The sequence below is a fragment of the Spermophilus citellus genome, assembly GCF_964194105.1.
Source record: "Spermophilus citellus genome assembly, chromosome: 1".
In the NCBI taxonomy this organism is placed as follows: Eukaryota; Metazoa; Chordata; class Mammalia; order Rodentia; family Sciuridae; genus Spermophilus; species Spermophilus citellus.
In genome coordinates, this window is record NC_138182.1 from 95,584,368 (window position 1) to 95,656,456 (window position 72,089).

Sequence of the window (72,089 nt, forward strand, 5' to 3'; positions counted from 1 at the left end):
GATTTCTGGAGACTCGTAATTTTTGGAAGCTTGGCAACCCCTTTCAATTAAACTGTTTCTCCTCAGTCACTGCTGAGTGCTACATCAAGAGGAAACAGAACATAGAGATAGAACGTGAAACTGCTTTACTGTGTCAAGTTTCAAGAAGCTAGCATAAACCTTGTTTGGTTTAGAGTTCCAAATACATCTATCAATATAGGAGAAAACAGAGTGAAACAGCAAAATTCAAACTTTTACTGGAAACGAACGCTTCAAAATAGAAGAACCAAATTTGGGGATCCAAGTGGGCTTAGTGTACAGATCATTACCTGAAAGTATCATCCAGTTTGGGTGAAAAAATGTTTGCTGAGATTTCTGGAGACTCGTAATTTTTGGAAGCTTGGCAACCCCTTTCAATGAAAGTGTTTCTCCTCAGTCACGGCTGAATGCTACATCAAGAGGAAACAGAACATAGAGATAGAATGTGAAACTGCTTTACTGTGTCAAGTTTCAAGAAGCTAGCACAAACCTTGTTTGGTTTAGAGTTCCAAATACATCTATCAATATAGGAGAAAACAGAGTGAAACGCCAAAATTCAAACTGTTACTGGAAACGAACGCTTCAACACAGAAGAATGAAATTTGGGGATCCAAGTGGGCTTAGTGTACTAATCATTACCTGAAAGTATCATCCAGTTTGGGTGAAAACAGAGTTGCTGAGATTTCTGGAGACTCGTAATTTTTGGAAGCTTGGCAACCCCTTTCAATGAAAGTGTTTCTCCCCAGTCACTGCTGAGGGCTACATCAAGAGGAAACAGAACATAGAGATAGAACTTGAAACTGCTTTATTGTGTCAAGTTTCAAAATCTAGCACAAACCGTGTTTGATTTAGAGTTCCAAATACATCTGTCAGTATAGGAGAAAACAGAGTGAAACGCCAAAATACAAACTGTTACTGGAAACGAACGCTTCAACATAGAAGAACAAAATTTGGCAAACCAAGTGGGCTTAGTGTACTGATCATTACCTGAAAGTATCATCCAGTTTGGGTGAAAAAATGTTTGCTGAGATTTCTGGAGACTCGTAATTTTTGGAAGCTTGGCTAAACCTTTCAATGAAAGTGTTTCTCCCCAGTCACTCCTTAGGGCTACATCAAGAGGAAAAAGAACATAGAGTTAGAACGTGAAACTGCTTTACTGTGTCAAGTTTCAAGAAGCTAGCACAAACCGTGTTTGATTTAGAGTTCCAAATACATCTATCAATATAGGAGAAAACAGAGTGAAACGCCAAAATTCAAACTGTTACTAGAAACAAACGATTCAACATAGAAGAACGAAATTTGGGGAACCAAGTGGGCTTCGTGTACTGATCATTGCGTGAAAGTATCATCCAGTTTGGGTGAAAACATAGTTGCTGAGATTTCTGGAGACTCGTAATTTTTGGAAGCTTGGCAACCCCTTTCAATGAAAGTGTTTCTCCCCAGTCACTGCTTAGAGCTACATCAAGAGGAAACAGAACATAGAGTTAGAACGTGAAACTGCTTTACTGTGTCAAGTTTCAAGAAGCTAGCACAAACCGTGTTTGATTTAGAGTTCCAAATACATCTGTCATTATAGGAGAAAACAGAGTGAAACGCCAAAATTCAAACAGTTACTGGAAGCGAATGCTTCAACATAAAAGAACAAAATTTGGGGAACCAAGTGAGCTTAGTGTACTGATCATTACCTGAAAGTATCATCCAGTTTGGGTGAAAAAATAGTTGCTGAGATTTCTGGAGACTCGCAATTTTGGGAAGCTTGGCAACCTCTTTCAATGAAAGTGTTTCTCCTCAGTCACTGCTGAGTGCTACATCAAGAGGAAATAGAACATAGAGATAGAATGTGAAACTGCTTTACTGTGTCAAGTTTCAAGAGGCTAGCACAAACCGTGTTTGATTTAGAGTTCCAAATACATCTATAGATATAGGAGAAAACAGAGTGAAACGCCAAAATTTAAACTGTTACTGGAAATGAACGCTTCAACATAGAAGAACAAAATTCGGGGAACCAAGTGGGCTTCGTGTACTGATCATTACCTGAAAGTATCATCCAGGTTGGCTGAAAAAATAGTTGCTGTGATTTCTGGACACTCGTAATTTTTGGAAGCTTGGCAACCCCTTTCAATGAAAGTGTTTCTCCCCCGTCACTGCTGAGGGCTACATCCAGAGGAAACAGAAAATAGAGATAGAACATGAAACTGCTTTACTCTGTCAAGTTTCAAGAAGGTAGCACAAACCGTGTTTGATTTAGAGTTGCAAATACATCTATCAATATAGGAGAAAACAGAGTGCAACGCCAAAATTCAAACTGTTACTGGAAACGAACGCTTCAACATAGAAGAACAAAATTAGGGGAACCTAGTGGGCTTAGTGTACTGATCATTACTTGAAAGTATCATCCAGTTTGGGTGAAAAAATAGTTGCTGAGATTTCTGGAGACTCGTAATTTTTGGAAGCTTGGCAACCCCTTTCAATGAAAGTGTTTCTCCTCAGTCACTGCTGAGTGCTACATCAAGAGGAAACAGAGCATAGAGATAGAACGTGAAACTGCTTTACTGTGTCAAGTTTCAAGAAGCTAGCACAAACCGTGTTTGATTTAGAGTTCCAAATACATCTGTCATTATAGGAGAAAACAGAGTGAAACGCCAAAATTCAAACAGTTACTGGAAGCGAACGCTTCAACATAAAAGAACGAAATTTGGGGAACCAAGTGAGCTTAGTGTACTGATCATTACCTGAAAGTATCATCCAGTTTGGGTGAAAAAATAGTTGCTGAGATTTCTGGAGACTCGCAATTTTGGGAAGCTTGGCAACCTCTTTCAATGAAAGTGTTTCTCCTCAGTCACTGCTGAGTGCTACATCAAGAGGAAATAGAACATAGAGATAGAATGTGAAACTGCTTTACTATGTCAAGTTTCAAGAGGCTAGCACAAACCGTGTTTGATTTAGAGTTCCAAATACATCTATAGATATAGGAGAAAACAGAGTGAAACGCCAAAATTTAAACTGTTACTGGAAATGAACGCTTCAACATAGAAGAACAAAATTCGGGGAACCAAGTGGGCTTCGTGTACTGATCATTACCTGAAAGTATCATCCAGGTTGGCTGAAAAAATAGTTGCTGTGATTTCTGGAGACTCGTAATTTTTGGAAGCTTGGCAACCCCTTTCAATGAAAGTGTTTCTCCCCCGTCACTGCTGAGGGCTACATCCAGAGGAAACAGAAAATAGAGATAGAACGTGGAACTGCTTTACTGTGTCAAGTTTCAAGAAGCTAGCACAAACCGTGTTTGATTTAGAGTTGCAAATACATCTATCAATATAGGAGAAAACAGAGTGCAACGCCAAAATTCAAACTGTTACTGGAAACGAACGCTTCAACATAGAAGAACAAAATTAGGGGAACCTAGTGGGCTTAGTGTACTGATCATTACTTGAAAGTATCATCCAGTTTGGGTGAAAAAATAGTTGCTGAGATTTCTGGAGACTCGTAATTTTTGGAAGCTTGGCAACCCCTTTCAATGAAAGTGTTTCTCCTCAGTCACTGCTGAGTGCTACATCAAGAGGAAACAGAGCATAGAGATAGAACGTGAAACTGCTTTACCGTGTCAAGTTTCAAGAAGCTAGCACAAACCTTGTTTGGTTTAGAGTTCCAAATACATCTATCAATATAGGAGAAAACAGAGTGAAACGCCAAAATTCAAACTGTTACTGGAAACGAACGCTTCAACACAGAAGAATGAAATTTGGGGATCCAAGTGGGCTTAGTGTACTGATCATTACCTGAAAGTATCATCCAGTTTGGGTGAAAACAGAGTTGCTGAGATTTCTGGAGACTCGTAATTTTTGGAAGCTTGGCAACCCCTTTCAATGAAACTGTTTCTCCTCAGTCACTGCTGAGTGCTACATCAAGAGGAAACAGAACATAGAGATAGAACGTGAAACTGCTTTACTGTGTCAAGTTTCAAGAAGCTAGCATAAACCTTGTTTGGTTTAGAGTTCCAAATACATCTATCAATATAGGAGAAAACAGAGTGAAACGGCAAAATTCAAACTGTTACTGGAAACGAACGCTTCAAAATAGAAGAACCAAATTTGGGGATCCAAGTGGGCTTAGTGTACTGATCATTACCTGAAAGTATCATCCAGTTTGGGTGAAAAAATAGTTGCTGAGTTTTCTGGAGACTCGTAATTTTTGGAAGCTTGGCAACACCTTTCAATGAAAGTGTTTCTCCTCAGTCACTGCTGAATGCTACATCAAGAGGAAACAGAACATAGAGATAGAACGTGAAACTGCTTTACTGTGTCAAGTTTCAAGAAGCTAGCACAAACCTTGTTTGGTTTAGAGTTCCAAATACATCTTTCAATATAGGAGAAAACAGAGTGAAACGCCAAAATTCAAACTCTTACTGGAAACGAACGCTTCAACATAGAAGAACGAAATTTGGGGAACCAAGTGGGCTTAGTGTACTGATCATTACCTGAAAGTATCATCCAGGTTGGCTGAAAAAATAGTTGCTGTGATTTTTGGACACTCGTAATTTTTGGAAGCTTGGCAACCCCTTTCAATGTAAGTGTTTCTCCCCAGTCACTGCTTAGGGCTACATCAAGAGGAAACAGAACATAGAGATAGAACGTGAAACTGCTTTATTGTGTCAAGTTTCAAGAAGCTAGCACAAACCGTGTTTGATTTAGAGTTCCAAATACATCTATCAATATAGGAGAAAACAGAGTGAAACGCCAAAATTCAAACTGTTACTGGAAACGAAAGTTTCAACATAGAAGAACGAAATTTGGGGAACCAAGTGAGCTTAGTGTACTGATCATTACCTGAAAGTATCATCCAGTTTGGGTGAAAAAATGTTTGCTGAGATTTTTGGAGACTCGCAATTTTTGGAAGCTTTGCTACCCCTTTCAATGAAAGTGTTTCTCCCCAGTCACTGCTGAGGGCTACATCAAGAGGAAACAGAACATAGAGATAGAACTTGAAACTGCTTTATTGTGTCAAGTTTCAAAAAGCTAGCACAAACCGTGTTTGATTTAGAGTTCCAAATACATCTGTCAGTATAGGAGAAAACAGAGTGAAACGCCAAAATACAAACTGTTAATGGAAACGAATGCTTCAACATAGAAGAACGAAATTTGGCGAACCAAGTGGGCTTAGTGTACTGATCATTACCTGAAAGTATCATCCAGTTTGGGTGAAAAAATGTTTGCTGAGATTTCTGGAGACTCGTAATTTTTGGAAGCTTGGCTACCTTTTTCAATGAAAGTGTTTCTCCCCAGTCACTCCTTAGGACTACATCAAGAGGAAAAAGAACATAGAGATAGAACGTTAAACTGCTTTACTGTGTCAAGTTTCAAGAAGCTAGCACAAACCGTGTTTGATTTAGAGTTCCAAATACATCTATCAATATAGGAGAAAACAGAGTGAAACGCCAAAATTCAAACTGTTACTAGAAACAAACGATTCAACATAGAAGAACGAAATTTGGGGAACCAAGTCGGCTTCATGTACTGATCATTGCGTGAAAGTATCATCCAGTTTGGCTGAAAACATAGTTGCTGAGATTTCTGGAGACTCGTAATTTTTGGAAGCTTGGCAACCCCTTTCAATGAAAGTGTTTCTCCCCAGTCACTGCTTAGAGCTACATCAAGAGGAAACAGAACATAGAGTTAGAACGTGAAACTGCTTACTGTGTCAAGTTTCAAGAAGCTAGCACAAACCGTGTTTGATTTAGAGTTCCAAATACATCTGTCAGTATAGGAGAAAACAGAGTGAAACGCCAAAATTCAAACAGTTACTGGAAGCAAACGCTTCAACATAAAAGAACGAAATTTGGGGAACCAAGTGAGCTTAGTGTACTGATCATTACCTGAAAGTATCATCCAGTTTGCGTGAAAAAATAGTTGCTGAGATTTCTGGAGACTCGCAATTTTGGGAAGCTTGGCAACCTCTTTCAATGAAAGTGTTTCTCCTCAGTCACTGCTGAGTGCTACATCAAGAGGAAACAGAACATAGAGAGAGAATGTGAAACTGCTTTACTGTGTCAAGTTTTAAGAGGCTAGCACAAACCGTGTTTGATTTAGAGTTCCAAATACATCTATAGATTAGGAGAAAACAGAGTGAAACGCCAAAATTTAAACTGTTACTGGAAATGAACGCTTCAACATAGAAGAACGAAATTCGGGGAACCAAGTGGGCTTCGTGTACTGATCATTACCTGAAAGTATCATCCAGTTTGGGTGAAAAAATGTTTGCTGAGATTTCTGGAGACTCTTAATTTTTGGAAGCTTGGCAACCCCTTTCAATGAAAGTGTTTCTCCCCCGTCACTGATTAGGGCTACATCAAGAGGAAAGAGAACATAGAGTTAGAACGTGAAAATGCTTTACTGTGTCAAGTTTCAAGAAGCTAGCAAAAACCGTGTTTGTTTTAGAGTTCCAAATACATCTATCAATATAGGAGAAAACAGAGTGAAACGCCAAAATTCAAACTGTTACTGGAAACGAACGCTTCAACATAGAAGAACGAAATTCGGGGAACCAAGTGGGCTTAGTGTACTGATCATTACCTGAAAGTATCATCCAGGTTGGGTGAAAAAATAGTTGCTGTGATTTCTGGACACTCGTAATTTTTGGAAGCTTGGCAACCCCTTTCAATGTAAGAGTTTCTCCCCAGTCACTGCTTAGGTCTACATCAAGAGGAAACAGAGCATACAGATAGAACTTGAAACTGCTTTATTGTGTCAAGTTTCAAGAAGCTAGCACAAACCGTGTTTGGTTTAGAGTTCAAAATACATCTATCAATATAGGAGAAAACAGAGTGAAACGCCAAAATTCAAACTGTTACTGGAAACGAACGCTTCAACATAGAAGAACGAAATTTGGGGAACCAAGTGAGCTTAGTGTACTGATCATTACCTGAAAGTATCATCCAGTTTGGGTGAAAAAATGTTTGCTGAGATTTTTGGAGACTCGCAATTTTTGGAAGCTTGGCTACCCCTTTCAATGAAAGTGTTTCTCCCCAGTCACTGCTGAGGGCTACATCAAGAGGAAACAGAACATAGAGATAGAACTTGAAACTGCTTTATTGTGTCAAGTTTCAAAAAGCTAGCACAAACCGTGTTTGATTTAGAGTTCCAAATACATCTGTCAGTATAGGAGAAAACAGAGTGAAACGCCAAAATACAAACTGTTAATGGAAACGAATGCTTCAACATAGAAGAACGAAATTTGGCGAACCAAGTGGGCTTAGTGTACTGATCATTACCTGAAAGTATCATCCAGTTTGGGTGAAAAAATGTTTGCTGAGATTTCTGGAGACTCGTAATTTTTGGAAGCTTGGCTACCTTTTTCAATGAAAGTGTTTCTCCCCAGTCACTCCTTAGGACTACATCAAGAGGAAAAAGAACATAGAGATAGAACGTTAAACTGCTTTACTGTGTCAAGTTTCAAGAAGCTAGCACAAACCGTGTTTGATTTAGAGTTCCAAATACATCTATCAATATAGGAGAAAACAGAGTGAAACGCCAAAATTCAAACTGTTACTAGAAACAAACGATTCAACATAGAAGAACGAAATTTGGGGAACCAAGTCAGCTTCATGTACTGATCATTGCATGAAAGTATCATCCAGGTTGGCTGAAAACATAGTTGCTGAGATTTCTGGAGACTCGTAATTTTTGGAAGCTTGGCAACCCCTTTCAATGAAAGTGTTTCTCCCCAGTCACTGCTTAGAGCTACATCAAGAGGAAACAGAACATAGAGTTAGAACGTGAAACTGCTTACTGTGTCAAGTTTCAAGAAGCTAGCACAAACCGTGTTTGATTTAGAGTTCCAAATACATCTGTCAGTATAGGAGAAAACAGAGTGAAACGCCAAAATTCAAACAGTTAGTGGAAGCGAACGCTTCAACATAAAAGAACGAAATTTGGGGAACCAAGTGAGCTTAGTGTACTGATCATTACCTGAAAGTATCATCCAGTTTGCGTGAAAAAATAGTTGCTGAGATTTCTGGAGACTCGCAATTTTGGAAAGCTTGGCAACCTCTTTCAATGAAAGTGTTTCTCCTCAGTCACTGCTGAGTGCTACATCAAGAGGAAACAGAACATAGAGAGAGAATGTGAAACTGCTTTACTGTGTCAAGTTTCAAGAGGCTAGCACAAACCGTGTTTGATTTAGAGTTCCAAATACATCTATAGATTAGGAGAAAACAGAGTGAAACGCCAAAATTTAAACTGTTACTGGAAATGAACGCTTCAACATAGAAGAACGAAATTCGGGGAACCAAGTGGGCTTCGTGTACTGATCATTACCTGAAAGTATTATCCAGTTTGGGTGAAAAAATGTTTGCTGAGATTTCTGGAGACTCGTAATTTTTGGAAGCTTGGCAACCCCTTTCAATGAAAGTGTTTCTCCCCCGTCACTGATTAGGGCTACATCAAGAGGAAACAGAGCATACAGATAGAACTTGAAACTGCTTTATTGTGTCAAGTTTCAAGAATCTAGCACAAACCGTGTTTGGTTTAGAGTTCAAAATACATCTATCAATATAGGAGAAAACAGAGTGAAACGCCAAAATTCAAACTGTTACTGGAAACGAACGCTTCAACATAGAAGAACGAAATTCGGGGAACCAAGTGGGCTTAGTGTACTGATCATTACCTGAAAGTATCATCCAGGTTGGGTGAAAAAATAGTTGCTGTGATTTCTGGACACTCGTAATTTTTGGAAGCTTGGCAACCCCTTTCAATGTAAGTGTTTCTCCCCAGTCACTGCTTAGGGCTACATCAAGAGGAAACAGAGCATACAGATAGAACTTGAAACTGCTTTATTGTGTCAAGTTTCAAGAATCTAGCACAAACCGTGTTTGGTTTAGAGTTCAAAATACATCTATCAATATAGGAGAAAACAGAGTGAAACGCCAAAATTCAAACTGTTACTGGAAACGAACGATTCAACACAGAAGAATGAAATTTGGGGATCCAAGTGGGCTTAGTGTACTGATCATTACCTGAAAGTATTATCCAGTTTGGGTGAAAACAGAGTTGCTGAGATTTCTGGAGACTCGTAATTTTTGGAAGCTTGGCAACCCCTTTCAATGAAAGTGTTTCTCCCCAGTCACTGCTTAGGGCTACATCAAGAGGAAACAGAACATAGAGTTAGAACGTGAAACTGCTTTACTGTGTCAACTTTCCAGAAGCTAGCACAAACCGTGTTTGATTTAGAGTTCCAAATACATCTATCAATATAGGAGAAAACAGAGTGAAACGCCAAAATTCAAACTGTTACTGCAAAGGAACGCTTCAACATAGAAGAACGAAATTTGGGTAACCAAGTGGGCTTAGTGTACTCATCATTACCTGAAAGTATCATCAGTTTGGGTGAAAACATAGTTGCTGACATTTCTGGAGACTCGTAATTTTTGGAAGCTTGGCAACCCCTTTCAATGAAAGTGTTTCTCCCCAGTCACTGCTTAGGGCTACATCAAGAGGAAACAGAACATAGAGATAGAACTTGAACCTGCTTTATTGTGTCAACTTTCAGGAAGCTAGCACAAACCGTGTTTGATTTAGAGTTCCAAATACATCTGTCAGTATAGGAGAAAACAGAGTGAAACGCCAAAATTCAAACTGTTACTGGAAACGAACGCTTCAACATAGAAGAACGAAATTTGGCGAAACAAGTGGGCTTAGTGTACTGATCATTACCTGAAAGTATCATCCAGTTTGGGTGAAAACGTAGTTGCTGTGATTTCTGGAGACTCGTAATTTTTGGAAGCTTGGCAAACCCTTTCAATGAAAGTGTTTCTCCCCAGTCACTGCTTAGGGCTACATCAAGAGGAAACAGAACATAGAGATAGAACGTGAAACAGCTTTACTGTGTCAAGTTTCAAGAAGCTAGCACAAACCGTGTTTGATTTAGAGTTCCAAATACATCTGTCAGTATAGGAGAAAACAGAGTGAATCGCCAAAATTCAAACAGTTACTGGAAGCGAACGCTTCAACATAAAAGAACAAAATTTGGGGAACCAAGTGAGCTTAGTGTACTGATCATTACCTGAAAGTATCATCCTGTTTGGGTGAAAAAATAGTTGCTGAGATTTCTGGAGACTCGCAATTTTGGGAAGCTTGGCAACCCCTTTCAATGAAAGTGTTTCTCCCCAGTCACTGCTTAGGTCTACATCAAGAGGAAACAGAATATAGAGTTAGAACGTGATACTGCTTTACTGTGTCAAGTTTCAAGAAGCTAGCACAAACCGTGTTTGATTTAGAGTTCCAAATACATCTATCAATATAGGAGAAAACAGAGTGAAACGCCAAAATTCAAACTGTTACTGGAAACGAACGCTTCAAAATAGAAGAACGAAATTTGGGGAACCAAGTGGGCTTAGTGTACTGATCATTACTTGAAAGTATCATCCAGTTTGGGTGAAAAAATGTTTGCTGAGATTTCTGGAGACTCGTAATTTTTGGAAGCTTGGCAACCCCTTTCAATGAAACTGTTTCTCCTCAGTCACTGCTGAGTCCTACATCAAGAGGAAACAGAACATAGAGTTAGAACGTGAAACTGCTTTACTGTGTCAAGTTTCAAGAAGCTAGCACAAACCGTGTTTGATTTAGAGTTCCAAATACATCTATCAATATAGGAGAAAACAGAGTGAAACGCCAAAATTCAAACTGTTACTGGAAACGAACGCTTCAGCATAGAAGAACGTAATTTGGGGATCCAAGTGGGCTTAGTTTACTGATCATTACCTGAAAGTATCATCTAGTTTGGGTGAAAACATAGTTGCTGTGATTTCTGGAGACTCGTAATTTTTGGAAGCTTGGCAACCCCTTTCAATGAAAGTGTTTCTCCCCAGTCACTGCTTAGAGCTACATCAAGAGGAAACTGAACATAGAGTTAGAACGTGAAACTGCTTTACTGTGTCAAGTTTCAAGAAGCTAGCACAAACCGTGTTTGATTTAGAGTTCCAAATACATCTGTCAGTATAGGAGAAAACAGAGTGAAACGCCAAAATTCAAACAGTTACTGGAAGCGAACGCTTCAACATAAAAGAACGAAATTTGGGGAACCAAGTGAGCTTAGTGTACTGATCATTACCTGAAAGTATCATCCAGTTTGGGTGAAAAAATAGTTGCTGAGATTTCTGGAGACTCGCAATTTTGGGAAGCTTGGCAACCTCTTTCAATGAAAGTGTTTCTCCTCAGTCACTGCTGAGTGCTACATCAAGAGGAAACAGAACATAGAGATAGAATGTGAAACTGCTTTACTGTGTCAAGTTTCAAGAGGCTAGCACAAACCGTGTTTGATTTAGAGTTCCAAATACATCTATAGATATAGGAGAAAACAGAGTGAAACGACAAAATTCAAACTGTTACTGGAAACGATCGCTTCAAAATAGAAGAACCAAATTTGGGGATCCAAGTGGGCTTAGTGTACTGATCATTACCTGAAAGTATCATCCAGTTTGGGTGAAAAAATGTTTGCTGAGATTTCTGGAGACTCGTAATTTTTGGAAGCTTGGCAACCCCTTTCAATGAAAGTGTATCTCCCCAGTCACTGCTGAGGGCTACATCAAGAGGAAACAGAACATAGAGATAGAACTTGAAACTGCTTTATTGTGTCAAGTTTCAAAAAGCTAGCACAAACCGTGTTTGATTTAGAGTTCCAAATACATCTGTCTGTATAGGAGAAAACAGAGTGAAACGCCAAAATACAAACTGTTACTGGAAACGAACGCTTCAACATAGAAGAACGATATTTGGCGAAACAAGTGGGCTTAGTGTACTGATCATTACCTGAAAGTATCATCCAGTTTGGGTGAAAACATAGTTGCTGTGATTTCTGGAGACTCGTATTTTTGGAAGCTTGGCAAACCCTTTCAATGAAAGTGTTTCTCCCCAGTCACTGCTTAGGGCTACATCAAGAGGAAACAGAACATAGAGATAGAACGTGAAACAACTTTACTGTGTCAAGTTTCAAGAAGCTAGCACAAACCGTGTTTGATTTAGAGTTCCAAATACATCTGTCAGTATAGGAGAAAACAGAGTGAATCGCCAAAATTCAAACAGTTACTGGAAGCGAACGCTTCAACATAAAAGAACAAAATTTGAGGAACCAAGTGAGCTTAGTGTACTGATCATTACCTGAAAGTATCATCCAGTTTGGGTGAAAAAATAGTTGCTGAGATTTCTGGAGACTCGCAATTTTGGGAAGCTTGGCAACCCCTTTCAATGAAAGGGTTTCTCCCCAGTCACTGCTTAGGTCTACATCAAGAGGAAACAGAATATAGAGTTAGAACGTGATACTGCTTTACTGTGTCAAGTTTCAAGAAGCTAGCACAAACCGTGTTTGATTTAGAGTTCCAAATACATCTATCAATATAGGAGAAAACAGAATGAAACGCCAAAATTCAAACTGTTACTGGAAACGAACGCTTCAAAATAGAAGAACGAAATTTGGGGAACCAAGTGGGCTTAGTGTACTAATCATTACTTGAAAGTATCATCCAGTTTGGGTGAAAAAATGTTTGCTGAGATTTCTGGAGACTCGTAATTTTTGGAAGCTTGGCAACACCTTTCAATGAAACTGTTTCTCCTCAGTCATTGCTGAGTGCTACATCAAGAGGAAACAGAACATAGAGTTAGAACGTGAAACTGCTTTACTGTGTCAAGTTTCAAGAAGCTAGCACAAACCTTGTTTGGTTTAGAGTTCCAAATACATCTATCAATATAGGAGAAAACAGAGTGAAACGGCAAAATTCAAACTGTTACTGGAAACGAACGCTTCAAAATAGAAGAATGAAATTTGGGGATCCAAGTGGGCTTAGTGTACTGATCATTACCTGAAAGTATCATCCAGTTTGGGTGAAAAAATGTTTGCTGAGATTTCTGGAGACTCGTAATTTTTGGAAGCTTGGCAACCCCTTTCAATGAAAGTGTTTCTCCCCCGTCACTGATTAGGGCTACATCAAGAGGAAAGAGAACATAGAGTTAGAACGTGAAAATGCTTTACTGTGTCAAGTTTCAAGAAGCTAGCACAAACCGTGTTTGATTTAGAGTTCCAAATACATCTACCAATATAGGAGAAAACAGAGTGAAATGCCAAAATTCAAACTGTTACTGGAAACGAACGCTTCAACATAGAAGAACAAACTTAGGGGAACCAAGTGGGCTTAGTGTACTGATCATTACTTGAAAGTATCATCCAGTTTGGGTGAAAAAATATTTGCTGAGATTTCTGGAGACTCGTAATTTTTAGAAGCTTGGCAACCCCTTTCAATGAAAGTGTTTCTCCCCAGTCACTGCTGAGTGCTACATCAAGAGGAAACAGAGCATAGAGATAGAACGTGAAACTGCTTTACTGTGTCAAGTTTCAAGAAGCTAGCACAAACCTTGTTTGGTTTAGAGTTCCAAATACATCTATCAATATAGGAGAAAACAGAGTGAAACGCCAAAATTCAAACTGTTACTGGAAACGAACGCTTCAACAAAGAAGAATGAAATTTGGGGATCCAAGTGGGCTTACTGTACTGATCATTACCTGAAAGTATCATCCAGTTTGGGTGAAAACAGAGTTGCTGAGATTTCTGGAGACTCGTAATTTTTGGAAGCTTGGCAACCCCTTTCAATGAAAGTGTTTCTCCCCAGTCACTGCTTAGGGCTACATCAAGAGAAAACAGAGCATGGAGATAGAACGTGAAACTGCTTTACTGTGTCAACTTTCAAGAAGCTAGCACAAACCGTGTTTGATTTAGAGATCCAAATACATCTATCAATATAGGAGAAAACAGAGTGAAACGCCAAAATTCAAAGTGTTACTGCAAACGAACGCTTCAACATAGAAGAACGAAATTTGGGGAACCAAGTGGGCTTAGTGTACTGATCATTGCGTGGAAGTATCATCCAGTTTGGGTGAAAAAATGTGTGCTGAGATTTCTGGAGACTCGTAATTTTTGGAAGCTAGGCAACCCCTTTCAATGAAAGTGTTTCTCCCCAGTCACTGCTTAGGGCTACATCAAGAGGAAACAGAATATAGAGTTAGAACGTGAAACTGCTTAACTGTGTCAAGTTTCAAGATGCTAGCACAAACCGTGTTTGATTTAGAGTTCCAAATACATCTATCAATATAGGAGAAAACAGAGTGAAACGCCAAAATTTAAACTGTTACTGGAAACGAAAGCTTCAACATAGAAGAACGAAATTCGGGGAACTAAGTGGGCTTCGTGTACTGATCATTACCTGAAAGTATCATCCAGTTTGGGTGAAAAAATGTTTGCTGAGATTTCTGGAAACTCGTAATTTTTGGAAGCTTGGCAACCCCTTTCAATGAAAGTGTTTCTCCCCCGTCACTGCTGAGGGCTACATCAAGAGGAAACAGAACATAGAGATAGAAGGTGAAACTGCTTTACTGTGTCAAGTTTCAAGAAGCTAGCACAAACCGTGTTTGATTTAGAGTTCCAAATACATCTATCAATATAGGAGAAAACAGAGTGCAACGCCAAAATTCAAACTGTTACTGGAAACGAACGCTTCAACATAGAAGAACAAAATTAGGGGAACCAAGTGGGATTAGTGTACTCATCATTACCTGAAAGTATCATCCAGGTTGGCTGAAAAAATAGTTGCTGTGATTTCTGGACACTCGTAATTTTTGGAAGCTTGGCAACCCCTTTCAATGTAAGTGTTTCTCCCCAGTCACTGCTTAGGGCTACATCAAGAGGAAACAGAATATAGAGTTAGAACGTGAAACTGCTTAACTGTGTCAAGTTTCAAGATGCTAGCACAAACCGTGTTTGATTTAGAGTTCCAAATACATCTATCAATATAGGAGAAAACAGAGTGAAATGCCAAAATTCAAACTGTTACTGGAAACGAACGCTTCAACACAGAAGAATGAAATTTGGGGATCCAAGTGGGCTTAGTGTACTGATCATTACCTGAAAGTATTATCCAGTTTGGATGAAAACAGAGTTGCTGAGATTTCTGGAGACTCGTAATTTTTGGAAGCTTGGCAACACCTTTCAATGAAACTGTTTCTCCCCAGTCACTGCTTAGGGCTACATCAAGAGGAAACAGAACATAGAGTTAGAACGTGAAACTGCTTTAATGTGTCAAGTTTCAAGAAGCTAGCACAAACCGTATTTGGTTTAGAGTTCCAAATACATCTATCAATATAGGAGAAAACAGAGTGAAACGCCAAAATTCAAACTGTTACTGGAAACGAACGCTTCTACATAGAAGAACGAAATTTGGGGAACCAAGTGGGCTTTGTGTACTCATCATTACCTGAAAGTATCATCAGTTTGGGTGAAAACATAGTTGCTGATATTTCTGGAGACTCGTAATTTTTGGAAGCTTGGCAAACCCTTTCAATGAAAGTGTTTCTCCCCAGTCACTGCTTAGGGCTACATCAAGAGGAAACAGAACATAGAGATAGAACTTGAAACTGCTTTATTGTGTCAAGTTTCAAGAAGCTAGCACAAACCGTGTTTGATTTAGAGTTCCAAATACATCTGTCAGTATAGGAGAAAACAGAGTGAAACGCCAAAATTCAAACTGTTACTGGAAACGAACGCTTCTACATAGAAGAACGAAATTTGGGGAACCAAGTGGGCTTAGTGTACTGATCATTACCTGAAAGTATCATCTAGTTTGGGTGAAAACATAGTTGCTGAGATTTCTGGAGACTCGTAATTTTTGGAAGCTTGGCAACCCCTTTCAATGAAAGTGTTTCTCCCCAGTCACTGCTTAGCGCTACATCAAGAGGAAACAGAACACAGAGTTAGAACGTGAAACTGCTTTACTGTGTCAAGTTTCAAGAAGCTAGCACAAACCGTGTTTGATTTAGAGTTCCAAATACATCTATCAATATAGGAGAAAACAGAATGAAACGCCAAAATTCAAACTGTTACTGGAAACGAACGCTTCAAAATAGAAGAACAAAATTTGGGGAACCAAGTGGGCTTAGTGTACTAATCATTACTTGAAAGTATCATCCAGTTTGGGTGAAAAAATGTTTGCTGAGATTTCTGGAGACTCGTAATTTTTGGAAGCTTGGCAACACCTTTCAATGAAACTGTTTCTCCTCAGTCATTGCTGAGTGCTACATCAAGAGGAAACAGAACATAGAGATAGAACGTGAAACTGCTTTACTGTGTCAAGTTTCAAGAAGCTAGCACAAACCTTGTTTGGTTTAGAGTTCCAAATACATCTATCAATATAGGAGAAAACAGAGTGAAACGGCAAAATTCAAACTGTTACTGGAAACGAACGCTTCAAAATAGAAGAATGAAATTTGGGGATCCAAGTGGGCTTAGTCTACTGATCATTACCTGAAAGTATCATCCAGTTTGGGTGAAAAAATGTTTGCTGAGATTTCTGGAGACTCATAATTTTTGGAAGCTTGGCAACCCCTTTCAATGAAACTGTTTCTCCCCAGTCACTGCTTAGGGCTACATCAAGAGGAAAGAGAACATAGAGTTAGAACGTGAAAATGCTTTACTGTGTCAAGTTTCAAGAAGCTAGCACAAACCGTGTTTGATTTAGAGTTCCAAATACATCTATCAATATAGGAGAAAACAGAGTGAAATGCCAAAATTCAAACTGTTACTGGAAACGAACGCTTCAGCATAGAAGAACGTAATTTGGGGATCCATGTGGGCTTAGTGTACTGATCATTACCTGAAAGTATCATCTAGTTTGGGTGAAAACATAGTTGCTGTGATTTCTGGAGACTCGTAATTTTTGGAAGCTTGGCAACCCCTTTCAATGAAAGTGTTTCTCCCCAGTCACTGCTTAGAGCTACATCAAGAGGAAACAGAACATAGAGTTAGAACGTGAAACTGCTTTACTGTGTCAAGTTTCAAGAAGCTAGCACAAACCGTGTTTGATTTAGAGATCCAAATACATCTATCAATATAGGAGAAAACAGAGTGAAATGCCAAAATTCAAAGTGTTACTGCAAACGAACGCTTCAACATAGAAGAACGAAATTTGGGGAACCAAGTGGGCTTAGTGTACTGATCATTGCGTGAAAGTATCATCCAGTTTGGGTGAAAAAATGTGTGCTGAGATTTCTGGAGACTCGTAATTTTTGGAAGCTAGGCAACCCCTTTCAATGAAAGTGTTTCTCCCCAGTCACTGTTTAGGGCTACATCAAGAGGAAACAGAATATAGAGTTAGAACGTGAAACTGCTTAACTGTGTCAAGTTTCAAGATGCTAGCACAAACCGTGTTTGATTTAGAGTTCCAAATACATCTATCAATATAGGAGAAAACAGAGTGAAACGCCAAAATTTAAACTGTTACTGGAAATGAACGCTTCAACATAGAAGAACGAAATTCGGGGAACCAAGTGGGCTTCGTGTACTGATCATTACCTGAAAGTATCATCCAGTTTGGGTGAAAAAATGTTTGCTGAGATTTCTGGAAACTCGTAATTTTTGGAAGCTTGGCAACCCCTTTCAATGAAAGTGTTTCTCCCCCGTCACTGCTGAGGGCTACATCAAGAGGAAACAGAACATAGAGATAGAAGGTGAAACTGCTTTACTGTGTCAAGTTTCAAGAAGCTAGCACAAACCGTGTTTGATTTAGAGTTCCAAATACATCTATCAATATAGGAGAAAACAGAGTGCAACGCCAAAATTCAAACTGTTACTGGAAACGAACGCTTCAACATAGAAGAACAAAATTAGGGGAACCAAGTGGGCTTAGTGTACTGATCATTACTTGAAAGTATAATCCAGTTTGGGTGAAAAAATATTTGCTGAGATTTCTGGAGACTCGTAATTTTTGGAAGCTTAGCAACCCCTTTCAATGAAAGTGTTTCTCCTCAGTCACTGCTGAGTGCTACATCAAGAGGAAACAGAGCATCGAGATAGAAGGTGAAACTGCTTTACTGTGTCAAGTTTCAAGAAGCTAGCACAAACCTTGTTTGGTTTAGAGTTCCAAATACATCTATCAATATAGGAGAAAACAGAGTGAAACGCCAAAATTCATACTGTTACTGGAAACGAACGCTTCAACATAGAAGAACGAAATTTGGGGAACCAAGTGGGCTTAGTGTACTGATCATTACCTGAAAGTATCATCCAGTTTGGGTGAAAAAATAGTTGCTGAGATTTCTGGAGACTCGTAATTTTTGGAAGCTTGGCAACCCCTTTCAATGTAAGTGTTTCTCCCCAGTCACTGCTTAGGGCTACATCAAGAGAAAACAGAACATAGAGATAGAACTTTAAACTCCTTTATTTTGTCAAGTTTCATGAAGCTAGCACAAACCTTGTTTGGTTTAGAGTTCCAAATAAATCTATCAATATAGGAGAAAACAGAGTGAAACGCCAAAATTCAAACTGTTATTGGAAACGAAAGCTTCAACATAGAAGAACGAAATTTGGGGAACCAAGTGAGCTTAGTGTACTGATCATTACCTGAAAGAATCATCCAGTTTGGGTGAAACAATGTTTGCTGAGATTTCTGGAGACTCGTAATTTTTGGAAGCTTGGCTACCCCTTTCAATGAAAGTGTTTCTCCCCAGTCACTTCTGAGGGCTACATCAAGAGGAAACAGAACATAGAGGTAGAACTTGAAACTGCTTTATTGTGTCAAGTTTCAAAAAGCTAGCACAAACCGTGTTTGATTTAGAGTTCCAAATACATCTGTCAGTATAGGAGAAAACAGAGTGAAACGCCAAAATTCAAACTGTTACTGGAAACGAACGCTTCAACATAGAAGAACGAAATTTGGCGAAACAAGTGGGCTTAGTGTACTGATCATTACCTGAAAGTATCATCCAGTTTGGGTGAAAACATAGTTGCTGTGATTTCTGGAGACTCGTAATTTTGGAACCTTGGCAACACCTTTCAATGAAAGTGTTTCTCCCCAGTCACTGCTTAGGGCTACATGAAGAGGAAACAGAACATAGAGATAGAACGTGAAACAGCTTTACAGTGTCAAGTTTCAAGAAGCTAGCACAAACCGTGTTTGATTTAGAGTTCCAAATACATCTGTCAGTATAGGAGAAAACAGAGTGAAACGCCAAAATTCAAACAGTTACTGGAAGCGAACGCTTCAACATAAAAGAACGAAATTTGGGGAACCAAGTGAGCTTAGTGTACTGATCATTACCTGAAAGTATCATCCAGTTTGGGTGAAAAAATAGTTGCTGAGATTTCTGGAGAATCACAATTTTGGGAAGCTTGGAAACCCTTTTCAGTGAAAGTGTTTCTCCTCAGTCACTGCTGAGTGCTACATCAAGAGGAAACAGAACATAGAGATAGAACGTGAAACTGCTTTACTGTGTCAAGTTTCAAGAAGCTAGCACAAACCGTGTTTGGTTTAGAGTTCCAAAACATCTATCAATATAGGAGAAAACAGAGTGAAACGCCAAAATTCAAACTGTTACTGGAAACGAACGCTTCTACATAGAAGAACGAAATTTGGGGAACCAAGTGGGCTTAGTGTACTGATCATTACCTGAAAGTATAATCTAGTTTGGGTGAAAACATAGTTGCTGAGATTTCTGGAGACTCGTAATTTTGGGAAGCTTGGCAACCCCTTTCAATGAAAGTGTTTCTCCCCAGTCACTGCTTAGCGCTACATCAAGAGGAAACAGAACACAGAGTTAGAACGTGAAACTGCTTTACTGTGTCAAGTTTCAAGAAGCTAGCACAAACCGTGTTTGATTTAGAGTTCCAAATACATCTATCAATATAGGAGAAAACAGAGTGAAACGCCAAAATTCAAACTGTTACTGGAAACGAACGCTTCAACATAGAAGAACGAAATTTGGGGATCCAAGTGGGCTTAGTGTACTGATCATTACTTGAAAGTATCATCCAGTTTGGGTGAAAAAATGTTTGCTGAGATTTCTGGAGACGCGTAATTTTTGGAAGCTTGGCAACCCCTTTCAATGAAAGTGTTTCTCCTCAGTCACTGCTGAGTGCTACATCAAGAGGAAACAGAACATAGAGATAGAACGTGAAACTGCTTTTCTGTGTCAAGTTTCAAGAAGCTAGCACAAACCTTGTTTGGTTTAGAGTTCCAAATACATCTATCAATATAGGAGAAAACAGAGTGAAACGGCAAAATTCAAACTGTTACTGGAAACGAACGCTTCAACATGGAAGAACGAAATTTGGGGATCCAAGTGGGCTTAGTGTACTGATCATTACCTGAAAGTATCATCCAGTTTGGGTGAAAACATAGTTGCTGAGATTTCTGGAGACTCGTAATTTTTGGAAGCTTGGCAACCCCTTTCAATGAAAGTGTTTCTCCCCAGTCACTGCTTAGGGCTACATCAAGAGGAAACAGAACATAGAGTTAGAACGTGAAACTGCTTTACTGTGTCAAGTTTCAAGAAGCTAGCACAAACCGTGTTTGATTTGGAGTTCCAAATACATCTATCAATATAGGAGAAAACAGAGTGAAACGCCAAAATTCAAACTGTTATTGGAAACGAACGCTTCAACATAGAAGAACGAAATTTGGGGATCCAAGTGGGCTTAGTGTACTGATCATTACCTGAAAGTATCATCCAGTTTGGGTGAAAAAAGAGTTGCTGAGATTTCTGGAGACTCGTAATTTTTGGAAGCTTGGCAACCCCTTTCAATGAAAGTGTTTCTCCCCAGTCACTGCTTAGGGCTACATCAAGAGGAAACAAAATATAGAGATAGAACGTGAAACTGCTTTATTGTGTCATGTTTCCAGAAGCTAGCACAAACCGTGTTTGATTTAGAGTTCCAAATACATCTATCAATATAGGAGAAAACAGAGTGAAACGCCAAAATTCAAACTGTTACTGGAAACGAACGCTTCAACATAGAAGAACGAAATTTGGGGAACCAAGTGGGCTTTGTGTACTCATCATTACCTGAAAGTATCATCAGTTTGGGTGAAAACATAGTTGCTGATATTTCTGGAGACTCGTAATTTTTGGAAGCTTGGCAACCCCTTTCAATGAAAGTGTTTCTCCCCAGTCACTGCTTAGGGCTACATCAAGAGGAAACACAACATAGAGATAGAACTTGAAACTGCTTTATTGTGTCAAGTTTCAAGAAGCTAGCACAAACCGTGTTTGGTTTAGAGTTCCAAATACATCTATCAATATAGGAGAAAACAGAGTGAAACGCCAAAATTCAAACTGTTACTGGAAACGAACGCTTCAACATAGAAGAACGAAATTTGGCGAAACAAGTGGGCTTAGTGTACTGATCATTACATGAAAGTATCATCCAGTTTGGGTGAAAACATAGTTGCTGTGATTTCTGGAGACTCGTAATTTTTGGAACCTTGGCAACACCTTTCAATGAAAGTGTTTCTCCCCAGTCACTGCTTAGAGCTACATCAAGAGGAAACAGAACATAGAGATAGAACGTGAAACAGCTTTACTGTGTCAAGTTTCAAAGCTAGCACAAACCGTGTTTGGTTTAGAGTTCCAAATACATCTGTCAGTATAGGAGAAAACAGAGTGAAACGCCAAAATTCAAACTGTTATTGGAAACGAACGCTTCAACATAGAATAACGAAATTTGGGGATCCAAGCGGGCTTAGTGTACTGATCATTACTTGAAAGTATCATCCAGTTTGGGTGAAAAAATGTTTGCTGAGATTTCTGGAGACTCGTAATTTTTGGAAGCTTGGCTACCCCTTTCAATGAAAGTGTTTCTCCCCAGTCACTGCTTAGAGCTACATCAAGAGGAAACAGAACATAGAGTTAGAACGTGAAACTGCTTTACTGTGTCAAGTTTCAAGAAGCTAGCACAAACCGTGTTTGATTTAGAGTTCCAAATACATCTGTCAGTATAGGAGAAAACAGAGTGAAACGCCAAAATTCAAACAGTTACTGGAAGCGAACGCTTCAACATAAAAGAACGAAATTTGGGGAACCAAGTGAGCTTAGTGTACTGATCATTACCTGAAAATATCATCCAGTTTGGGTGAAAAAATAGTTGCTGAGATTTCTGGAGACTCACAATTTTGGGAAGCTTGGCAACCCCTTTCAATGAAAGTGTTTCTCCTCAGTCACTGCTGAGTGCTACATCAAGAGGAAACAGAACATAGAGATAGAACGTGAAACTGCTTTAATGTGTCAAGTTTAAGAAGCTAGCACAAACCGTGTTTGGTTTAGAGTTCCAAATACATCTATCAATATAGGAGAAAACAGAGTGAAACGCCAAAATTCAAACTGTTACTGGAAACGAACACTTCTACATAGAAGAACGAAATTTGGGGAACCAAGTGGGCTTAGTGTACTGATCATTACCTGAAAGTATCATCCAGTTTGGGTGAAAAAATAGTTGCTGAGATTTCTGGAGAATCACAATTTTGGGAAGCTTGGAAACCCTTTTCAGTGAAAGTGTTTCTCCTCAGTCACTGCTGAGTGCTACATCAAGAGGAAACAGAACATAGAGATAGAACGTGAAACTGCTTTAATGTGTCAAGTTTCAAGAAGCTAGCACAAACCGTGTTTGGTTTAGAGTTCCAAAACATCTATCAATATAGGAGAAAACAGAGTGAAACGCCAAAATTCAAACTGTTACTGGAAACGAACGCTTCTACATAGAAGAACGAAATTTGGGGAACCAAGTGGGCTTAGTGTACTGATCATTACCTGAAAGTATAATCTAGTTTGGGTGAAAACATAGTTGCTGAGATTTCTGGAGACTCGTAATTTTTGGAAGCTTGGCAACCCCTTTCAATGAAAGTGTTTCTCCCCAGTCACTGCTTAGCGCTACATCAAGAGGAAACAGAACACAGAGTTAGAACGTGAAACTGCTTTACTGTGTCAAGTTTCAAGAAGCTAGCACAAACCGTGTTTGATTTAGAGTTCCAAATACATCTATCAATATAGGAGAAAACAGAGTGAAACGCCAAAATTCAAACTGTTACTGGAAACGAACGCTTCAACATAGAAGAACGAAATTTGGGGATCCAAGTGGGCTTAGTGTACTGATCATTACTTGAAAGTATCATCCAGTTTGGGTGAAAAAATGTTTGCTGAGATTTCTGGAGACGCGTAATTTTTGGAAGCTTGGCAACCCCTTTCAATGAAAGTGTTTCTCCTCAGTCACTGCTGAGTGCTACATCAAGAGGAAACAGAACATAGAGATAGAACGTGAAACTGCTTTTCTGTGTCAAGTTTCAAGAAGCTAGCACAAACCTTGTTTGGTTTAGAGTTCCAAATACATCTATCAATATAGGAGAAAACAGAGTGAAACGGCAAAATTCAAACTGTTACTGGAAACGAACGCTTCAACATGGAAGAACGAAATTTGGGGATCCAAGTGGGCTTAGTGTACTGATCATTACCTGAAAGTATCATCCAGTTTGGGTGAAAAAAGAGTTGCTGAGATTTCTGGAGACTCGTAATTTTTGGAAGCTTGGCAACCCCTTTCAATGAAAGTGTTTCTCCCCAGTCACTGCTTAGGGCTACATCAAGAGGAAACAAAATATAGAGATAGAACGTGAAACTGCTTTATTGTGTCATGTTTCCAGAAGCTAGCACAAACCGTGTTTGATTTAGAGTTCCAAATACATCTATCAATATAGGAGAAAACAGAGTGAAACGCCAAAATTCAAACTGTTACTGGAAACGAACGCTTCAACATAGAAGAACGAAATTTGGGGAACCAAGTGGGCTTTGTGTACTCATCATTACCTGAAAGTATCATCAGTTTGGGTGAAAACATAGTTGCTGATATTTCTGGAGACTCGTAATTTTTGGAAGCTTGGCAACCCCTTTCAATGAAAGTGTTTCTCCCCAGTCACTGCTTAGGGCTACATCAAGAGGAAACACAACATAGAGATAGAACTTGAAACTGCTTTATTGTGTCAAGTTTCAAGAAGCTAGCACAAACCGTGTTTGGTTTAGAGTTCCAAATACATCTATCAATATAGGAGAAAACAGAGTGAAACGCCAAAATTCAAACTGTTACTGGAAACGAACGCTTCAACATAGAAGAACGAAATTTGGCGAAACAAGTGGGCTTAGTGTACTGATCATTACATGAAAGTATCATCCAGTTTGGGTGAAAACATAGTTGCTGTGATTTCTGGAGACTCGTAATTTTTGGAACCTTGGCAACACCTTTCAATGAAAGTGTTTCTCCCCAGTCACTGCTTAGAGCTACATCAAGAGGAAACAGAACATAGAGATAGAACGTGAAACAGCTTTACTGTGTCAAGTTTCAAAGCTAGCACAAACCGTGTTTGGTTTAGAGTTCCAAATACATCTGTCAGTATAGGAGAAAACAGAGTGAAACGCCAAAATTCAAACTGTTATTGGAAACGAACGCTTCAACATAGAATAACGAAATTTGGGGATCCAAGCGGGCTTAGTGTACTGATCATTACTTGAAAGTATCATCCAGTTTGGGTGAAAAAATGTTTGCTGAGATTTCTGGAGACTCGTAATTTTTGGAAGCTTGGCTACCCCTTTCAATGAAAGTGTTTCTCCCCAGTCACTGCTTAGAGCTACATCAAGAGGAAACAGAACATAGAGTTAGAACGTGAAACTGCTTTACTGTGTCAAGTTTCAAGAAGCTAGCACAAACCGTGTTTGATTTAGAGTTCCAAATACATCTGTCAGTATAGGAGAAAACAGAGTGAAACGCCAAAATTCAAACAGTTACTGGAAGCGAACGCTTCAACATAAAAGAACGAAATTTGGGGAACCAAGTGAGCTTAGTGTACTGATCATTACCTGAAAATATCATCCAGTTTGGGTGAAAAAATAGTTGCTGAGATTTCTGGAGACTCACAATTTTGGGAAGCTTGGCAACCCCTTTCAATGAAAGTGTTTCTCCTCAGTCACTGCTGAGTGCTACATCAAGAGGAAACAGAACATAGAGATAGAACGTGAAACTGCTTTAATGTGTCAAGTTTAAGAAGCTAGCACAAACCGTGTTTGGTTTAGAGTTCCAAATACATCTATCAATATAGGAGAAAACAGAGTGAAACGCCAAAATTCAAACTGTTACTGGAAACGAACACTTCTACATAGAAGAACGAAATTTGGGGAACCAAGTGGGCTTAGTGTACTGATCATTACCTGAAAGTATCATCCAGTTTGGGTGAAAAAATAGTTGCTGAGATTTCTGGAGAATCACAATTTTGGGAAGCTTGGAAACCCTTTTCAGTGAAAGTGTTTCTCCTCAGTCACTGCTGAGTGCTACATCAAGAGGAAACAGAACATAGAGATAGAACGTGAAACTGCTTTAATGTGTCAAGTTTCAAGAAGCTAGCACAAACCGTGTTTGGTTTAGAGTTCCAAAACATCTATCAATATAGGAGAAAACAGAGTGAAACGCCAAAATTCAAACTGTTACTGGAAACGAACGCTTCTACATAGAAGAACGAAATTTGGGGAACCAAGTGGGCTTAGTGTACTGATCATTACCTGAAAGTATAATCTAGTTTGGGTGAAAACATAGTTGCTGAGATTTCTGGAGACTCGTAATTTTTGGAAGCTTGGCAACCCCTTTCAATGAAAGTGTTTCTCCCCAGTCACTGCTTAGCGCTACATCAAGAGGAAACAGAACACAGAGTTAGAACGTGAAACTGCTTTACTGTGTCAAGTTTCAAGAAGCTAGCACAAACCGTGTTTGATTTAGAGTTCCAAATACATCTATCAATATAGGAGAAAACAGAGTGAAACGCCAAAATTCAAACTGTTACTGGAAACGAACGCTTCAACATAGAAGAACGAAATTTGGGGATCCAAGTGGGCTTAGTGTACTGATCATTACTTGAAAGTATCATCCAGTTTGGGTGAAAAAATGTTTGCTGAGATTTCTGGAGACGCGTAATTTTTGGAAGCTTGGCAACCCCTTTCAATGAAAGTGTTTCTCCTCAGTCACTGCTGAGTGCTACATCAAGAGGAAACAGAACATAGAGATAGAACGTGAAACTGCTTTTCTGTGTCAAGTTTCAAGAAGCTAGCACAAACCTTGTTTGGTTTAGAGTTCCAAATACATCTATCAATATAGGAGAAAACAGAGTGAAACGGCAAAATTCAAACTGTTACTGGAAACGAACGCTTCAACATGGAAGAACGAAATTTGGGGATCCAAGTGGGCTTAGTGTACTGATCATTACCTGAAAGTATCATCCAGTTTGGGTGAAAACATAGTTGCTGAGATTTCTGGAGACTCGTAATTTTTGGAAGCTTGGCAACCCCTTTCAATGAAAGTGTTTCTCCCCAGTCACTGCTTAGGGCTACATCAAGAGGAAACAGAACATAGAGTTAGAACGTGAAACTGCTTTACTGTGTCAAGTTTCAAGAAGCTAGCACAAACCGTGTTTGATTTGGAGTTCCAAATACATCTATCAATATAGGAGAAAACAGAGTGAAACGCCAAAATTGAAACTGTTATTGGAAACGAACGCTTCAACATAGAAGAACGAAATTTGGGGATCCAAGTGGGCTTAGTGTACTGATCATTACCTGAAAGTATCATCCAGTTTGGGTGAAAAAAGAGTTGCTGAGATTTCTGGAGACTCGTAATTTTTGGAAGCTTGGCAACCCCTTTCAATGAAAGTGTTTCTCCCCAGTCACTGCTTAGGGCTACATCAAGAGGAAACAAAATATAGAGATAGAACGTGAAACTGCTTTATTGTGTCATGTTTCCAGAAGCTAGCACAAACCGTGTTTGATTTAGAGTTCCAAATACATCTATCAATATAGGAGAAAACAGAGTGAAACGCCAAAATTCAAACTGTTACTGGAAACGAACGCTTCAACATAGAAGAACGAAATTTGGGGAACCAAGTGGGCTTTGTGTACTCATCATTACCTGAAAGTATCATCAGTTTGGGTGAAAACATAGTTGCTGATATTTCTGGAGACTCGTAATTTTTGGAAGCTTGGCAACCCCTTTCAATGAAAGTGTTTCTCCCCAGTCACTGCTTAGGGCTACATCAAGAGGAAACACAACATAGAGATAGAACTTGAAACTGCTTTATTGTGTCAAGTTTCAAGAAGCTAGCACAAACCGTGTTTGGTTTAGAGTTCCAAATACATCTATCAATATAGGAGAAAACAGAGTGAAACGCCAAAATTCAAACTGTTACTGGAAACGAACGCTTCAACATAGAAGAACGAAATTTGGCGAAACAAGTGGGCTTAGTGTACTGATCATTACATGAAAGTATCATCCAGTTTGGGTGAAAACATAGTTGCTGTGATTTCTGGAGACTCGTAATTTTTGGAACCTTGGCAACACCTTTCAATGAAAGTGTTTCTCCCCAGTCACTGCTTAGAGCTACATCAAGAGGAAACAGAACATAGAGATAGAACGTGAAACAGCTTTACTGTGTCAAGTTTCAAAGCTAGCACAAACCGTGTTTGGTTTAGAGTTCCAAATACATCTGTCAGTATAGGAGAAAACAGAGTGAAACGCCAAAATTCAAACTGTTATTGGAAACGAACGCTTCAACATAGAATAACGAAATTTGGGGATCCAAGCGGGCTTAGTGTACTGATCATTACTTGAAAGTATCATCCAGTTTGGGTGAAAAAATGTTTGCTGAGATTTCTGGAGACTCGTAATTTTTGGAAGCTTGGCTACCCCTTTCAATGAAAGTGTTTCTCCCCAGTCACTGCTTAGAGCTACATCAAGAGGAAACAGAACATAGAGTTAGAACGTGAAACTGCTTTACTGTGTCAAGTTTCAAGAAGCTAGCACAAACCGTGTTTGATTTAGAGTTCCAAATACATCTGTCAGTATAGGAGAAAACAGAGTGAAACGCCAAAATTCAAACAGTTACTGGAAGCGAACGCTTCAACATAAAAGAACGAAATTTGGGGAACCAAGTGAGCTTAGTGTACTGATCATTACCTGAAAATATCATCCAGTTTGGGTGAAAAAATAGTTGCTGAGATTTCTGGAGACTCACAATTTTGGGAAGCTTGGCAACCCCTTTCAATGAAAGTGTTTCTCCTCAGTCACTGCTGAGTGCTACATCAAGAGGAAACAGAACATAGAGATAGAACGTGAAACTGCTTTAATGTGTCAAGTTTAAGAAGCTAGCACAAACCGTGTTTGGTTTAGAGTTCCAAATACATCTATCAATATAGGAGAAAACAGAGTGAAACGCCAAAATTCAAACTGTTACTGGAAACGAACGCTTCTACATAGAAGAACGAAATTTGGGGAACCAAGTGGGCTTAGTGTACTGATCATTACCTGAAAGTATCATCCAGTTTGGGTGAAAACATAGTTGCTGAGCTTTCTGGAGACTCGTAATTTTTGGAAGCTTGGCAACCCCTTTCAATGAAAGTGTTTCTCCCCAGTCACTGCTTAGGGCTACATCAAGAGGAAACAGAACACAGAGTTAGAACGTGAAACTGCTTTACTGTGTCAAGTTTCAAGAAGCTAGCACAAACCTTGTTTGGTTTAGAGTTCCAAATACATCTATCAATATAGGAGAAAACAGAGTGAAACAGCAAAATTCAAACTGTTACTGGAAACGAACGCTTCAAAATGGAAGAACGAAATTTGGGGATCCAAGTGGACTTAGTGTACTGATCATTACCTGAAAGTATCATCCAGTTTCGGTGAAAACATAGTTGCTGAGATTTCTGGAGACTCGTAATTTTTGGAAGCTTGGCAACCCCTTTCAATGAAAGTGTTTCTCCCCAGTCACTGCTTAGGGCTACATCAAGAGGAAGCAGAACATAGAGTTAGAACGTGAAACTGCTTTACTGTGTCAAGTTTCAAGAAGCTAGCACAAACCGTGTTTGATTTAGAGTTCCAAATACATCTATCAATATAGGAGAAAACAGAGTGAAACGCCAAAATTCAAACTGTTATTGGAAACGAACGCTTCAACATAGAAGAACGAAATTTGGGGATCCAAGTGGGCTTAGTGTACTGATCATTACCTGAAAGTATCATCCAGTTTGGGTGAAAAAATAGTTGCTGAGATTTCTGGAGACTCGTAATTTTTGGAAGCTTGGCAACCCCTTTCAATGAAAGTGTTTCTCCCCAGTCACTGCTTAGGGCTACATCAAGAGGAAACAGAACATAGAGATAGAACGTGAAACTGCTTTATTGTGTCATGTTTCCAGAAGCTAGCACAAACCGTGTTTGATTTAGAGTTCCAAATACATCTATCAATATAGGAGAAAACAGAGTGAAACGCCAAAATTCAAACTGTTACTGGAAACGAACGCTTCAACATAGAAGAACGAAATTTGGGGAACCAAGTGGGCTTTGTGTACTCATCATTACCTGAAAGTATCATCAGTTTGGGTGAAAACATAGTTGCTGATATTTCTGGAGACTCGTAATTTTTGGAAGCTTGGCAACCCCTTTCAATGAAAGTGTTTCTCCCCAGTCACTGCTTAGGGCTACGTCAAGAGGAAACAGAACATAGAGATAGAACTTGAAACTGCTTTATTGTGTCAAGTTTCAAGAAGCTAGCACAAACTGTGTTTGATTTAGAGTTCCAAATACATCTGTCAGTATAGGAGAAAACAGAGTGAAACGCCAAAATTCAAACTGTTACTGGAAACGAACGCTTCAACATAGAAGAACAAAATTTGGCGAAACAAGTGGGCTTAGTGTACTGATCATTACATGAAAGTATCATCCAGTTTGGGTGAAAACATAGTTGCTGTGATTTCTGGAGACTCGTAATTTTTGGAACCTTGGCAACACCTTTCAATGAAAGTGTTTCTCCCCAGTCACTGCTTAGAGCTACATGAAGAGGAAACAGAACATAGAGATAGAACGTGAAACAGCTTTACTGTGTCAAGTTTCAAGAAGCTAGGACAAACCGTGTTTGATTTAGAGTTCCAAATACATCTGTCAGTATAGGAGAAAACAGAGTGAAACGCCAAAATTCAAACTGTTATTGGAAACGAACGCTTCAACATAGAAGAACGAAATTTGGGGATCCAAGCGGGCTTAGTGTACTGATCATTACTTGAAAGTATCATCCAGTTTGGGTGAAAAAATGTTTGCTGAGATTTCTGGAGACTCGTAATTTTTGGAAGCTTGGCTACCCCTTTCAATGAAAGTGTTTCTCCCCAGTCACTGCTTAGAGCTACATCAAGAGGAAACAGAACGTAGAGTTAGAACGTGAAACTGCTTTACTGTGTCAAGTTTCAAGAAGCTAGCACAAACCGTGTTTGATTTAGAGTTCCAAATACATCTGTCAGTATAGGAGAAAACAGAGTGAAACGCCAAAATTCAAACAGTTACTGGAAGCGAACGCTTCAACATAAAAGAACGAAATTTGGGGAACCAAGTGAGCTTAGTGTACTGATCATTACCTGAAAATATCATCCAGTTTGGGTGAAAAAATAGTTGCTGAGATTTCTGGAGACTCGCAATTTTGGGAAGCTTGGCAACCCCTTTCAATGAAAGCGTTTCTCCTCAGTCACTGCTGAGTGCTACATCAAGAGGAAACAGAACATAGAGATAGAATGTGAAACTGCTTTACTGTGTCAAGTTTCAAGAGGCTAGCACAAACCGTGTTTGATTTAGAGTTCCAAATGCATCTATCGATATAGGAGAAAACAGAGTGAAACGCCAAAATTTAAACTGTTACTGGAAACGAACGCTTCAACATAGAAGAACGAAATTTGGGGAACCAAGTGGGCTTAGTGTACTGATCATTACCTGAAAGTATCATCCAGTTTGGGTGAAAAAATATTTGCTGAGATTTCTGGAGACTCGTAATTTTTGGAAGCTTGGCTACCCCTTTCAATGAAAGTGTTTCTCCCCAGTCACTCCTTAGGGCTACATCAAGAGGAAAAAGAACATAGAGATAGAACGTGAAACTGCTTTACTGTGTCAAGTTTCAAGAAGCTAGCACAAACCGTGTTTGATTTAGAGTTCCAAATACATCTATCAATATAGGAGAAAACAGAGTGCAACGCCAAAATTCAAACTGTTACTGGAAACGAACGCTTCAACATAGAAGAACGAAATGAGGGGAACCAAGTGGGCGTAGTGTACTGATCATTACTTGAAAGTATCATCCAGTTTGGGTGAAAAAATATTTGCTGAGATTTCTGGAGAATCGTAATTTTTGGAAGCTTGGCAACCCCTTTCAATGAAAGTGTTTCTCCTCAGTCACTGCTGAGTGCTACATCAAGAGGAAACAGAGCGTAGAGATAGAACGTGAAACTGCTTTACTGTGTCAAGTTTCAAGAAGCTAGCACAAACCTTGTTTGGTTTAGAGTTCCAAATAAATCTATCAATATAGGAGAAAAAAGAGTGAAATGCCAAAATTCAAACTGTTACTGGAAACGAACGCTTCAACATAGAAGAACGAAATTTGGGGAACCAAGTGAGCTTAGTGTACTGATCATTACCTGAAAATATCATCCAGTTTGGGTGAAAAAATAGTTGCTGAGATTTCTGGAGACTCGCAATTTTGGGAAGCTTGGCAACCCCTTTCAATGAAAGTGTTTCTCCTCAGTCACTGCTGAGTGCTACATCAAGAGGAAACAGAACATAGAGATAGAACGTGAAACTGCTTTACTGTGTCAAGTTTCAAGAAGCTAGCACAAACCGTGTTTGATTTAGAGTTCCAAATACATCTGTCAGTATAGGAGAAAACAGAGTGAAACGCCAAAATTCAAACAGTTACTGGAAGCGAACGCTTCAACATAAAAGAACGAAATTTGGGGAACCAAGTGAGCTTAGTGTACTGATCATTACCTGAAAATATCATCCAGTTTGGGTGAAAAAATAGTTGCTGAGATTTCTGGAGACTCGCAATTTTGGGAAGCTTGGCAACCCCTTTCAATGAAAGTGTTTCTCCTCAGTCACTGCTGAGTGCTACATCAAGAGGAAACAGAACATAGAGATAGAACGTGAAACTGCTTTAATGTGTCAAGTTTAAGAAGCTAGCACAAACCGTGTTTGGTTTAGAGTTCCAAATACATCTATCAATATAGGAGAAAACAGAATGAAACGCCAAAATTCAAACTGTTACTGGAAACGAACGCTTCTACATAGAAGAACGAAATTTGGGGAACCAAGTGGGCTTAGTGTACTGATCATTACCTGAAAGTATCATCCAGTTTGGGTGAAAACATAGTTGCTGAGCTTTCTGGAGACTCGTAATTTTTGGAAGCTTGGCAACCCCTTTCAATGAAAGTGTTTCTCCCCAGTCACTGCTTAGGGCTACATCAAGAGGAAACAGAACACAGAGTTAGAACGTGAAACTGCTTTACTGTGTCAAGTTTCAAGAAGCTAGCACAAACCTTGTTTGGTTTAGAGTTCCAAATACATCTATCAATATAGGAGAAAACAGAGTGAAACAGCAAAATTCAAACTGTTACTGGAAACGAACGCTTCAAAATGGAAGAACGAAATTTGGGGATCCAAGTGGACTTAGTGTACTGATCATTACCTGAAAGTATCATCCAGTTTCGGTGAAAACATAGTTGCTGAGATTTCTGGAGACTCGTAATTTTTGGAAGCTTGGCAACCCCTTTCAATGAAAGTGTTTCTCCCCAGTCACTGCTTAGGGCTACATCAAGAGGAAGCAGAACATAGAGTTAGAACGTGAAACTGCTTTACTGTGTCAAGTTTCAAGAAGCTAGCACAAACCGTGTTTGATTTAGAGTTCCAAATACATCTATCAATATAGGAGAAAACAGAGTGAAACGCCAAAATTCAAACTGTTATTGGAAACGAACGCTTCAACATAGAAGAACGAAATTTGGGGATCCAAGTGGGCTTAGTGTACTGATCATTACCTGAAAGTATCATCCAGTTTGGGTGAAAAAATAGTTGCTGAGATTTCTGGAGACTCGTAATTTTTGGAAGCTTGGCAACCCCTTTCAATGAAAGTGTTTCTCCCCAGTCACTGCTTAGGGCTACATCAAGAGGAAACAGAACATAGAGATAGAACGTGAAACTGCTTTATTGTGTCATGTTTCCAGAAGCTAGCACAAACCGTGTTTGATTTAGAGTTCCAAATACATCTATCAATATAGGAGAAAACAGAGTGAAACGCCAAAATTCAAACTGTTACTGGAAACGAACGCTTCAACATAGAAGAACGAAATTTGGGGAACCAAGTGGGCTTTGTGTACTCATCAATACCTGAAAGTATCATCAGTTTGGGTGAAAACATAGTTGCTGATATTTCTGGAGACTCGTAATTTTTGGAAGCTTGGCAACCCCTTTCAATGAAAGTGTTTCTCCCCAGTCACTGCTTAGGGCTACATCAAGAGGAAACAGAACATAGAGATAGAACTTGAAACTGCTTTATTGTGTCAAGTTTCAAGAAGCTAGCACAAACTGTGTTTGATTTAGAGTTCCAAATACATCTGTCAGTATAGGAGAAAACAGAGTGAAACGCCAAAATTCAAACTGTTACTGGAAACGAACGCTTCAACATAGAAGAACAAAATTTGGCGAAACAAGTGGGCTTAGTGTACTGATCATTACATGAAAGTATCATCCAGTTTGGGTGAAAACATAGTTGCTGTGATTTCTGGAGACTCGTAATTTTTGGAACCTTGGCAACACCTTTCAATGAAAGTGTTTCTCCCCAGTCACTGCTTAGAGCTACATGAAGAGGAAACAGAACATAGAGATAGAACGTGAAACAGCTTTACTGTGTCAAGTTTCAAGAAGCTAGGACAAACCGTGTTTGATTTAGAGTTCCAAATACATCTGTCAGTATAGGAGAAAACAGAGTGAAACGCCAAAATTCAAACTGTTATTGGAAACGAACGCTTCAACATAGAAGAACGAAATTTGGGGATCCAAGCGGGCTTAGTGTACTGATCATTACTTGAAAGTATCATCCAGTTTGGGTGAAAAAATGTTTGCTGAGATTTCTGGAGACTCGTAATTTTTGGAAGCTTGGCTACCCCTTTCAATGAAAGTGTTTCTCCCCAGTCACTGCTTAGAGCTACATCAAGAGGAAACAGAACGTAGAGTTAGAACGTGAAACTGCTTTACTGTGTCAAGTTTCAAGAAGCTAGCACAAACCGTGTTTGATTTAGAGTTCCAAATACATCTGTCAGTATAGGAGAAAACAGAGTGAAACGCCAAAATTCAAACAGTTACTGGAAGCGAACGCTTCAACATAAAAGAACGAAATTTGGGGAACCAAGTGAGCTTAGTGTACTGATCATTACCTGAAAATATCATCCAGTTTGGGTGAAAAAATAGTTGCTGAGATTTCTGGAGACTCGCAATTTTGGGAAGCTTGGCAACCCCTTTCAATGAAAGCGTTTCTCCTCAGTCACTGCTGAGTGCTACATCAAGAGGAAACAGAACATAGAGATAGAATGTGAAACTGCTTTACTGTGTCAAGTTTCAAGAGGCTAGCACAAACCGTGTTTGATTTAGAGTTCCAAATGCATCTATCGATATAGGAGAAAACAGAGTGAAACGCCAAAATTTAAACTGTTACTGGAAACGAACGCTACAACATAGAAGAACGAAATTTGGGGAACCAAGTGGGCTTAGTGTACTGATCATTACCTGAAAGTATCATCCAGGTTGGGTGAAAAAATATTTGCTGAGATTTCTGGAGACTCGTAATTTTTGGAAGCTTGGCTACCCCTTTCAATGAAAGTGTTTCTCCCCAGTCACTCCTTAGGGCTACATCAAGAGGAAAAAGAACATAGAGATAGAACGTGAAACTGCTTTACTGTGTCAAGTTTCAAGAAGCTAGCACAAACCGTGTTTGATTTAGAGTTCCAAATACATCTATCAATATAGGAGAAAACAGAGTGCAACGCCAAAATTCAAACTGTTACTGGAAACGAACGCTTCAACATAGAAGAACGAAATGAGGGGAACCAAGTGGGCGTAGTGTACTGATCATTACTTGAAAGTATCATCCAGTTTGGGTGAAAAAATATTTGCTGAGATTTCTGGAGAATCGTAATTTTTGGAAGCTTGGCAACCCCTTTCAATGAAAGTGTTTCTCCTCAGTCACTGCTGAGTGCTACATCAAGAGGAAACAGAGCGTAGAGATAGAACGTGAAACTGCTTTACTGTGTCAAGTTTCAAGAAGCTAGCACAAACCTTGTTTGGTTTAGAGTTCCAAATAAATCTATCAATATAGGAGAAAAGAGAGTGAAATGCCAAAATTCAAACTGTTACTGGAAACGAACGCTTCAACATAGAAGAACGAAATTTGGGGAACCAAGTGAGCTTAGTGTACTGATCATTACCTGAAAATATCATCCAGTTTGGGTGAAAAAATAGTTGCTGAGATTTCTGGAGACTCGCAATTTTGGGAAGCTTGGCAACCCCTTTCAATGAAAGTGTTTCTCCTCAGTCACTGCTGAGTGCTACATCAAGAGGAAACAGAACATAGAGATAGAACGTGAAACTGCTTTACTGTGTCAAGTTTCAAGAAGCTAGCACAAACCGTGTTTGATTTAGAGTTCCAAATACATCTGTCAGTATAGGAGAAAACAGAGTGAAACGCCAAAATTCAAACAGTTACTGGAAGCGAACGCTTCAACATAAAAGAACGAAATTTGGGGAACCAAGTGAGCTTAGTGTACTGATCATTACCTGAAAATATCATCCAGTTTGGGTGAAAAAATAGTTGCTGAGATTTCTGGAGACTCGTAATTTTTGGAAGCTTGGCAACCCCTTTCAATGAAAGTGTTTCTCCTCAGTCACTGCTGAGTGCTACATCAAGAGGAAACAGAACATAGAGATAGAACGTGAAACTGCTTTAATGTGTCAAGTTTAAGAAGCTAGCACAAACCGTGTTTGGTTTAGAGTTCCAAATACATCTATCAATATAGGAGAAAACAGAGTGAAACGCCAAAATTCAAACTGTTACTGGAAACGAACGCTTCTACATAGAAGAACGAAATTTGGGGAACCAAGTGGGCTTAGTGTACTGATCATTACCTGAAAGTATCATCCAGTTTCGGTGAAAACATAGTTGCTGAGCTTTCTGGAGACTCGTAATTTTTGGAAGCTTGGCAACCCCTTTCAATGAAAGTGTTTCTCCCCAGTCACTGCTTAGGGCTACATCAAGAGGAAACAGAACACAGAGTTAGAACGTGAAACTGCTTTACTGTGTCAAGTTTCAAGAAGCTAGCACAAACCTTGTTTGGTTTAGAGTTCCAAATACATCTATCAATATAGGAGAAAACAGAGTGAAACAGCAAAATTCAAACTGTTACTGGAAACGAACGCTTCAAAATGGAAGAACGAAATTTGGGGATCCAAGTGGACTTAGTGTACTGATCATTACCTGAAAGTATCATCCAGTTTCGGTGAAAACATAGTTGCTGAGATTTCTGGAGACTCGTAATTTTTGGAAGCTTGGCAACCCCTTTCAATGAAAGTGTTTCTCCCCAGTCACTGCTTAGGGCTACATCAAGAGGAAGCAGAACATAGAGTTAGAACGTGAAACTGCTTTACTGTGTCATGTTTCAAGAAGCTAGCACAAACCGTGTTTGATTTAGAGTTCCAAATACATCTATCAATATAGGAGAAAACAGAGTGAAACGCCAAAATTCAAACTGTTATTGGAAACGAACGCTTCAACATAGAAGAACGAAATTTGGGGATCCAAGTGGGCTTAGTGTACTGATCATTACCTGAAAGTATCATCCAGTTTGGGTGAAAAAATAGTTGCTGAGATTTCTGGAGACTCGTAATTTTTGGAAGCTTGGCAACCCCTTTCAATGAAAGTGTTTCTCCCCAGTCACTGCTTAGGGCTACATCAAGAGGAAACAGAACATAGAGATAGAACGTGAAACTGCTTTATTGTGTCATGTTTCCAGAAGCTAGCACAAACCGTGTTTGATTTAGAGTTCCAAATACATCTATCAATATAGGAGAAAACAGAGTGAAACGCCAAAATTCAAACTGTTACTGGAAACGAACGCTTCAACATAGAAGAACGAAATTTGGGGAACCAAGTGGCCTTTGTGTACTCATCATTACCTGAAAGTATCATCAGTTTGGGTGAAAACATAGTTGCTGATATTTCTGGAGACTCGTAATTTTTGGAAGCTTGGCAACCCCTTTCAATGAAAGTGTTTCTCCCCAGTCACTGCTTAGGGCTACATCAAGAGGAAACAGAACATAGAGATAGAACTTGAAACTGCTTTATTGTGTCAAGTTTCAAGAAGCTAGCACAAACTGTGTTTGATTTAGAGTTCCAAATACATCTGTCAGTATAGGAGAAAACAGAGTGAAACGCCAAAATTCAAACTGTTACTGGAAACGAACGCTTCAACATAGAAGAACAAAATTTGGCGAAACAAGTGGGCTTAGTGTACTGATCATTACATGAAAGTATCATCCAGTTTGGGTGAAAACATAGTTGCTGTGATTTCTGGAGACTCGTAATTTTTGGAACCTTGGCAACACCTTTCAATGAAAGTGTTTCTCCCCAGTCACTGCTTAGAGCTACATGAAGAGGAAACAGAACATAGAGATAGAACGTGAAACAGCTTTACTGTGTCAAGTTTCAAGAAGCTAGGACAAACCGTGTTTGATTTAGAGTTCCAAATACATCTGTCAGTATAGGAGAAAACAGAGTGAAACGCCAAAATTCAAACTGTTATTGGAAACGAACGCTTCAACATAGAAGAACGAAATTTGGGGATCCAAGCGGGCTTAGTGTACTGATCATTACTTGAAAGTATCATCCAGTTTGGGTGAAAAAATGTTTGCTGAGATTTCTGGAGACTCGTAATTTTTGGAAGCTTGGCTACCCCTTTCAATGAAAGTGTTTCTCCCCAGTCACTGCTTAGAGCTACATCAAGAGGAAACAGAACGTAGAGTTAGAACGTGAAACTGCTTTACTGTGTCAAGTTTCAAGAAGCTAGCACAAACCGTGTTTGATTTAGAGTTCCAAATACATCTGTCAGTATAGGAGAAAACAGAGTGAAACGCCAAAATTCAAACAGTTACTGGAAGCGAACGCTTCAACATAAAAGAACGAAATTTGGGGAACCAAGTGAGCTTAGTGTACTGATCATTACCTGAAAATATCATCCAGTTTGGGTGAAAAAATAGTTGCTGAGATTTCTGGAGACTCGCAATTTTGGGAAGCTTGGCAACCCCTTTCAATGAAAGCGTTTCTCCTCAGTCACTGCTGAGTGCTACATCAAGAGGAAACAGAACATAGAGATAGAATGTGAAACTGCTTTACTGTGTCAAGTTTCAAGAGGCTAGCACAAACCGTGTTTGATTTAGAGTTCCAAATGCATCTATCGATATAGGAGAAAACAGAGTGAAACGCCAAAATTTAAACTGTTACTGGAAACGAACGCTTCAACATAGAAGAACGAAATTTGGGGAACCAAGTGGGCTTAGTGTACTGATCATTACCTGAAAGTATCATCCAGTTTGGGTGAAAAAATATTTGCTGAGATTTCTGGAGACTCGTAATTTTTGGAAGCTTGGCTACCCCTTTCAATGAAAGTGTTTCTCCCCAGTCACTCCTTAGGGCTACATCAAGAGGAAAAAGAACATAGAGATAGAACGTGAAACTGCTTTACTGTGTCAAGTTTCAAGAAGCTAGCACAAACCGTGTTTGATTTAGAGTTCCAAATACATCTATCAATATAGGAGAAAACAGAGTGCAACGCCAAAATTCAAACTGTTACTGGAAACGAACGCTTCAACATAGAAGAACGAAATGAGGGGAACCAAGTGGGCGTAGTGTACTGATCATTACTTGAAAGTATCATCCAGTTTGGGAGAAAAAATATTTGCTGAGATTTCTGGAGAATCGTAATTTTTGGAAGCTTGGCAACCCCTTTCAATGAAAGTGTTTCTCCTCAGTCACTGCTGAGTGCTACATCAAGAGGAAACAGAGCGTAGAGATAGAACGTGAAACTGCTTTACTGTGTCAAGTTTCAAGAAGCTAGCACAAACCTTGTTTGGTTTAGAGTTCCAAATAAATCTATCAATATAGGAGAAAAAAGAGTGAAATGCCAAAATTCAAACTGTTACTGGAAACGAACGCTTCAACATAGAAGAACGAAATTTGGGGAACCAAGTGGGCTTAGTGTACTGATCATTACCTGAAAGTATCATCCAGTTTGGGTGAAAAAATATTTGCTGAGATTTCTGGAGACTCGTAATTTTTGGAAGCTTGGCTAACCCTTTCAATGAAAGTGTTTCTCCCCAGTCACTCCTTAGGGCTACATCAAGAGGAAAAAGAACATAGAGATAGAACGTGAAACTGCTTTACTGTGTCAAGTTTCAAGAGCTAGCACAAACCGTGTTTGATTTAGAGTTCCAAATACATCTATCAATATAGGAGAAAACAGAGTGAAACGCCAAAATTCAAACTGTTACTAGAAACAAACGATTCAACATTGAAGAACGAAATTTGGGGAACCAAGTGGGCTTAGTGTACTGATCATTACCTGAAAGTATCATCAAGTTTGGGTGAAAAAATGTGTGCTGAGATTTCTGGAGACTCGTAATTTTTGGAAGCTTGGCAACCCCATTCAATGAAAGTGTTTCTCCCCAGTCACTGATTAGGGCTACATCAAGAGGAAACAGAATATAGAGATAGAACGTGAAACTGCTTTATTGTGTCATGTTTCCAGAAGCTAGCACAAACCGTGTTTGATTTAGAGTTCCAAATACATCTATCAATATAGGACAAAACAGAGTGAAACGTCAAAATTCAAACTGTTACTGGAAACGAACGCTTCAACATAGAAGAACGAAATTTGGGGAACCAAGTGGGCTTAGTGTACTCATCATTACTTGAAAGTATCATCAGTTTGTTGAAAACATAGTTGCTGACATTTCTGGAGACTCGTAATTTTTGGAAGCTTGGCAACCCCTTTCAATGAAAGTGTTTCTCCCCAGTCACTGCTTAGGGCTACGTCAAGAGGAAACAGAACATAGAGATAGAACTTGAAACTGCTTTATTGTGTCAAGTTTCAAGAAGCTAGCACAAACCGTGTTTGATTTAGAGTTCCAAATACATCTGTCAGTATAGGAGAAAACAGAGTGAAACGCCAAAATTCAAACTGTTACTGGAAACGAACGCTTCAACATAGAAGAACAAAATTAGGGTAACCAAGTGGGCTTAGTGTACTACTCATTATTTGAAAGTATCATCCAGTTTGGGTGAAAAAATATTTGCTGAGATTTCTGGAGACTCGTAATTTTTGGAAGCTCGGCAACCTTTTTCAATGAAAGGGTTTCTCCTCAGTCACTGCTGAGTGCTACATCAAGAGGAAACAGAGCATAGAGATAGAACGTGAAACTGCTTTACTGTGTCAAGTTTCAAGAAGCTAGCACAAACCTTGTTTGGTTTAGAGTTCCAAATACATCTATCAATATAGGAGAAAACAGAGTGAAACGCCAAAATTCAAACAGTTACTGGAAACGAACGCTTCAACATAGAAGAACGAAATTTGGGGATCCAAGTGGGCTTAGTGTACTGATCATTACTTGAAAGTATCATCCAGTTTGGGTGAAAAAATGTTTGCTGAGATTTCTGGAGACTCGTAATTTTTGGAAGCTTGGCTACCCCTTTCAATGAAAGTGTTTCTCCCCAGTCACTGCTTAGAGCTACATCAAGAGGAAAGAGAACATAGAGTTAGAACGTGAAACTGCTTTACTGTGTCAAGTTTCAAGAAGCTAGCACAAACCGTGTTTGATTTAGAGTTCCAAATACATCTGTCAGTATAGGAGAAAACAGAGTGAAACGCCAAAATTCAAACAGTTACTGGAAGCGAACGCTTCAACATAAAAGAACAAAATTTGGGGAACCAAGTGAGCTTAGTGTACTGATCATTACCTGAAAGTATCATCCAGTTTGGGTGAAAAAATTGTTGCTGAGATTTCTGGAGACTCGCAATTTTGGGAAGCTTGGCAACCCCTTTCAATGAAAGTGTTTCTCCTCAGTCACTGCTGAGTGCTACATCAAGAGGAAACAGAACATAGAGATAGAATGTGAAACTGCTTTACTGTGTCAAGTTTCAAGAGGCTAGCACAAACCGTGTTTGATTTAGAGTTCCAAATGCATCTATCGGTATAGGAGAAAACAGAGTGAAACGCCAAAATTTAAACTGTTACTGGAAATGAACGCTTCAACATAGAAGAACGAAATTCGGGGAACCAAGTGGGCTTAGTGTACTGATCATTACCTGACAGTATCATCCAGTTTGGGTGAAAAAATGTTTGCTGAGATTTCTGGAAACTCGTAATTTTTGGAAGCTTGGCAACCCCTTTCAATGAAAGTGTTTCTCCCCCGTCACTGCTGAGGGCTTCATCAAGAGGAAACAGAACATAGAGATAGAACGTGAAACTGCTTTACTGTGTCAAGTTTCAAGAAGGTAGCACAAACCGTGTTTGATTTAGAGTTCCAAATACATCTATCAATATAGGAGAAAACAGAGTGAAACGCCAAAATTCAAACTGTTACTGGAAACGAACGCTTCAGCATAGAAGAACGAAATTTGGGGATCCAAGTGGGCTTAGTTTACTGATCATTACCTGAAAGTATCATCCAGTTTGGGTGAAAACATAGTTGCTGAGATTTCTGGAGACTCGTAATTTTTTGAAGCTTGGCAACCCCTTTCAATGAAAGTGTTTCTCCCCAGTCACTGCTTAGGGCTACATCAAGAGGAAACAGAACATAGAGATAGAACGTGAAACTGCTTTACTGTGTCAAGTTTCAAGAAGCTAGCACAAACCGTGTTTGATTTAGAGTTCCAAATACATCTATCAATATAGGAGAAAACAGAGTGCAACGCCAAAATTCAAACTCTTACTGGAAACGAATGCTTCAACATAGAAGACGAAATTTGGGGAACCAAGTGGGCTTAGTGTACTGATCATTACCTGAAAGTATCATCCAGGTTGGGTGAAAAAATAGTTGCTGTGATTTCTGGACACTCGTAATTTTTGGAAGCTTGGCAACCCCTTTCAATATAAGTGTTTCTCCCCAGTCACTGCTTAGGGCTACCTCAAGAGGAAACGGAACATAGATATAGAACTTGAAACTGATTTATTGTGTCAAGTTTCAAGAAGCTAGCACAAACCGTGTTTGATTTAGAGTTCCAAATACATCTATCAATATAGGAGAAAACAGAGTGAAACGCCAAAATTCAAACTGTTACTGGAAACAAACGATTCAACATAGAAGAATGAAATTTGGGGAAACAAGTGAGCTTAGTGTACTGATCATTTCCTGAAAGTATCATCCAGTTTGGGTGAAAAAATGTTTGCTGAGATTTCTAGAGACTCACAATTTTGGGAAGCTTGGCAACCCCTTTCAATGAAAGTGTTTCTCCTCAGTCAATGCTGAGTGCTACATCAAGAGGAAACAGAACATAGAGATAGAACGTGAAACTGCTTTACTGTGTCAAATTTCCAGAAGCTAGCACAAACCGTGTTTGATTTAGAGTTCGAAATACATCTGTCAGTATAGGAGAAAACAGAGTGAAACGCCAAAATTCAAACAGTTACTGGAAGCGAACGCTTCAACATAAAAGAACGAAATTTAGGGAACCAAGTGAGCTTAGTGTACTGATCATTACCTGAAAGTATCATCCAGTTTGGGTGAAAAAATAGTTGCTGAGATTTCTGGAGACTCGCAATTTTGGGAAGCTTGGCAACCCCTTTCAATGAAAGTGTTTCTCCCCAGTCACTGCTTAGGGCTACATCAAGAGGAAACAGAACATAGAGATAGAACGTGAAACAGCTTTACTGTGTCAAGTTTCAAGAAGCTAGCACAAACCGTGTTTGATTTAGAGTTCCAAATACATCTGTCAGTATAGGAGAAAACAGAGTGAAACGCCAAAATTCAAACTGTTACTGGAAACGAACGCTTCAACATAGAAGAACAAAATTAGGGTAACCAAGTGGGCTTAGTGTACTGATCATTATTTGAAAGTATCATCCAGTTTGGGTGAAAAAATATTTGCTGAGATTTCTGGAGACTCGTAATTTTTGGAAGCTTTTGGCAACCTTTTTCAATGAAAGGGTTTCTCCTCAGTCACTGCTGAGTGCTACATCAAGAGGAAACAGAGCATAGAGATAGAACGTGAAACTGCTTTACTGTGTCAAGTTTCAAGAAGCTAGCACAAACCTTGTTTGGTTTAGAGTTCCAAATACATCTATCAATAAAGGAGAAAACAGAGTGAAACACCAAAATTCAAACTGTTACTGGAAACGAACGCTTCAACACAGAAGAATGAAATTTAGGGATCCAAGTGGGCTTAGTGTACTGATCATTACCTGAAAGTATCATCCAGTTTGGGTGAAAACAGAGTTGCTGAGATTTCTGGAGACTCGTAATTTTTGGATGCTTGGCAACCCCTTTCAATGAAAGTGTTTCTCCCCAGTCACTGCTTAGGGCTACATCAAGAGGAAACAGAACATAGAGTTAGAACGTGAAACTGCTTTACTCTGTCAACTTTCAAGAAGCTAGCACAAACCATGTTTGGTTTAGAGTTCCAAATACATCTATCAATATAGGAGAAAACAGAATGAAACGCCAAAATACAAAATGTTACTGGAAACGAACTCTTCAACATAGAAGAACGAAATTTGGGGATCCAAGTGGGCTTAGTGTACTGCTCTTTTCCTGAAAGTATCATCCAGGTTGGGTGAAAAAATAGTTGCTGTGATTTCTGGACACTCGTAATTTTTGGAAGCTTGGCAACCCCTTTCAATGTAAGTGTTTCTCCCCAGTCACTGCTTAGGGCTACATCAAGAGGAAAGAGAACATAGAGATAGAACGTGAAACTGCTTTACTGTGTCAAGGTTCAAGAAGCTAGCAGAAACCGAGTTTGATTTAGAGTTCCAGATACATCTATCAATATAGGAGAACACAGAGTGAAACGCCAAAATTCAAACTGTTACTGGAAACGAACGCTTCATCATAGAACAACGAAATTTGGGGAACCAAGTGGGCTTAGTGTACTGATCATTACCTGAAAGTATCATCCAGTTTGGGTGAAAAAATGTTTGCTGAGATTTCTGGAGACTCGTAATTTTTGGAAGCTTCACTACCCCTTTCAATGAAAGTGTTTCTCCCCAGTCACTGCTGAGGGCTACATCACGAGGAAAAAGAACATAGAGATAGAACATGAAACTGCTTTACTGTGTCAAGTTTCAAGAAGCTAGCACAAACCGTGTTTGATTTAGAGTTCCAAATACATCTATCAATATAGGAGAAAACAGAGTGAAACGCCAAAATTCAAACTGTTACTGGAAACGAACGCTTCAGCATAGAAGAACGAAATTTGGGGATCCAAGTGGGCTTAGTGTACTGATCATTACCTGAAAGTATCATCCAGTTTGGGTGAAAACATAGTTGCTGAGATTTCTGGAGACTCGTAATTTTTGGAAGCTTGGCAACCCCTTTCAATGAAAGTGTTTCTCCCCAGTCACTGCTTAGGGCTACATCAAGAGGAAACAGAACATAGAGATAGAACGTGAAACTGCTTTACTGTGTCAAGTTTCAAGAAGCTAGCACAAACCGTGTTTGATTTAGAGTTCCAAATACATCTATCAATATAGGAGAAAACAGAGTGCAACGCCAAAATTCAAACTCTTACTGGAAACGAATGCTTCAACATAGAAGACGAAATTTGGGGAACCAAGTGGGCTTAGTGTACTGATCATTACCTGAAAGTATCATCCAGGTTGGGTGAAAAAATAGTTGCTGTGATTTCTGGACACTCGTAATTTTTGGAAGCTTGGCAACCCCTTTCAATATAAGTGTTTCTCCCCAGTCACTGCTTAGGGCTACCTCAAGAGGAAACGGAACATAGATATAGAACTTGAAACTGATTTATTGTGTCAAGTTTCAAGAAGCTAGCACAAACCGTGTTTGATTTAGAGTTCCAAATACATCTATCAATATAGGAGAAAACAGAGTGAAACGCCAAAATTCAAACTGTTACTGGAAACAAACGATTCAACATAGAAGAATGAAATTTGGGGAAACAAGTGAGCTTAGTGTACTGATCATTTCCTGAAAGTATCATCCAGTTTGGGTGAAAAAATGTTTGCTGAGATTTCTAGAGACTCACAATTTTGGGAAGCTTGGCAACCCCTTTCAATGAAAGTGTTTCTCCTCAGTCAATGCTGAGTGCTACATCAAGAGGAAACAGAACATAGAGATAGAACGTGAAACTGCTTTACTGTGTCAAATTTCCAGAAGCTAGCACAAACCGTGTTTGATTTAGAGTTCGAAATACATCTGTCAGTATAGGAGAAAACAGAGTGAAACGCCAAAATTCAAACAGTTACTGGAAGCGAACGCTTCAACATAAAAGAACGAAATTTAGGGAACCAAGTGAGCTTAGTGTACTGATCATTACCTGAAAGTATCATCCAGTTTGGGTGAAAAAATAGTTGCTGAGATTTCTGGAGACTCGCAATTTTGGGAAGCTTGGCAACCCCTTTCAATGAAAGTGTTTCTCCCCAGTCACTGCTTAGGGCTACATCAAGAGGAAACAGAACATAGAGATAGAACGTGAAACAGCTTTACTGTGTCAAGTTTCAAGAAGCTAGCACAAACCGTGTTTGATTTAGAGTTCCAAATACATCTGTCAGTATAGGAGAAAACAGAGTGAAACGCCAAAATTCAAACTGTTACTGGAAACGAACGCTTCAACATAGAAGAACAAAATTAGGGTAACCAAGTGGGCTTAGTGTACTGATCATTATTTGAAAGTATCATCCAGTTTGGGTGAAAAAATATTTGCTGAGATTTCTGGAGACTCGTAATTTTTGGAAGCTTTTGGCAACCTTTTTCAATGAAAGGGTTTCTCCTCAGTCACTGCTGAGTGCTACATCAAGAGGAAACAGAGCATAGAGATAGAACGTGAAACTGCTTTACTGTGTCAAGTTTCAAGAAGCTAGCACAAACCTTGTTTGGTTTAGAGTTCCAAATACATCTATCAATAAAGGAGAAAACAGAGTGAAACACCAAAATTCAAACTGTTACTGGAAACGAACGCTTCAACACAGAAGAATGAAATTTAGGGATCCAAGTGGGCTTAGTGTACTGATCATTACCTGAAAGTATCATCCAGTTTGGGTGAAAACAGAGTTGCTGAGATTTCTGGAGACTCGTAATTTTTGGATGCTTGGCAACCCCTTTCAATGAAAGTGTTTCTCCCCAGTCACTGCTTAGGGCTACATCAAGAGGAAACAGAACATAGAGTTAGAACGTGAAACTGCTTTACTCTGTCAACTTTCAAGAAGCTTGCACAAACCATGTTTGGTTTAGAGTTCCAAATACATCTATCAATATAGGAGAAAACAGAATGAAACGCCAAAATACAAAATGTTACTGGAAACGAACTCTTCATCATAGAAGAACGAAATTTGGGGATCCAAGTGGGCTTAGTGTACTGCTCTTTTCCTGAAAGTATCATCCAGGTTGGGTGAAAAAATAGTTGCTGTGATTTCTGGACACTCGTAATTTTTGGAAGCTTGGCAACCCCTTTCAATGTAAGTGTTTCTCCCCAGTCACTGCTTAGGGCTACATCAAGAGGAAAGAGAACATAGAGATAGAACGTGAAACTGTTTACTGTGTCAAGTTTGAAGAAGCTAGTACAAACCGTGTTTGATTTAGAGTTCCAGATACATCTATCAATATAGGAGAACACAGTGTGAAACGCCAAAATTCAAACTGTTACTGGAAACGAACGCTTCATCATAGAACAACGAAATTTGGGGAACCAAGTGGGCTTAGTGTACTGATCATTACCTGAAAGTATCATCCAGTTTGGGTGAAAAAATGTTTGCTGAGATTTCTGGAGACTCGTAATTTTTGGAAGCTTCACTACCCCTTTCAATGAAAGTGTTTCTCCCCAGTCACTGCTGAGGGCTACATCACGAGGAAAAAGAACATAGAGATAGAACATGAAACTGCTTTACTGTGTCAAGTTTCAAGAAGCTAGCACAAACCGTGTTTGATTTAGAGTTCCAAATACATCTATCAATATAGGAGAAAACAGAGTGAAACGCCAAAATTCAAACTGTTACTGGAAACGAACGCTTCAACACAGAAGAATGAAATTTAGGGATCCAAGTGGGCTTAGTGTACTGATCATTACCTGAAAGTATCATCCAGTTTGGGTGAAAACAGAGTTGCTGAGATTTCTGGAGACTCGTAATTTTTGGATGCTTGGCAACCCCTTTCAATGAAAGTGTTTCTCCCCAGTCACTGCTTAGGGCTACATCAAGAGGAAACAGAACATAGAGTTAGAACGTGAAACTGCTTTACTCTGTCAACTTTCAAGAAGCTAGCACAAACCATGTTTGGTTTAGAGTTCCAAATACATCTATCAATATAGGAGAAAACAGAATGAAACGCCAAAATACAAAATGTTACTGGAAACGAACTCTTCAACATAGAAGAACGAAATTTGGTGATCCAAGTGGGCTTAGTGTACTGCTCTTTTCCTGAAAGTATCATCCAGGTTGGGTGAAAAAATAGTTGCTGTGATTTCTGGACACTCGTAATTTTTGGAAGCTTGGCAACCCCTTTCAATGTAAGTGTTTCTCCCCAGTCACTGCTTAGGGCTACATCAAGAGGAAAGAGAACATAGAGATAGAACGTGAAACTGCTTTACTGTGTCAAGTTTGAAGAAGCTAGTACAAACCGTGTTTGATTTAGAGTTCCAGATACATCTATCAATATAGGAGAACACAGAGTGAAACGCCAAAATTCAAACTGTTACTGGAAACGAACGCTTCATCATAGAACAACGAAATTTGGGGAACCAAGTGGGCTTAGTGTACTGATCATTACCTGAAAGTATCATCCAGTTTGGGTGAAAAAATGTTTGCTGAGATTTCTGGAGACTCGTAATTTTTGGAAGCTTCACTACCCCTTTCAATGAAAGTGTTTCTCCCCAGTCACTGCTTAGGGCTACATCAAGAGGAAACAGAACATAGAGATAGAACGTGAAACTGCTTTACTGTGTCAAGTTTCAAGAAGCTAGCACAAACCGTGTTTGATTTAGAGTTCCAAATACATCTATCAATATAGGAGAAAACAGAGTGCAACGCCAAAATTCAAACTCTTACTGGAATCGAATGCTTCAACATAGAAGACGAAATTTGGGGAACCAAGTGGGCTTAGTGTACTGATCATTACCTGAAAGTATCATCCAGGTTGGGTGAAAAAATAGTTGCTGTGATTTCTGGACACTCGTAATTTTTGGAAGCTTGGCAACCCCTTTCAATATAAGTGTTTCTCCCCAGTCACTGCTTAGGGCTACCTCAAGAGGAAACGGAACATAGATATAGAACTTGAAACTGATTTATTGTGTCAAGTTTCAAGAAGCTAGCACAAACCGTGTTTGATTTAGAGTTCCAAATACATCTATCAATATAGGAGAAAACAGAGTGAAACGCCAAAATTCAAACTGTTACTGGAAACAAACGATTCAACATAGAAGAACGAAATTTGGGAAACCATGTGGGCTTCGTGTACTGATCATTACCTGAAAGTATCATCCTGTTTGGGTGAAAACATAGTTGCTGAGATTTCTGGAGACTCGTAATTTTTGGAAGCTTGGCAACCCCTTTCAATGAAAGTGTTTCTCCCCAGTCACTGCTTAGGGCTACATCAAGAGGAAACAGAACATAGAGTTAGAACCTGAAACTGCTTTACTGTGTCGAGTTTCAAGAAGCTAGCACAAACCGTGTTTGGTTTAGAGTTCCAAATACATCTATCAATGTAGGAGAAAACAGAGTGAAACGCCAAAATTCAAACTGTTACTGGAAATGAACGCTTCAACATAAAAGAACGAAGTTTGGGGATTCAAGTGAGCTTAGTGTACTGATCATTACCTGAAAGTATCATCCAGTTTGGGTGAAAACATAGTTGCTGAGATTTCTGGAGACTCGCAATTTTGGGAAGCTTGGCAACCCCTTTCAATGAAAGTGTTTCTCCTCAGTCACTGCTGAGTGCTACATCAAGAGGTAACAGAACATAGAGTTAGAATGTGAAACTGCTTTACTGTGTCAAGTTTCAAGGAGCTAGCACAAACCGTGTTTGATTTAGAGTTCCAAATACATCTATCTATATAGGAGAAAACAGAGTGAAACGCCAAAATTCAAACTTTTACTGGAAACGAACGCTTCAACATAGAAGAATGAAATTTGGGGAACCAAGTGGGCTTAGTGTACTGATGATTACGTGAAAGTATCATCCAATTTGGGTGAAAATATGTTTGCTGAGATTTCTGGAGACTCGTAATTTTTGGAAGCTTGGCAACCCCTTTCAATGAAAGTGTTTCTCCCCAGTCACTGCTTAGGGCTACATCAAGAGAAGACAGAACATAGAGATAGAACTTGAAACTGCTTTATTGTGTCAAGTTTCAAGAAGCTAGCACAAACCGTGTTTGTTTTAGAGTTCCAAAGACATCTATCAATATAGGAGAAAACAGAGTGAAACGCCAAAATTCAAACTGTTACTGGAAACGAACGCTTCAACATAGAAGAACGAAATTTGGGGATCCAAGTGGGCTTAGTGTACTGATCATTACCTGAAAGTATCATCCAGTTAGGGTGAAAACATAGTTGCTGAGATTTCTGGAGACTCATAATTTTTGGAATCTTGGCAACCCCTTTCAATGAAAGTGTTTCTCCCCAATCACTGCTTAGGGCTACATCAAGAGGAAACAGAACATAGAGTTAGAAGGTGAAACTGCTTTACTGTGTCAAGTTTCAAGAAGCTAGCACAAACCGTGTTTGATTTAGAGTTCCAAATACATCTATCAATATAGGAGAAAACAGAGTGAAACGCCAAAATTCAAACTGTTACTGGAAATGAACGCTTCAACATAGAAGAACGAAGTTTGGGGATTCAACCGGGCTTAGTGTACTGATCATTACCTGAAAGTATCATCCAGTTTGGGTGAAAACATAGTTGCTGAGATTTCTGGAGACTCGCAATTTTGGGAAGCTTGGCAACCCCTTTCAATGAAAGTGTTTCTCCTCAGTCACTGCTGAGTGCTACATCAAGAGGTAACAGAACATAGAGATAGAACGTAAAACTCCTTAACTGTGTGAAGTTTCAAGAAGCTAGCACAAACCGTGTTTGATTTAGAGTTCCAAATACATCTGTCAGTATAGGAGAAAACACAGTGAAACGCCAAAATTCAAACAGTTACTGGAATCGAACGCTTCAACATAAAAGAACGAAATTTGGGGAACCAAGTGAGCTTACTGTACTGATCATTACCTGAAAGTATCATCCAGTTTTGTTGAAAAAATAGTTGCTGAGATTTCTGGAGACTCGCAATTTTGGGAAGCTTGGCAACCCCTTTCAATGAAAGTGTTTCTCCCCAGTCACTGCTGAGTGCTACATCAAGAGGAAACAGAACATAGAGATAGAACATGAAACTGATTTACTGGGTCAAGTTTCAAGAAGCTAGCACAAACCGTGTTTGGTTTAGAGTTCAAAATACATCTATCAATATAGGAGGAAACAGAGTGAAACGCCAAAATTCAAACTGTTACTGGAAACGAACTCTTAAACATAGAAGAACGAAATTTGGGGAACCAAGTGGGCTTAGTGTACTGATCATTACCTGAAAGTATCATCCAGTTTGGGTGAAAAAAATGTTTGCTGAGATTTCTGGAGACTCGTAATTTATGGAAGATTGGCAACCCCTTTCAATGCAAGTGTTTCTCCCCAGTCACTGCTGAGGGCTACATCAAGAGGAAACAGAACATAGAGATAGAACGTGAAACTGCTTTACTGTGTCTAGTTTCAAGAAGCTAGCACAAACCGTGTTTGATTTAGAGTTCCAAATACATCTATCAATATAGGAGTAAACAGAGTGAAACGCCAAAATTCAAACTGTTACTGGAAACGAGCGCTTCAACATAGAAGAACGAAATTTGGGGAACCAAGTGGGCTTAGAGTACTGATCATTACCTGAAAGTATCATCCACGTTGGGTCAAAAAATTGTTGCTGTGATTTCTGGACACTCGTAATTTTTGGAAGCTTGGCAACCCCTTTCAATGTAAGTCTTTCTCCCCAGTCACTGCTTAGGGCTACATCAAGAGGATACAGAACATAGAGATAGAACTTGAAACTGCTTTATTGTGTCAAGTGTCAAGAAGCTAGCACAAACCGGGTTTGGTTTAGAGTTCCAAATACATCTATCAATATAGGAGAAAACAGAGTGAAACGCCAAAATTCAAACTGTTACTGGAAACGAACGCTTCAACATAGAAGAACGAAATTTTGGGAACCAAGTAAGCTTAGTTTACTGATCATTACCTGAAAGTATCATCCAGTTTGAGTGAAAAAATATTTGCTGAGATTTCTAGAGACTTGCAATTTTGGGAAGCTTGGCAACCCCTTTCAATGAAAGTGTTTCTCCTCAGTCACTGCTGAGTGCTACATCAAGATGAAACAAAACATAGAGATAGAACGTGAAACTGCTTTACTGTGTCAAGTTTCAAGAAGCTAGCACAAACCGTGTTTGGTTTAGAGTTCCAAATACATCTATCAATATAGGAGAAAACAGAGTGAAACGCCAAAATTCAAACTGTTACTGGAAACGAACGCTTCAACATAGAAGAACGAAATTTGGGGATCCAAGTGGGCTTAGTGTACTGATCATTACCTGAAAGTATCATCCAGTTTGGGTGAAAACATAGTTGCTGAGATTTCTGGAGACTCGTAATTTTTGGAAGCTTGGCAACCCCTTTCAATGAAAGTGTTTCTCCCCAATCACTGCTTAGGGCTACATCAAGAGGAAACAGAACATAGAGTTAGAACGTGAAACTGCTTTAGTGTGTCAAGTTTACAGAAGCTAGCACAAACCGTGTTTGATTTAGAGTTCCAAATACATCTATCAATATAGGAGAAAACAGAGTGAAACGCCAAAATTCAAACTGTTACTGGAAATGAACGCTTCAACATAGAAGAACGAAATTTGGCGAAACAAGTGGGCTTAGTGTACTGATCATTACCTGAAAGTATCATCCAGTTTGGTGAAAACATAGTTGCTGAGATTTCTGCAGACTCGCAATTTTACGAAGCTTGGCAACCCCTTTCAATGAAAGTGTTTCTCCTCAGTCACTGCTGATTGCTACATCAAGAGGTAACAGAACATAGAGTTAGAACGTGAAACTGCTTTACTGTGTCAAGTTTCAAGGAGCTAGCACAAACCGTGTTTGATTTAGATTTCCAAATACATCTATCAATATAGGAGAAAACAGAGTTAAACGCCAAAATTCAAACTGTTACTGGAAACGAACGCTTCAACATAGAAGAACGAAATTTGGGGAACCAAGTGGGCTTATTGTTCTGATGATTACGTGAAAGTATCATCCAATTTGGGTGAAAAAATGTTTGCTGAGATTTCTGGAGACTCGTAATTTTTGGAAGCTTGGCAACCCCTTTCAATGAAAGTGTTTCTCCCCATTCACTGCTGAGGGCTACATCAAGAGGAAACAGAACATAGAGATAGAACGTGAAACTGCTTAACTGTGTGAAGTTTCAAGAAGCTAGCACAAACCGTGTTTGATTTAGAGTTCCAAATACATCTGTCAGTATAGGAGAAAACACAGTGAAACGCCAAAATTCAAACAGTTACTGGCATCGAACGCTTCAACATAAAAGAAAGAAATTTGGGGAACCAAGTGAGCTTACTGTACTGATCATTACCTGAAAGTATCATCCAGTTTGGGTGAAAACATAGTTGCTGAGATTTCTGGAGACTCGCAATTTTGGGAAGCTTGGCAACCCCTTTCAATGAAAGTGTTTCTCCCCAGTCACTGCTGAGTGCTACATCAAGAGGAAACAGAACATAGAGATAGAACATGAAACTGATTTACTGGGTCAAGTTTCAAGAAGCTAGCACAAACCGTGTTTGGTTTAGAGTTCAAAATACATCTATCAATATAGGAGAAAACAGAGTGAAACGCCAAAATTCAAACTGTTACTGGAAACGAACGCTTAAACATAGAAGAACGAAATTTGGGGAACCAAGTGGGCTTAGTGTACTGATCATTACCTGAAAGTATCATCCAGTTTGATTGAAAAAAATGTTTGCTGAGATTTCTGGAGACTCGTAATTTTTGGAAGATTGGCAACCCCTTTCAATGAAAGTGTTTCTCCCCATTCACTGCTGAGGGCTACATCAAGAGGAAACAGAACATAGAGATAGAACGTGAAACTGCTTAACTGTGTCAAGTGTCAAGAAGCTAGCACAAACCGTGTTTGATTTAGAGTTCCAAATACATCTGTCAGTATAGGAGAAAACACAGTGAAACGCCAAAATTCAAACAGTTACTGGAATCGAACGCTTCAACATAAAAGAACGAAATTTGGGGAACCAAGTGAGCTTACTGTACTGATCATTACCTGAAAGTATCATCCAGTTTTGTTGAAAAAATAGTTGCTGAGATTTCTGGAGACTCGCAATTTTGGGAAGCTTGGCAACCCCTTTCAATGAAAGTGTTTCTCCCCAGTCACTGCTGAGTGCTACATCAAGAGGAAACAGAACATAGAAATAGAACGTGAAAGTGATTTACTGGGTCAAGTTTCAAGAAGCTAGCACAAACCGTGTTTGGTTTAGAGTTCAAAATACATCTATCAATATAGGAGGAAACAGAGTGAAATGCCAAAATTCAAACTGTTACTGGAAACGAACGCTTAAACATAGAAGAACGAAATTTGGGGAACCAAGTGGGCTTAGTGTACTGATCATTACCTGAAAGTATCATCCAGTTTGGTTGAAAAAAATGTTTGCTGAGATTTCTGGAGACTCGTAATTTATGGAAGATTGGCAACCCCTTTCAATGCAAGTGTTTCTCCCCAGTCACTGCTGAGGGCTACATCAAGAGGAAACAGAACATAGAGATAGAACTTGAAACTGCTTTACTGTGTCTAGTTTCAAGAATCTAGCACAAACCGTGTTTGATTTAGAGTTCCAAATACATCTATCAATATAGGAGAAAACAGAATGAAACGCCAAAATTCAAACTGTTACTGGAAACGAGCGCATCAACATAGAAGAACGAAATTTGGGGAACCAAGTGGGCTTAGAGTACTGATCATTACCTGAAAGTATCATCCAGGTTGGGTCAAAAAATAGTTGCTGTGATTTCTCGACACTCGTAATTTTTGGAAGCTTGGCAACCCCTTTCAATGTAAGTCTTTCTCCCCAGTCACTGCTTAGGGCTACATCAAAAGGATACAGAACATAGAGATAGAACTTGAAACTGCTTTATTGTGTCAAGTTTCAAGAAGCTAGCACAAACCGTGTTTGGTTTAGAGTTCCAAATACATCTATCAATATAGGAGAAAACAGAGTGAAACGCCAAAATTCAAAGTGTTACTGGAAACGAACGCTTCAACATAGAAGAACGAAATTTTGGGAACCAAGTGAGCTTAGTTTACTGATCATTACCTGAAAGTATCATCCAGTTTGAGTGAAAAAATGTTTGCTGAGATTTCTAGAGACTTGCAATTTTGGGAAGCTTGGCAACCCCTTTCAATGAAAGTGTTTCTCCTCAGTCACTGCTGAGTGCTACATCAAGATGAAACAAAACATAGAGATAGAACGTGAAACTGCTTTACTGTGTCAAGTTTCAAGAAGCTAGCACAAACCGTGTTTGGTTTAGAGTTCCAAATACATCTATCAATATAGGAGAAATCAGAGTGAAACGCCAAAATTCAAACTGTTACTGGAAACGAACGCTTCAACATAGAAGAACGAAATTTGGGGATCCAAGTGGGCTTAGTGTACTGATCATTACCTGAAAGTATCATCCAGTTTGGGTGAAAACATAGTTGCTGAGATTTCTGGAGACTCGTAATTTTTGGAAGCTTGGCAACCCCTTTCAATGAAAGGGTTTCTCCCCAGTCAATGCTGAGTGCTACATCAAGATGAAAGAAAACTTAGAGTTAGAACATGAAACTGCTATAGTGTGTCATATTTCAAGATACTAGCAGAAACCCTGTTTGGTTTAGAGTTCCAAATACATCTATCAATATAGGAGAAAACAGAGTGAAACGCCAAAATTCAAACTGTTACTGGAAACGAACGCTTCAACATAGAAGAATGAAATTTGGGAAACCAAGTGGGCTTAGTGTACTGATCATTACCTGAAAGTGTTATCCAGGTTGGGTGAAAACATAGTTGGTGAGATTTCTGGAGACTCGTAATTTTTGGAAGCTTGGCAACCATTTTCAATGAAAGTGTTTCTCCCCAGTCACTGCTTAGTGCTACATCAAGAGGAAACAGAACATAGAGATAGAACGTGAAACTGCTTTACTGTGTCAAGTTTCAAGAAGCTAGCAGAAACCGTATTTGGTTTAGAGTTCCAATACATCTATCAGTATAGGAGAAAACAGAGTGAATCGCCAAAATTCAAACTGTTACTGGAAACGAACGGTTCAACATAGAAGAACGAAATTTGGGAAACCAAGTGGGCTTAGTGTACTGATCATTACCTGAAAGTATCATCCAGTTTGGGTGAAAACATAGTTGCTGAGATTTTTGGAGACTCGTAATTTTTGGAAGCTTGGCAACCATTTTCAATGAAAGTGTTTCTCCCCAGTCACTGCTTAGTGCTACATCAAGAGGAGACAGAACACAGAGATAGAACTTGAAACTGCTTTATTGTGTCAAGTTTCAAGAAGCTAGCACAAACCCCGTTTGGATTAGAGTTCCAAATACATCTATCAATATAGGAGAAAACAGAGTGAAACGCCAAAATTCAAACTGTTACTGGAAACGAACGCTTCAACATAGAAGAACGAAATTTGGGGATCCGAGTGGGCTTAGTGTACGGATCATTACCTGAAAGTATCATCCAGTTTGGGTGAAAACATAGTTGTTGAGATTTTTGGAGACTCGCAATTTTTGGAAGCTTGGCAACCCCTTTCAATGAAAGTGTTTCTCCCCAGTCACTGCTTAGGTCTACATCAAGAGGAGACAGAACACAGAGATAGAACTTGAAACTGCTTTATTGTGTCAAGTTTCAAGAAGCTAGCACAAACCGTGTTTGGATTAGAGTTCCAAATACATCTATCAATATAGGAGAAAACAGATTGAAACGCCAAAATTCAAACTGTTACTGGAAACGAACTCTTCAACATAGAAGAACGAAATTTGGGGATCCAAGTGGGCTTAGTGTACTGATCATTACCTGAAAGTTTCATCCAGTTTGGGTGAAAACAAAGTTGCTGAGATTTCTGGAGACTCGTAATTTTTAAAAGCTTGGCAACCCCTTTCAATGAAAGTGTTTCTCCCCAGTCACTGCTTAGGGCTACATGAAGAGGAAACAGAACATAGAGATAGAACGTGAAACTGCTTTACTGTGTCAAGTTTCAAGAAGCTAGCCCAAACCGTGTTTGATTTAGAGTTCCAAATACATCTGTCAGTATAGGAGAAAACAGAGTGAAACGACAAAATTCAAACAGTTACTGGTAGTGAACGCTTCAACATAAAAGAACAAAATTTGGGGAACAAAGTGAGCTTAGTGTACTGATCATTACCTGAAAGTATCATCCAGTTTGGGTGAAAAAATAGTTGCTGAGATTTCTGGAGACTCGAAATTTTGGGAAGATTGGACACCCCTTTCAATGAAAGTGTTTCTCCTCAGTCACTGCTGAGTGCTACATCAAGAGGAAACAGAACATAGAGATAGAACGTGAAACTGCTTTACTGTGTCAAGTTTAAAGAAGCTAGCAGAAACCGTGTTTGGTTTAGAGTTCCAAATACATCTATCAATATAGGAGAAAAAAGAGTGAAACGCCAAAATTCAAACTGTTACTGGAAACGAACGCTTCAACATAAAATAACGAAATTTGGGGAACCAAGTGAGCTTAGTGTCCTGATCATTACCTGAATGTATCATCCAGTTTGGGTGAAAAAATAGTTGCTGAGATTTCTGGAGACTCGAAATTTTGGGAAGCTTGGACACCCCTTTCAATGAAAGTGTTTCTCCTCAGTCACTGCTGAGTGCTACATCAAGAGGAAACAGAACATAGAGATAGAACGTGAAACTGCTTTACTGTGTCAAGTTTCAAGAAGCTAGCAGAAACCGTGTTTGGTTTAGAGTTCCAAATACATCTATCAATATAGGAGAAAACAGAGTGAAACGCCAAAATTCAAAGTGTTACTGGAAACGAACGCTTCAACATAGAAGAACGAAATTTGGGGAACCAAGTGGGCTTAGTGTACTCATCATTACCTGAAAGTATCATCCAGTTTGGGTGAAAATATAGTTGCTGAGATTTCTGGAGACTCGTAATTTTTGGAAGCTTGGCAACCCCTTTCAATGAAAGTGTTTCTCCCCAGTCACTGATTAGGGCTACATCAAGAGGAGAAAGAACATAGAGATAGAAATTGAAACTGCTTTATTGTGTCAAGTTTCAAGAAGCTAGCACAAACCGTGTTTGATTTAGAGTTCCAAATACATCTATCAATATAGGAGAAAACAGAGTGAAACGCCAAAATTCAAACTGTTACTGGAAACGAACGCTTCAACATAGAAGAATGAAATTTGGGGAACCAAGTGAGCTCAGTGTACTAATCATTACCTGAAAGTATCATCCAGTTTGGGTGAAAAAAATGTTTGCTGAGATTTCTAGAGACTCGCAATTTTGGGAAGCTTGGCAACCCCTTTCAATGAAAGTGTTTCTCATCAGTCACTGCGGAGTGCTACATCAAGAGGAAACAAAACATAGTGATAGAACGTGAAACTGCTTTACTGTGTCAAGTTTCAAGAAGCTAGCAGAAACCGTATTTGGTTTGAGTTCCAAATACATCTATCAATATAGGAGAAAACAGAGTGAAACGCCGAAATTCAAACAGTTACTGGAAACGAACGCTTCAACATAGAAGAACGAAATTTGGGGAACCAAGTGGGCTTAGTGTACTCATCATTACCTGAAAGTATCATCCAGTTTGGGTGAAAACATAGTTGCTGAGATTTTTGGAGACTCGCAATTTTTGGAAGCTTGGCAACCCCTTTCAATGAAAGTGTTTCTCCCCAGTCACTCCTTAGGTCTACATCAAGAGGAGACAGAACACAGAGATAGAACTTGAAACTGCTTTATTGTGTCAAGTTTCAAGAAGCTAGCACAAACCGTGTTTGGATTAGAGTTCCAAATACATCTATCAATATAGGAGAAAACAGAGTGAAACGCCAAAATTCAAACTGTTACTGGAAACGAACGCTTCAACATAGAAGAACGAAATTTGGGGATCCAAGTGGGCTTAGTGTACGGATCATTACCTGAAAGTATCATCCAGTTTGGGTGAAAACATAGTTGCTGAGATTTCCGGAGACTCGTAATTTTTGGAAGCTTGGCAACCCCTTTCAATGAAAGTGTTTCTCCCCAGTCACTGCTTAGGGCTACATGAAGAGGAAACAGAACATAGAGATAGAACGTGAAACTGCTTTACTGTGTCAAGTTTCAAGAAGCTAGCACAAACCGTGTTTGATTTAGAGTTCCAAATACACCTGTCAGTATAGGAGAAAACAGAGTGAAATGCCAAAATTCAGACAGTTACTGGAAGTGAACGCTTCAACATAAAAGAACGAAATTTGGGGAACCAAGTGAGCTTAGTGTACTGATCATTACCTGAAAGTATCATCCAGTTTGGGTGAAAAAATAGTTGCTGAGATTTCTGGAGACTCGAAATTTTGGGAAGCTTGGACACCCCTTTCAATGAAAGTGTTTCTCCTCAGTCACTGCTGAGTGCTACATCAAGAGGAAACAGAACATAGAGATAGAACGTGAAACTGCTTTACTGTGTCAAGTTTAAAGAAGCTAGCAGAAACCGTGTTTGGTTTAGAGTTCCAAATACATCTATCAATATAGGAGAAAACAGAGTGAAACGCCGAAATTCAAACAGTTACTGGAAACGAACGCTTCAACATAGAAGAACGAAATTTGGGGAACCAAGTGGGCTTAGTGTACTCATCATTACCTGAAAGTATCATCCAGTTTGGGTGAAAACATAGTTGCTGAGATTTTTGGAGACTCGCAATTTTTGGAAGCTTGGCAACCCCTTTCAATGAAAGTGTTTCTCCCCAGTCACTCCTTAGGTCTACATCAAGAGGAGACAGAACACAGAGATAGAACTTGAAACTGCTTTATTGTGTCAAGTTTCAAGAAGCTAGCACAAACCGTGTTTGGATTAGAGTTCCAAATACATCTATCAATATAGGAGAAAACAGAGTGAAACGCCAAAATTCAAACTGTTACTGGAAACGAACGCTTCAACATAGAAGAACGAAATTTGGGGATCCAAGTGGGCTTAGTGTACGGATCATTACCTGAAAGTATCATCCAGTTTGGGTGAAAACATAGTTGCTGAGATTTCCGGAGACTCGTAATTTTTGGAAGCTTGGCAACCCCTTTCAATGAAAGTGTTTCTCCCCAGTCACTGCTTAGGGCTACATGAAGAGGAAACAGAACATAGAGATAGAACGTGAAACTGCTTTACTGTGTCAAGTTTCAAGAAGCTAGCACAAACCGTGTTTGATTTAGAGTTCCAAATACACCTGTCAGTATAGGAGAAAACAGAGTGAAATGCCAAAATTCAGACAGTTACTGGAAGTGAACGCTTCAACATAAAAGAACGAAATTTGGGGAACCAAGTGAGCTTAGTGTACTGATCATTACCTGAAAGTATCATCCAGTTTGGGTGAAAAAATAGTTGCTGAGATTTCTGGAGACTCGCAATTTTGGGAAGCTTGGCAACCCCTTTCAATGAAAGTGTTTCTCCTCAGTCACTGCTGAGTGCTACATCAAGAGGAAACAGAACACAGAGATAGAACGTGAAACTGCTTTACTGTGTCAAGTTTAAAGAAGCTAGCAGAAACCGTGTTTGGTTTAGAGTTCCAAATACATCTATCAATATAGGAGAAAAAAGAGTGAAACGCCAAAATTCAAACTGTTACTGGAAACGAACGCTTCAACATAGAAGAACGAAATTAGGGGAACCAAGTGTGCTTAGTGTCCTGATCATTACCTGAAAGTATCATCCAGTTTGGGTGAAAATATAGTTTCCGAGATTTTTGGAGACTCGTAATTTTTGGAAGCTTGGCAACCCCTTTCAATGAAAGAGTTTCTCCACAGCCACTGCTTAGGGCTACATCAAGAGGAAACAGAACATAGAGATAGAACGTGAAACTGCTTTATTGTGTCAAGTTTCAAGAAGCTAGCACAAACCGTGTTTGATTTAGAGTTCCAAATACATCTATCAATATAGGAGAAAACAGAGTGAAACGACAAAATTCAAACTGTTACTGGAAACGAACACTTCAACATAGAAGAACGAAATTTGGGGAACCAAGTGGGCTTAGTGAACTCATCATTACCTGAAAGTATCATCCAGTTTGGGTGAAAACATAGTTGCTGAGATTTTTGGAGACTCGCAATTTTTGGAAGCTTGGCAACCCCTTTCAATGAAAGTGTTTCTCCCCAGTCACTGCTTAGGGCTACATGAAGAGGAAACAGAACATAGAGATAGAACGTGAAACTGCTTTACTGTGTCAAGTTTCAAGAAGCTAGCACAAACCGTGTTTGATTTAGAGTTCCAAATACATCTTTCAGTATAGGAGAAAACAGAGTGAAACGCCAAAATTCAAACAGTTACTGGTAGTGAACGCTTCAACATAAAAGAACAAAATTTGGGGAACCAAGTGAGCTTAGTGTACTGATCATTACCTGAAAGTATCATCCAGTTTGGGTGAAAAAATGTTTGCTGAGATTTCTAGAGACTCGCGATTTTGGGAAGCTTGGCAACCCCTTTCAATGAAAGTGTTTCTCATCAGTGATTGCTGAGTGCTACATCAAGAGGAAACAAAACATAGAGATAGAACGTGAAACTGCTTTACTGTGTCAAGTTTCAAGAAGGTAGCAGAAACCGTGTTTGTTTTAGAGTTCCAAATACATCTATCAATATAGGAGAAAACAGAGTGAAACGCCAAAATTCAAACTGTTACTGGAAACGAACGATTCAATATAGAAGAATGAAATTTGGGGAACCAAGTGAGCTCAGTGTACTAATCATGACCTGAAAGTATCATCCAGTTTGGGTGAAAAAATGTTTGCTGAGATTTCTAGAGATTCGCAATTTTGGGAAGCTTGGCAACCCCTTTCAATGAAAGTGTTTCTCATCAGTCACTGCTGAGTGCTACATCAAGAGGAAACAAAACATAGTGATAGAACGTGAAACTGCTTTACTGTGTCAAGTTTCAAGAAGCTAGCAGAAACCGTGTTTGGTTTAGAGTTCCAAATACATCTATCAATATAGGAGAAAACAGAGTGAAAAGCCAAAATTCAAACTGTTACTGGAAACGAACGCTTCAACATAGAAGAACGAAATTTGGGGAACCAAGTGGGCTTAGTGTACTCATCATTACCTGAAAGTATCATCCAGTTTGGGTGAAAACATAGTTGCTGAGATTTTTGGAGACTCGCAATTTTTGGAAGCTTGGCAACCCCTTTCAATGAAAGTGTTTCTCCCCAGTCACTCCTTAGGTCTACATCAAGAGGAGACAGAACACAGAGATAGAACTTGAAACTGCTTTATTGTGTCAAGTTTCAAGAAGCTAGCACAAACCGTGTTTGGATTAGAGTTCCAAATACATCTATCAATATAGGAGAAAACAGAGTGAAACGCCAAAATTCAAACTGTTACTGGAAACGAACGCTTCAACATAGAAGAACGAAATTTGGGGATCCAAGTGGGCTTAGTGTACGGATCATTACCTGAAAGTATCATCCAGTTTGGGTGAAAACATAGTTGCTGAGATTTCCGGAGACTCGTAATTTTTGGAAGCTTGGCAACCCCTTTCAATGAAAGTGTTTCTCCCCAGTCACTGCTTAGGGCTACATGAAGAGGAAACAGAACATAGAGATAGAACGTGAAACTGCTTTACTGTGTCAAGTTTCAAGAAGCTAGCACAAACCGTGTTTGATTTAGAGTTCCAAATACACCTGTCAGTATAGGAGAAAACAGAGTGAAATGCCAAAATTCAGACAGTTACTGGAAGTGAACGCTTCAACATAAAAGAACGAAATTTGGGGAACCAAGTGAGCTTAGTGTACTGATCATTACCTGAAAGTATCATCCAGTTTGGGTGAAAAAATAGTTGCTGAGATTTCTGGAGACTCGAAATTTTGGGAAGCTTGGACACCCCTTTCAATGAAAGTGTTTCTCCTCAGTCACTGCTGAGTGCTACATCAAGAGGAAACAGAACATAGAGATAGAACGTGAAACTGCTTTACTGTGTCAAGTTTAAAGAAGCTAGCAGAAACCGTGTTTGGTTTAGAGTTCCAAATACATCTATCAATATAGGAGAAAACAGAGTGAAACGCCGAAATTCAAACAGTTACTGGAAACGAACGCTTCAACATAGAAGAACGAAATTTGGGGAACCAAGTGGGCTTAGTGTACTCATCATTACCTGAAAGTATCATCCAGTTTGGGTGAAAACATAGTTGCTGAGATTTTTGGAGACTCGCAATTTTTGGAAGCTTGGCAACCCCTTTCAATGAAAGTGTTTCTCCCCAGTCACTCCTTAGGTCTACATCAAGAGGAGACAGAACACAGAGATAGAACTTGAAACTGCTTTATTGTGTCAAGTTTCAAGAAGCTAGCACAAACCGTGTTTGGATTAGAGTTCCAAATACATCTATCAATATAGGAGAAAACAGAGTGAAACGCCAAAATTCAAACTGTTACTGGAAACGAACGCTTCAACATAGAAGAACGAAATTTGGGGATCCAAGTGGGCTTAGTGTACGGATCATTACCTGAAAGTATCATCCAGTTTGGGTGAAAACATAGTTGCTGAGATTTCCGGAGACTCGTAATTTTTGGAAGCTTGGCAACCTCTTTCAATGAAAGTGTTTCTCCCCAGTCACTGCTTAGGGCTACATGAAGAGGAAACAGAACATAGAGATAGAACGTGAAACTGCTTTACTGTGTCAAGTTTCAAGAAGCTAGCACAAACCGTGTTTGATTTAGAGTTCCAAATACACCTGTCAGTATAGGAGAAAACAGAGTGAAATGCCAAAATTCAGACAGTTACTGGAAGTGAACGCTTCAACATAAAAGAACGAAATTTGGGGAACCAAGTGAGCTTAGTGTACTGATCATTACCTGAAAGTATCATCCAGTTTGGGTGAAAAAATAGTTGCTGAGATTTCTGGAGACTCGCAATTTTGGGAAGCTTGGCAACCCCTTTCAATGAAAGTGTTTCTCCTCAGTCACTGCTGAGTGCTACATCAAGAGGAAACAGAACACAGAGATAGAACGTGAAACTGCTTTACTGTGTCAAGTTTAAAGAAGCTAGCAGAAACCGTGTTTGGTTTAGAGTTCCAAATACATCTATCAATATAGGAGAAAAAAGAGTGAAACGCCAAAATTCAAACTGTTACTGGAAACGAACGCTTCAACATAGAAGAACGAAATTAGGGGAACCAAGTGTGCTTAGTGTCCTGATCATTACCTGAAAGTATCATCCAGTTTGGGTGAAAATATAGTTTCCGAGATTTTTGGAGACTCGTAATTTTTGGAAGCTTGGCAACCCCTTTCAATGAAAGAGTTTCTCCACAGCCACTGCTTAGGGCTACATCAAGAGGAAACAGAACATAGAGATAGAACGTGAAACTGCTTTATTGTGTCAAGTTTCAAGAAGCTAGCACAAACCGTGTTTGATTTAGAGTTCCAAATACATCTATCAATATAGGAGAAAACAGAGTGAAACGACAAAATTCAAACTGTTACTGGAAACGAACACTTCAACATAGAAGAACGAAATTTGGGGAACCAAGTGGGCTTAGTGAACTCATCATTACCTGAAAGTATCATCCAGTTTGGGTGAAAACATAGTTGCTGAGATTTTTGGAGACTCGCAATTTTTGGAAGCTTGGCAACCCCTTTCAATGAAAGTGTTTCTCCCCAGTCACTGCTTAGGGCTACATGAAGAGGAAACAGAACATAGAGATAGAACGTGAAACTGCTTTACTGTGTCAAGTTTCAAGAAGCTAGCACAAACCGTGTTTGATTTAGAGTTCCAAATACATCTTTCAGTATAGGAGAAAACAGAGTGAAACGCCAAAATTCAAACAGTTACTGGTAGTGAACGCTTCAACATAAAAGAACAAAATTTGGGGAACCAAGTGAGCTTAGTGTACTGATCATTACCTGAAAGTATCATCCAGTTTGGGTGAAAAAATGTTTGCTGAGATTTCTAGAGACTCGCGATTTTGGGAAGCTTGGCAACCCCTTTCAATGAAAGTGTTTCTCATCAGTGATTGCTGAGTGCTACATCAAGAGGAAACAAAACATAGAGATAGAACGTGAAACTGCTTTACTGTGTCAAGTTTCAAGAAGGTAGCAGAAACCGTGTTTGTTTTAGAGTTCCAAATACATCTATCAATATAGGAGAAAACAGAGTGAAACGCCAAAATTCAAACTGTTACTGGAAACGAACGATTCAATATAGAAGAATGAAATTTGGGGAACCAAGTGAGCTCAGTGTACTAATCATGACCTGAAAGTATCATCCAGTTTGGGTGAAAAAATGTTTGCTGAGATTTCTAGAGATTCGCAATTTTGGGAAGCTTGGCAACCCCTTTCAATGAAAGTGTTTCTCATCAGTCACTGCTGAGTGCTACATCAAGAGGAAACAAAACATAGTGATAGAACGTGAAACTGCTTTACTGTGTCAAGTTTCAAGAAGCTAGCAGAAACCGTGTTTGGTTTAGAGTTCCAAATACATCTATCAATATAGGAGAAAACAGAGTGAAAAGCCAAAATTCAAACTGTTACTGGAAACGAACGCTTCAACATAGAAGAACGAAATTTGGGGAACCAAGTGGGCTTAGTGTACTCATCATTACATGAAAGTATCATCCAGTTTGGGTGAAAACATAGTTGCTGAGATTTTTGGAGACTCGCAATTTTTGGAAGCTTGGAAACCCCTTTCAATGAAAGTGTTTCTCCCCAGTCACTGCTTAGTTCTACATCAAGAGGAGACAGAACACAGAGATAGAACTTGAAACTGCTTTATTGTGTCAAGTTTCAAGAAGCTAGCACAAACCCCGTTTGGATTAGAGTTCCAAATACATCTATCAATATAGGAGAAAACAGAGTGAAACGCCAAAATTCAAACTGTTACTGGAAATGAACGCTTCAACATAGAAGAACGAAATTTGGGGATCCGAGTGGGCTTAGTGTACGGATCATTACCTGAAAGTATCATCCAGTTTGGGTGAAAAAATAGTTGCAGAGATTTCTGGAGACTCGAAATTTTGGGAAGCTTGGACACCCCTTTCAATGAAAGTGTTTCTCCTCAGTCACTGCTGAGTGCTACATCAAGAGGAAACAGAACATTGAGATAGAACGTGAAACTGCTTTACTGTGTCAAGTTTAAAGAAGCTAGCAGAAACCGTGTTTGGTTTAGAGTTCCAAATACATCTATCAATATAGGAGAAAACAGAGTGAAACCCAAAATTCAAACTGTTACTGGAAACGAACGCTTCAACATAGAAGAACGCAATTTGTGGAGAAAATTGGGCTTAGTGTCCTGATTATTACCTGAAAGTATCATCCAGTTTGGGTGAAAAAATGTTTGCTGAGATTTCTAGAGACTCGCAATTTTGGGAAGCTTGGCAACCCCTTTCAATGAAAGTGTTTCTCATCAGTCACTGCTGAGTGCTACTTCAAGAGGAAACAAAACATAGAGATAGAACGTGAAACTGCTTTACTGTGTCAAGTTTCAAGAAGCTAGCAGAAACTGTGTTTGGTTTAGAGTTCCAAATACATCTGTCAGTATAGGAGAAAACAGAGTGAAACGCCAAAATTCAAACTGTTACTGGAAACGAACGCTTCAACATAGAAGAACGAAATTTGGGGAACCAAGTGTGCTTAGTGTCCTGATAATTACCTGAAAGTATCATCCAGTTTGGGTGAAAACATAGTTTCCGAGATTTTTAGAGACTCGTAATTTTTGGAAGCTTGGCAACCCCTTTCAATGAAAGTGTTTCTCCACAGTCACTGCTTAGGGCTACATCAAGAGGAAACAGAACATAGAGATAGATCGTGAAACTGCTTTATTGTGTCAAGTTTCAAGAAGCTAGCACAAACCGTGTTTGATTTAGAGTTCCAAATACATCTATCAATATAGGAGAGAACAGAGTGAAACGACAAAATTCAAACTGTTACTGGAAATGAACACTTCAACATAGAAGAACGAAATTTGGGGAACCAAGTGGGCTTAGTGAACTCATCATTACCTGAAAGTATCATCCAGTTTGGGTGAAAACATAGTTGCTGAGATTTTTGGAGACTCGCAATTTTTGCAAGCTTGGCAACCCGTTTCAATGAAAGTGTTTCTCCCCAGTCACTGCTTAGGTCTACATCAAGAGGAGACAGAACACAGAGATAGAACTTGAAACTGCTTTATTGTGTCAAGTTTCAAGAAGCTAGCACAAACCGTGTTTGGATTAGAGTTCCAAATACATCTATCAATATAGGAGAAAACAGAGTGAAACGCCAAAATTCAAACTGTTACTGGAAACGAACGCTTCAACATAGAAGAACGAAATTTGGGGATCCAAGTGGGCTTAGTGTACTGATCATTACCTGAAAGTATCATCCAGTTTGGGTGAAAACATATTTGCTGAGATTTCTGGAGACTCGTAATTTTTGGAAGCTTGGCAACCCCTTTCAATGAAAGTGTTTCTCATCAGTCACTGCTTAGGGCTACATGAAGAGGAAACAGAACATAGAGATAGAACGTGAACCTGCTTTACTGTGTCAAGTTTCAAGAAGCTAGCACAATCCTTGTTTGATTTAGAGTTCCAAATACATCTGTCAGTATAGGAGAAAACAGAGTGAAACGCCAAAATTCAAACAGTTACTGGAAGTGAATGCTTCAACATAAAAAACGAAATTTGGAGATCCAAGTGAGCTTAGTGTACTGATCATTACCTGAAAGTATCATCCAGTTTGGGTGAAAAAATAGTTGCTGAGATTTCTGGAGACTCGAAATTTTGGGAAGCTTGGACACCCCTTTCAATGAAAGTGTTTCTCCTCAGTCACTGCTGAGTGCTACATCAAGAGGAAACAGAACATAGAGATAGAACGTGAAACTGCTTTACTGTGTCAAGTTTAAAGAAGCTAGCAGAAACCGTGTTTGGTTTAGAGTTCCAAATACATCTATCAATATAGGAGAAAAAAGAGTGAAACGCCAAAATTCAAACTGTTACTGGAAACGAACGCTTCAACATAGAAGAACGAAATTTGGGGAACCAAGTGTGCTTAGTGTCCTGATCATTACCTGAAAGTATCATCCAGTTTGGGTGAAAACATAGTTTCCGAGATTTTTGGAGACTCGTAATTTTTGGAAGCTTGGCAACCCCTTTCAATGAAAGTGTTTCTCCACAGTCACTGCTTAGGGCTACATCAAGAGGAAACAGAACATAGAGATAGAACGTGAAACTGCTTTATTGTGTCAAGTTTAAAGAAGCTAGCACAAACCGTGTTTGATTTAGAGTTCCAAATACATCTATCAGTATAGGAGAAAACAGAGTGAAACGACAAAATTCAAACTGTTACTGGAAACGAACACTTCAACATAGAAGAACGAAATTTGGGGAACCAAGTGGGCTTAGTGAACTCATCATTACCTGAAAATATCATCCAGTTTGGGTGACAACATAGTTGCTGAGATTTTTGGAGACTCGCAATTTTTGGAAGCTTGGCAACCCCTTTCAATGAAAGTGTTTCTCCCCAGTCACTGCTTAGGTCTACATCAAGAGGAGACAGAACACAGAGATAGAACTTGAAACTGCTTTATTGTGTCAAGTTTCAAGAAGCTAGCACAAACCGTGTTTGGATTAGAGTTCCAAATACATCTATCAATATAGGAGAAAACAGAGTGAAACGCCAAAATTCAAACTGTTACTGGAAACGAACGCTTCAACATAGAAGAACGAAATTTGGGGATCCAAGTGGGCTTAGTGTACTGATCATTACCTGAAAGTATCATCCAGTTTGGGTGAAAACATAGTTGCTGAGATTTCTGGAGACTCGTAATTTTTGGAAGCTTGGCAACCCCTTTCAATGAAAGTGTTTCTCCTCAGTCACTGCTGAGTGCTACATCAAGAGGAAACAGAACATTGATATAGAACGTGAAACTGCTTTACTGTGTCAAGTTTCAAGAAGCTAGCACAAACCGTGTTTGATTTAGAGTTCCAAATACATCTGTCAGTATAGGAGAAAACAGAGTGAAACGCCAAAATTCAAACAGTAACTGGAAGTGAACGCTTCAACATAAAAAACGAAATTTGGGGATCCAAGTGAGCTTAGTGTACTGATCATTACCTGAAAGTATCATCCAGTTTGGGTGAAAAAATAGTTGCTGAGATTTCTGGAGACTCGAAATTTTGGGAAGCTTGGACACCCCTTTCAATGAAAGTGTTTCTCCTCAGTCACTGCTGAGTGCTACATCAAGAGGAAACAGAACATAGAGATAGAACGTGAAACTGCTTTACTGTGTCAAGTTTAAAGAAGCTAGCAGAAACCGTGTTTGGTTTAGAGTTCCAAATACATCTATCAATATAGGAGAAAAAAGAGTGAAACGCCAAAATTCAAACTGTTACTGGAAACGAACGCTTCAACATAGAAGAACGAAATTTGGGGAACCAAGTGTGCATAGTGTCCTGATCATTACCTGAAAGTATCATCCAGTTTGGGTGAAAACATAGTTTCCGAGATTTTTGGAGACTCGTAATTTTTGGAAGCTTGGCAACCCCTTTCAATGAAAGTGTTTCTCCACAGTCACTGCTTAGGGCTATATCAAGAGGAAACAGAACATAGAGATAGAACGTGAAACTGCTTTATTGTGTCAAGTTTAAAGAAGCTAGCACAAACCGTGTTTGATTTAGAGTTCCAAATACATCTATCAGTATAGGAGAAAACAGAGTGAAACGACAAAATTCAAACTGTTACTGGAAACGAACACTTCAACATAGAAGAACGAAATTTGGGGAACCAAGTGGGCTTAGTGAACTCATCATTACCTGAAAGTATCATCCAGTTTGGGTGAAAACATAGTTGCTGAGATTTTTGGAGACTCGCAATTTTTGGAAGCTTGGCAACCCCTTTCAATGAAAGTGTTTCTCCCCAGTCACTGCTTAGGTCTACATCAAGAGGAGACAGAACACAGAGATAGAACTTGAAACTGCTTTATTGTGTCAAGTTTCAAGAAGCTAGCACAAACCGTGTTTGGATTAGAGTTCCAAATACATCTATCAATATAGGAGAAAACAGAGTGAAACGCCAAAATTCAAACTGTTACTGGAAACGAACGCTTCAACATAGAAGAACGAAATTTGGGGATCCAAGTGGGCTTAGTGTACTGATCATTACCTGAAAGTATCATCCAGTTTGGGTGAAAACATAGTTGCTGAGATTTCTGGAGACTCGTAATTTTTGGAAGCTTGGCAACCCCTTTCAATGAAAGTGTTTCTCCTCAGTCACTGCTGAGTGCTACATCAAGAGGAAACAGAACATTGATATAGAACGTGAAACTGCTTTACTGTGTCAAGTTTCAAGAAGCTAGCACAAACCGTGTTTGATTTAGAGTTCCAAATACATCTGTCAGTATAGGAGAAAACAGAGTGAAACGCCAAAATTCAAACAGTTACTGGAAGTGAACGCTTCAACATAAAAAACGAAATTTGGGGATCCAAGTGAGCTTAGTGTACTGATCATTACCTGAAAGTATCATCCAGTTTGGGTGAAAAAATAGTTGCTGAGATTTCTGGAGACTCGAAATTTTGGGAAGCTTGGACACCCCTTTCAATGAAAGTGTTTCTCCTCAGTCACTGCTGAGTGCTACATCAAGAGGAAACAGAACATAGAGATAGAACGTGAAAATGCTTTACTGTGTCAAGTTTCAAGAAGCTAGCAGAAACCGTGTTTGGTTTAGAGTTCCAAATACATCTATCAATATAGAACAAAAAAGAGTGAAACGCCAAAATTCAAACTGTTACTGGAAACGAACCCTTCAACATAGAAGAACGAAATTTGGGGAACCAAGTGTGCTTAGTGTCCTGATCATTACCTAAAAGTATCATCCAGTTTGGGTGAAAACATAGTTTCCGAGATTTTTGGAGACTCGTAATTTTTGGAAGCTTGGCAACCCCTTTCAATGAAAGTGTTTCTCCACAGTCACTGCTTAGGGCTACATCAAGAGGAAACAGAACATAGAGATAGAACGTGAAACTGCTTTATTGTGTCAAGTTTCAAGAAGCTAGCACAAACCGTGTTTGATTTAGAGTTCCAAATACATCTATCAATATAGGAGAAAACAGAGTGAAACGACAAAATTCAAACTGTTACTGGAAACGAACACTTCAATATAGAAGAACGAAATTTGGGGAACCAAGTGGGCTTAGTGAACTCATCATTACCTGAAAGTATCATCCAGTTTGGGTGAAAACATAGTTGCTGAGATTTTTGGAGACTCGCAATTTTTGCAAGCTTGGCAACCCGTTTCAATGAAAGTGTTTCTCCCCAGTCACTGCTTAGGTCTACATAAAGAGGAGACAGAACACAGAGATAGAACTTGAAACTGCTTTATTGTGTCAAGTTTCAAGAAGCTAGCACAAACCGTGTTTGGATTAGAGTTCCAAATACATCTATCAATATAGGAGAAAACAGAGTGAAACGCCAAAATTCAAACTGTTACTGGAAACGAACGCTTCAACATAGAAGAACGAAATTTGGGGATCCAAGTGGGCTTAGTGTACTGATCATTACCTGAAAGTATCATCCAGTTTGGGTGAAAACATAGTTGCTGAGATTTCTGGAGACTCGTAATTTTTGGAAGCTTGGCAACCCCTTTCAATGAAAGTGTTTCTCCCCAGTCACTGCTTAGGGCTACATGAAGAGGAAACAGAACATAGAGATAGAACGTGAAACTGCTTTACTGTGTCAAGTTTCAAGAAGGTAGCACAAACTTGTTTGATTTAGAGTTCCAAATACATCTGTCAGTATAGGAGAAAACAGAGTGAAACGCCAAAATTCAAACAGTTACTGGAAGTGAATGCTTCAACATAAAAGAACAAAATTTGGGGAACCAAGTGAGCTTAGTGTACTGATCATTACCTGAAAGTATCATCCAGTTTTGGTGAAAAAATAGTTGCTGAGATTTCTGGAGACTCTAAATTTTGGGAAGCTTGGACACCCCTTTCAATGAAAGTGTTTCTCCTCAGTCACTGCTGAGTGCTACATCAAGAGGAAACAGAACATAGAGATAGAACGTGAAACTGCTTTACTGTGTCAAGTTTCAAGAAGCTAGCAGAAACCGTGTTTGGTTTAGAGTTCCAAATACATCTATCAATATAGGAGAAAACAGAGTGAAACGCCAAAATTCAAACTGTTACTGGAAACGAACGCTTCAACATAGAAGAACGAAATTTGGGGAACCAAGTGTGCTTAGTGTCCTGATCATAACCTGAAAGTATCATCCAGTTTGGGTGAAAACATACTTTCCGAGATTTTTGGAGACTCGTAATTTTTGGAAGCTTGGCAACCCCTTTCAATGAAAGTGTTTCTCCACAGTCACTGCTTAGGGCTACATCAAGAGGAAACAGAACATAGAGATAGAAGTGAAACTGCTTTATTGTGTCAAGTTTAAAGAAGCTAGCACAAACCGTGTTTGATTTAGAGTTCCAAATACATCTATCAGTATAGGAGAAAACAGAGTGAAACGACAAAATTCAAACTGTTACTGGAAACGAACACTTCAACATAGAAGAACGAAATTTGGGGAACCAAGTGGGCTTAGTGAACTCATCATTACCTGAAAGTATCATCCAGTTTGGGTGAAAACATAGTTGCTGAGATTTTTGGAGACTCGCAATTTTTGGAAGCTTGGCAACCCCTTTCAATGAAAGTGTTTCTCCCCAGTCACTGCTTAGGTCTACATCAAGAGGAGACAGAACACAGAGATAGAACTTGAAACTGCTTTATTGTGTCAAGTTTCAAGAAGCTAGCACAAACCGTGTTTGGATTAGAGTTCCAAATACATCTATCAATATAGGAGAAAACAGAGTGAAACGCCAAAATTCAAACT